General features: G+C 34.6%; 3 protein-coding genes across 3 annotated transcripts; 2 read left to right on the top strand and 1 right to left on the bottom strand.

Moving 5' to 3' along the window:
• Nucleotides 1-34,863: 34,863 nt before the first annotated feature.
• On the top strand, nt 34,864-35,923 carry LOC130802571 (uncharacterized). The gene is made up of 2 exons (XM_057666583.1): nt 34,864-35,304; nt 35,519-35,923. The coding sequence occupies exons 1-2, from the start codon at nt 34,864-34,866 to the stop codon at nt 35,921-35,923; spliced, it is 846 nt and encodes a 281-aa protein (XP_057522566.1).
• Nucleotides 35,924-40,449: 4,526 nt separating this feature from the next.
• On the top strand, nt 40,450-52,205 carry LOC130802688 (beta-galactosidase 5-like). The gene is made up of 19 exons (XM_057666707.1): nt 40,450-41,203; nt 41,631-41,726; nt 41,832-41,944; nt 42,074-42,140; nt 42,313-42,405; nt 42,615-42,758; nt 42,846-42,934; nt 43,013-43,118; nt 43,219-43,306; nt 44,303-44,421; nt 44,495-44,656; nt 44,833-45,011; nt 45,123-45,220; nt 45,321-45,430; nt 45,512-45,622; nt 45,712-45,825; nt 45,943-46,145; nt 46,221-46,557; nt 51,728-52,205. Exons 1-19 carry the CDS (start codon nt 41,024-41,026, stop codon nt 51,836-51,838), a joined length of 2,520 nt encoding a protein of 839 aa, XP_057522690.1. The 5' UTR covers nt 40,450-41,023; the 3' UTR covers nt 51,839-52,205.
• Nucleotides 52,206-52,605: 400 nt separating this feature from the next.
• On the bottom strand, nt 52,606-54,914 carry LOC130802690 (thioredoxin H-type 1-like). Its single transcript, XM_057666708.1, has 3 exons — nt 54,757-54,914; nt 53,025-53,147; nt 52,606-52,948 (listed from the first exon to the last, which is right to left on the bottom strand). The coding sequence occupies exons 1-3, from the start codon at nt 54,832-54,834 to the stop codon at nt 52,787-52,789; spliced, it is 363 nt and encodes a 120-aa protein (XP_057522691.1). The 5' UTR covers nt 54,835-54,914; the 3' UTR covers nt 52,606-52,786.
• Nucleotides 54,915-72,089: the final 17,175 nt, after the last annotated feature.

Below are 72,089 nucleotides of genomic sequence, written 5' to 3' on the forward strand. Positions count from 1 at the left end.
GAAGGATTACTATATTAAGGCGAATCAATCATATATTTGTCGAGCCATTTGACTTAAGCAATGAAAATTATGAGGTTACAACTGGAAAGGTGAACAAATAGAACGCAAAGGCGAGAGGCGTTACACTTTTAGCTTTTCAAACCGTTCTTGGACTTGTAAAAAGGTTTGGGTATTTCACTATTCATGTTCACATGTGCTAGCTGTATGTTCTCCTTATAGCTTATCTATAGCACCTTTTGTGGATCAATGTTTTGTAGTACTAGTTATATGAGGTTTTGTGAGTCACAACTTGAGCCTATGTTTGACTCTACTTATTGGAGAAAATACAATTGTCCTCACCTAATTGCTTATGCCGGTAGAGTATGAACAAAAAAACGTCGAAGGTTAAAAAGGTTGCGTAATGAGATGGATGAGCAAACTGATAGAGTACAAAGAAATGGCCCTCGCCTAATTGCTACTTACACAAAATAGTTTTAAAAATAAATTTGAAAAAGTTCCTATGTTTATTTGATAAAATATATATTCTCAAAATACATATATCTATGTATACACAATATTTATTTTTCTAAACTCAACTATAAACACCTTTTTGACAAAAATTTAACAAGCACCTACACAAATATATTTTATGTTTGTGACACTTTAATTTAAAAAGATAAAAATAAAATATACGAATTATATAAAACTCAAAGTGTTGCTAGTAAGAGTAAACATGGAGTTATAAAGTAGGAAAAATTACATAGAATAATTCAACGTTTTATTGGTTTTTCTATAATAATTCCAACTTTTGATTAACCATTAATAATTTCAGTTTTAGGATTACTTACCCTAGAACATTGTGTTTTTTTTACTTTTTTTGAAAGTCTGATGTATATCATAGAAGAAAAGAAAAAACAAAACACAAGAATATTGTTGTTCAAATGGTGACCAGTTTTTGCAGGTTAATTACTAGAAAAAAAAGATATTAAAATAAAAATTTAAATATTAAAAATTAAAAGTTAAAATCAAAAAATAAATTTACTTGACTTCTCTTTCTTATTTTTTAAAAATTTTTCAATTTTTTTATAATTTAATTTTGTATTTTCTTTTTCATTTTTGTATGCAAAATGACTTGTGTTATCTTGGTGCATTGTTAGCTAGCACCCTTTATATTTGGGATTATTAATGTTTAATAAAATAGGATTATTATAGAAAAATCAGTAAAAAATTTATTCTAGCTAATTTTTCCTATAGAGTATATAAGTTAGGAAAATTATCTAGAATAATTTAACGATTTATTCATTTTCCTGCAATTATCCCAACTTTTTATTAATCATAAGTAATCCGAATTTTAGTGTCACTTAACCCACGAATATTTTTGCCCACAAGATGACCGTTTTTGTAGGTTAATTGGAACACAAAAAAATTAAAATCAAAAATCAAAAATATTGAAATTTAAAAGTTACCATCAAAAAATAAATTTACTCTAGTCCTCTTAATATTTTTTAACTTTTCAATTTTCATAATTTATTTTGTATTTACTTTTTTTAATGCAAAATGACCTTTTGTATAGATAAGAGGTTATTTTGGTGCATTCTTAGCAAGCACCCTTTATACTTGGGATTATTCATGGTTAATCAAAAATTGGAATTATTGTAGCAAAATCAGTAAAAAAAATTGATTATTCTAGGTAATGTTTCCTCTAAGTTATATATATATATACAATATATAATAACTCATTTTAATAATGTGGACAAACAAAAAAGGAACATAGGGAGTAATACATACCATAAAAATTCATATTAAAAATCATTTTCATTTCCACCTTTGATAATAATTACCAAATGAGCCATTAATACAAAAGTTGGGACCAAAATAACGACAAAGAAAGACATAAATAATTTAGAATATCATGCACATTACTAATAAGAATTTATAGAGCGGAAACCTTTTCTCTGTCATGCTATTCACATTAATGATAATGGGTCTTAATAAATACAAGTATCAAATGCCCATGGTTGTTGCCAGGGCCATATATACATGTATGTTCAACAGGTCAAATTACACTAAATTTTGTTAAAATTTCTTTAAGTCTAATCTTATATCAAAGACAAAAATACCATACAAAACAGTGGTGGGGAATGAGAATGTTGGCTAGTAATTGTGCCTAATGATTGGGATATATAAATTAATATAGTATTTCTACTAGTCTAATGAGTATTTTTCATAACTTTTCTGTTGTAATCTTAAATAGTTCTCTAACTAGTTTAACTACTCGTACGAATACATAGACTATTACAAATGCTAAGGGTGGATCTAGTGTTAGAACATGGGATCGCATATGCAACCACACGAACGAAAAAATAATTTTTAGTTGTTAAGAGGATTTTTCTCTGGTTTTAAAAAATCATAGAAAGTGTCATATGAAATCTGACATACATATCAACACAACGCATTAATAAAATATACTTTGTTTCTTAGAGATTGTTAACATCAACAATATACACTCTCAAGTTAAAAAACACACAGAGAGAATAACTAGCCTTCTGAGCATGACGAAAATTTATTTCATGCCAATATGCGTAGCTAATTACCAATTAAGAAACAAAAATTTATAAAGTTTGTCATATTTATAAAAGTGCCTAAAGCCAAGTTTAAAGAATAAAAAATTTATTTAATCTTGATAATCTAATTAAACCTAAATTGTGCCTTTTATAAGGCTTAAAAAATTTAGTCCAAACCTCAAACCCAATCGAACCGTAGTTTTACTATTTGCTGATTTTGTGATCTAAATGGTCTGGTCTATTTTTTTCCAAAAATAATTATGGTTTTTGGTTTGTTTTCTTTTTTTTTTATTTATACAAACCCGACTAGAGTGCAAACTTTACTACGACTAAATGTAACACCCTTTCCAACCATCTATACGAAACCAAAGCCGCAAGGAAACAAAGAAAATTCGGATGTTATTTTTAAATTATATAAAATATAAAATAAATAAAGAAAAGGAAAAGATAAAGTTGGAATAATTTAATTAAAGGAGTAGGAACACTCGAAATATGATAAAGAAGAGGCATCATCAGCCTTGTAACAAAATTTCACGACGGAGTGATATATCGCCGGCTTCTCCAAATTTCCATGCAAACATAGATCGTAATTCCCGCGTAAACACTTGGGTTTTCAAAATAACAAAACATCAAAAGTCATTCAAACTAAAATTTTGCAGCGAAAACCGAATTACACTAAAAAAGGACATATGTCCCAAACTCAAAACATTAATAACTCAAATGAAAAGAAACTACATGTAGAGAAATAATAATATGATTATTGCACACTTCAAGATTCACACTCATTTTCCCTCGTATGCGATGCAAAAGAGCTCCATCACTTGTATGTGGAGCTTCCCCTACTTGTATGGATGATTTGCTGAAACAAATTTATCCTACTATATCCAGTACATGTGCAAATCCAGAGATGTCTGTAGCAAGAGCAATACTTACCCCCAAGGAATGAAGATGTGGATCTTATTAACTCACTGCTTATAAAAAAGTCATGTGGAGATGTTTGTTGCTATAAAAGCTTTGATAGTATTATAGATGATGATTGCAAAATCTATCCAACATAATTCTTAAATACACTTTGTCCTAGAGGGATGAGTCCACACAATTTGCTTCTCATGCTAAATTTCCCAGTAATTTTGTTACGAAACCTTGATCCATCAAGCGGATTGTGCAATGGAACGCGCCTTATTTGTAGAAAATTTATGCCTAATCTAATACAGTGTGAAATTTCTATGAGTTTTTCAAAGAACGAGCTTGTTTTACTGCCATGCATCACTCTTAGGGCACTATACTCATCCGGCTACCCATTTCATTTTCAACGAGTGGAGTTTCTAATTAAGATGTGCTTCTCTATGACTATTAATAAGTTGAAAGGGTAGACTCTTCAAGAAGTTGGTGTATATATACGACAACCATGCTTTTCACATGCTCAGCTATATGTTGGTCTTTCAAGGGCTCAAAAAGAAAGCAAGATATGGGTGCTTGATGAAAACTCACAACAAAATTGTAGTGAATCACTATGTACGACAAATGTTGTTTCATATCAATTATTAGAAAAAGCTGGAATTTATAGCAACCAAACTTTAGGTATGAACATACTATGTGATACATAGATTTCATTATTATCTTTACTTATAGCTTTTATTTTCACATTTAATAACATATCAATGCTTCTTACTTTTTTATGAAAGAATAGATTGGTTGTCATTCTCATTAGATGGAATAATGTTATATACAAGAATACAATTTATAATTTAGGAAACTAAATATTTACACAATATTCTACACAATCATATTGATTATACAAAATATCTTATCAATCAAAAGATATTATTCTAACACACCCACGCAATCGAATCGGGAGGTTGGCAGACGCTGAAACTGAATCGAAAACCATCCAATAAGACTTGAGGAAGACCTTTGGTGAAAAGGTTAGCAATCTGATAACGAGTTGGAACTTGAAGCACCCGAACATCACCACGTTTCACTTTTTCACGAACAAAGTGAATGTCGATCTCAATATGTTTAGTGCGCTGGTGATGCACTGGGTTATCGGCCAAATAAACCACACTAACATTGTCATGATAGACAAGAGTAGCCATAGTAATAGGATAGTGAAGCTTAAGGAGTAAGTTACGAATCCAACAAGTCTCAGAAACAACATTAGCAACGCCACGATATTCAGCCTCAGCACTGGATTTAGACACAGTAGGCTGTCGTTTACCGGACCAAGAAACTAAATTATCACCCAGAAAAACACAGTAACCAGATTAGAGCGGCGGGTGTCAAGGCAACCACCCCAATCTGCATTTGTATAGGATAAAAGAGATGAAATAGGAGATTGATACAATTGCAGACCATGGTGTAGAGTACCCTGGACAAAACGAAGAATGCGGTGAATAGTAGCTATATGCTCAACTCTAGGATCATGCATATATAGGCAAACTTGCTGAACGTCATAGGAAATATCTGGTCGAGTGAAAGTAAGATACTTCAAAGCATCATCCAGACTACGATACAATGTAGGATCATCATAAGGAGAACCAGCATTAGCACAAAGTTTTCCAGACGTAGCAACAAGAGTAGAAACAGGCTTACATTGAGATATGCCTTCCTTTTAAAGAATCTCAGAGGCATACCGCTGTTGAGAGAGAAAGAGTCCCGCAGAAGTACGAGTAATAGTAATACCCAAAAAATAATTGAGAGGACCCAAGTCCTTCATAGCAAACTCAGAGCTAAGTTGGGATATAATAGACTTACAAAGCGTATCAGAAGAAGCCATAAGAATAATATCGTCCACATATAAAGATAAGCAATATTAGAACCACGACAGTAAACAAAAAGAGAATTATTAGAGATGCTGTTAGAAAAACCAATAGTAGTCACAAAATTGGCAAGTCGTTGGTACCAAGCTCGTGGGGCTTGTTTGAGACCACAAACAGATTTGCGAAGAAGGGACGAGCAGGATCACGAAAACCCAGAGGCTAATGCATGTATACAGTTTCAGTCAAGTGAGGATACAAATTTGGGGTTGGGTTTGATAATACCATGTTTACTGCGCGTAACCATGTCGGGTGGTGAGGATAGAGGGTCGGTATTGGAAGAGGATAAGGGGAAATGGGGCTGGCAGTGTATTGCGCCGCGTGAGGCAGACCCAGTAGAGTGGGGAGGTGCATTGGGATGGGAGGATGAGGGGACAAGGTGGGTGGGGGTGCTGTTGGATAGGGTGAGGGATAGAGGGGCACTATTGGGCCAAGGAGGGGAACAGGCTCAGTATGGGGCAGAAGCAGGTAAGGGGAAGTTGTTTGGGTTGTTTTGAGTAAAAGGAGAGGAAGAGGATCATCTAAGAATTAGTATGCTTGGGGAGACGATGTATGGGAACGGGAAAAAGGAAATATGGCCTCATCAAAGAGAACATGTCGAGATATAATAATTTTACGGGATGAGAGATCATAGCACTAATAACCCATATGAGAAGAAGGGTAACCCAGAAAAACACACGGAGCGGAACGAGGATGGAGTTTATGGATAGTAGTAGATGAAAATAGAGGAAAACATAAACACCCAAAAACCCGTAGATAAGTATAGGAAGGAGACTTATGATAAAGTGAGTAGGAGTGAGATTGCCAAGGAGTTTAGAAGGGAGAATATTAAGGAGATAAGTGGTCGTGTTTAAGGCGTGAGGCCACAAAGACGGAGGAAGAGAAGCATGACATAAAAGAGTACAAATAATGTTATTGATGGAGCAAATTTTGCGTTTGGATTTGCCATTTTGAGAAGAGGTGTAAGGACAAAAGAAGCGAAGAGTAATACCCCAGCTAGTACAAAATTGATGAAACATTTTATTGTCAAATTCACCCCGTTATCACATTGGAAAGATTTTATTTTGAGTTTAAATTGGGTATTAATAAAGGTATTGAAATTCACAAACACATCATATACTTGAGATTTGCGAAATAAGAGAAAAGTCAACAAAAAATTAGTATAATTGTCAAGAAAAATAACATAGTATTTGTATCCTGATGGACTAGAAATAGGAGATGTCCGCAAATTACTATGAATAATATCAAAAGGCTTAGAACTCATAGACATAGAATTAACAAATGGCAATTGAATATGTTTTCCTAAAGGACATGAATGATAAACAACAGTAGGATCTTTATTACATTGAATTAAACGAGAAGAATACAAGGAATTTAAAATCGCATTTCCCGGATGACCTAAACGGGAATGCCAAATACTAGTAGAAAAAGTGGAAAAAGCCGATGATGTGGATGAAGAAGGAGAAGCTCCATGTGTTGACTAGAAAGGATAAAGATCACCCGTGCTATTAGATCTCAGAATGATGTTCCCCGTGGCCAAGTCCTTCACAGAAAATCCAAAATGATCAAATTCAACGAATTATCATGAGTAAATTGACGAACAAAAATTAAGTTTTTAACAAGTTTAAGTGCATGTATGACATTTTTTAGGGTAAGGGGTTTTTGTGAGGAAGGAAAAGAAAGGTGCCTGTGACCATGAACTGGAATCATATCACCATTACCAATAACAATTGCATTATTTAATTGAAGCTTTAAAGGAAAATATGGCATTAAATTACCTTGAGAGCTAGTCATGTGAGATGTGGCACTGGTATCCATGTAAAATTGCTCATCCAGAGTAGACAAACAAAGAGTATTCATGGCATGATCAATGTCCGTAGGAACATAACCCATAGGAAGCACTAGTTCCGGTGTGATAACTTTGTGCCGATCGTGGGCCAAGAAGTTCAGCAGAAGAAGAGGCATGGCCTTGTGTGTGATGAGGAGCCCATGGAGTAGTAGGAAAAGGGGCAGGAGGCAGGGCCCAATGCTGACTGGCCCAGTAAGGCCATGGAGAGGAAGACTAAGGAGCAAAAGAAGATGGGCCAAGAGGTTGTGTGTGTCTGTTGGGCCGAGTACCAAAATGATAATTGGGCCTGGGATGGTAACGCAGCAAGGATTGTCCAAAACTGCTGGTGGAGCCAGGGTGGCTGCCGCGGTACCAAGATTAGTAAGATTAGTAGCAATAGTCTCAAATCATGAAGAACTTAAAGAGCCGATTGATTATCGGAGATAGAAGTACCAAGATTAGTAAGAGAAGTAGCAATAGTCTCAAGTTCGTTGCAATAAGTTTTCACATTGGGAAAATTCGAGAGAGAAATTTCATTAAATTGAGACTCAAGATGAAGAATCCGAGAGGTTTTATTATTTTGAAAATTGTTCTCAATACGAGTCCAAGCATCAAAGGAACAATCACCGGGACGAATAATTGATAGGAGAAGGGATGGACTAAGTGTACCAAAAATCCATGTGTGAACGATGTCATCAAGTCGTTGCCATTCAGAATCTTTAAAAGCCGATGCTTTAAAGGAGTCATTGGGAAGAATGTGAGCATCCACGAGATGAGCTCTACAATGACGTTTAAATAAAGTGACCCAAGTATGGATGTTGGTGCCTTGTTCATCAAGTTGGATTGGCATACTTGTTTTAATATTAGTAACCAAAGTTGCGGGATGAATCTTAGTGGGAGAAGCCATTGAGAGAAGAGAAAAAAGGGGCGGTAGCAACCGTGGAGGGTGGCTGGCCGGCAGGGCTGTGGAGCTGGAAGGAGTAGGATGCAAGAAACCTAGGCAAATGATACCATGAAAGAATAGATTGGTTGCCATTTTCATTAGATGGAATTATGTTATATACAGGAATACAATCTATAATTTGGAAACTAAATATTTACACAATATTCTACACAATCATATTGATTATACAAAATATCCTATCAATCAAAAGATATTATTCTAACATTTTTTAGGTTATCAAATTCAAGCATGTGATGCTTTTTTTCTTTTATGCTTTGTTATTGAAGTAAATAGCAAGGTAACTTTTTATTTATAATTTATGCATTAATGCAAGTAAACATACTGATCTGTTGTGCATTTTTTATGCCTTCCCTTACAGTATTTGAGGCTCTTGGGGAAAGTTGCTATCAACACCAGGGAAGAATGATATCTCAAATCAAAGTAAACGCTATAATGGTTACTGAATTGAAATAAATATCATTTCGAAGAGAGAGAGTTAAGAAAGTCACAATTCCACAAGATAGCGAAGGTGAGCAAGAAGATACTCAATATGTGAATTATGATTTTTATAATAAGGATAATGTAGTATTTTATGAAGCTGCTAATCATTGTGTGCAAATGTCAGGAAAAGTGCTTGTTTCAGAGGAAGAAAAGCAAGGTCTTCAACCGCATACTACATTATTATACTTAAGCTTTATTAATGCTTTATTTTTTTGTTTCAATTTACACATACACTAAATAAAGAAGGTAAAAGCAAAAATAAGTTTATTGATCCATTGAATATAGGCATTGCCACGGGGCGAGTTACCCGGAACCGAACCGGTCCCGAACCGCTTGGAACCGGATCCGGAACCGGAACCGTTTGCGACAGGTTCCGAACCGCGGAACCGTGAAATCGCCGGAAAAAAGTTGCCGGAACCGTGAAACCGCCGGAAAAATACTTCATGAACCGGACCTAAAAAACCACGGTTTGGAACCGGAACCGGTCCGGGTGAACCGGTCCAATGGTTCCAGGGAACCGGAACCGGAACCGGTCCGATTGAACCGGTCCAACGATTCCATGGAACCGGGACCGGTCTGGTTGAACCAGCTCAACGGTTCCATGGAACCGAAACTGCCAAAACTAGCCGTTAGAGAGCCGTTGCATTTTCCCCTATAAATACTCATCACTTTCAATCATTTTCATTCACAACTCATCTCTTCTCCTACTCTCTCTACTTACTCTCTCTACTTAATTCTTTAATTACGCAATTATTCTCTTAATTACATAATTAGTCTTTTAATTATTTCTTAATTTAGTTAATTACATAATTAGTCTATTAATTAATTATTTATTTCTTAATTCTATTACTATTTCAATATTATCAATCATGTCTTCATTTTTGAAAAAAGCCTCAAAAAAAGTTACTAAAGTGGCAAAATCATTGGGAGGTTCCAGCTCTTCCAAAAGAAAGGCCACTTCTACTCCGTCGGTATCAACAACACCTTCCATTAGTAATTATAATTATGAACCAAATTATCCAGAAGGGTACGACCCAGAATTACATAATTATGCAGAAGAAGTGGAAAGAGAAATACAAATTGATGAAGAAGAAGAACAAGAAGAGGAACCAAGGACCCCTATTGGGATACATATATCTCGACAGTCATCAACAAGATCACATGAAGAACAAGGAGAACAACAACAACAAAGACAAGCTCGTGGTAAACGAGTCAATTTCCAAACTATCGGTTAATTTTATAATTTTATTCTTCAAATTAATTAAATTTTAAATTATTTATTTATTTAATTATAGTTTTATAATTTTAAATTATTTATTTAGATGAAGATGAACCTGTAAGACAACCTTTTCCGGCAATGCCACCTCCTAGTGGTAGAGCTGTTTCACATGTGTGGTCGTATTTCACAAAAGAACCAACCGAGAATCCAGATATTTTCTTATGCACTTGTCAAATTTGTGAAAGTCAAGGAGTAAAGCCCTTAGTTTCATACAATTTCGCCAGAGGTAAATACTTTTTAAGTTTTTTATACATACATTATATATTCATATTTTATAAAAATTTATTTATTGTGTTTTATGAATACGTTTTAGGTGGTGGTACGGGATCTTTTAACAAACATTTGGCAAAGAAGCACGGAATCACAAAAGAAACTCATGCAACAAGCGGCAGCGGGACCACAAGTGGAACTGGAAGCCGACAGACACAGTGGGACATTCCCAGCACAGGTATGCCTTTTAGATATAATCGTAATGATATGATTGATGAATTTTCTAGGTATGTAATTTGTGATGAATTGCCTTTTAACCACGGTGAAAGTAGGGCACACGAGCGTTACGCTAGAAAAACTTTGCAATCGCAATATAGAGCAATCCCTAGGAGCACTCTTAAAAGACGCACAATTAAATTATATGAATCAATGCGCTATGAATTAGTTGAAATGTTTAAATCTTTTAATGGTAGGGTTAGCATAACAACTGACATTTGGTCTGCTCCCCCACATTTAGAATCTTATATGTGTGTAACAGCACATTGGATAGATCAAAATTGGATTATTCAAAAAAGAATAATTGCTTTTGAGACAATGCTAGAAAGACATACCGGTGAAAACATAAAATATAGATTAGTAGAGATATGTAGAGAATGGAACTTATTAGATAAGATATTTTGTTGTTCAACTGATAATGCAACCGCGAACATTAAATGTCTAGAACTTTTGTATAACGAACCTGCATTTAGTTTTATCCTAGGGGGTAGCTTATTACACATACTTTGTTGTGCGGCATATAATTAACTTATCTTGCCAAGCTGGCATAAAACAATTAAGCGATTTATTAGAACCAATTAGGGATATAGTGAAGTGGTTTAGGATTGGAAAGATAAAGAGACGATATAAACAATTATGTGACCAATATCAACTTAAAAAAGTGTATTGGTCATTAGATACTCCTACACGTTGGGGCTCAACCAACGATTTATTAAGAAAGGCGATTGCTTATCGTCCAGTTATAACACAACTATATAGTGAGTGTACAGATAGTTACATAGCTGATGACACTTGGGAATTAGCTATAGGTGTACATAACATATTAGAAGCGTATGACCACGCGACTAAGATTTTTTCATATGTTTATGAACCGAACGTTCACTTAGTAATAAGTGAGTGTATTACTATTTTTTATCATCTCCTTAAATATACGCATGATGATACTAACCCATATTTGAAGCCGATTCTTGCAGATATGATGGAAAAATGGTAGGCATATTTTACCGAATTTCCTTATGTTTATGGAATCGCAACCATTTTGGACCCATGTTTTAAAACTGAGGTCCTTACTAAAGTAATAGGATTTTACCACCAATCGTTAGATCGCCCGCCTACTGATGTACATAATTATGTAGGAACATGTAAAAAATATTTAGCAGAACTCTATGATTATTACGCTAGTGTATATAACCCAAAACGCGATACGTCTAGGCGTGCTAGCGTTTTGGCACGTCCCTCTTACTATAATTCGGTAATAGCTAATATAATGAGTCAAGATGATAGTTTTGTAGGATCATCTTCTTCCTCGACCTTATATTTAGAACTAGATAGTTATCTTAAACACCACTTTGAAATAGACCAAGGTAGCTATAATATTTTAGAGTGGTGGAAAGAAAAATCTGTAAAATTTCCCATTTTATCGAGAATTGCAAAGGATATCCTTGCAATTCCCACGTCAACAATTGCGTCGGAGTCTGCTTTTAGTGCAGGTAGAAGAGTTTTGGACGAAAAGAGATCTCGTCTTGCTCCACAGAGTATTCAAATATGTGTTTGCAAGAAAGATTGGGATCAAGCGGAGATTCAAACACAAGGACTAAGGAATGATGATGATCAAGACGACGATGATGATCCATGGATGATGATGGATACATCTGCATCATCGTCAGGAGGAGAGTCAGCGGAAGCATCTAACCAACCACATGATGATGACGAAGACGAATAGGATCAATCCGACAACGATAAATCAACATTCAACAACTATAAATAAAAGGTATGACAAAGAACCACGTGGGCTTTGATTCCTTCGGGATACGTAGGCAGCTTAGTATTCCTTTGGGTACTAGGTTCAAGTCCATTTTCTCCCTTTTTTTTATTAATCATCTTTATCGACATTATCATTGATTCGTTTGTTATTAATTTATTTTTTTCATTCTTTTTAGTAAATATTTCAATAACGATGACAACTTGACATGCAATGAATTTCGCTAATAATCAAGTAATCATCAAAGGTACGTTCGCAATATTATAGTATTTTTTTATTATATAAATATTTAAAGAAAAAATAAAAATGCAACCGATGGTCCGACCCGCTCGTCCCGTGAGTTGGAACCGCCGGAACCGCCTCATGAACCGCTAAGGAACCGTTTGGAACCGCCCGGAACCGGGTGGAACCGGAACCGGAACGGAACCGGACCAACCCGGACCGTGGCCATGCCTAATTGAATATAAGACACTATCTTAAAGACTAATGCCTGGTATTAGAATATCATGCAGTTGAATATGGAATTCTTTATATTCATTGTATAGTTCAAGAATCTACTTAAAAAAAATAATATACGATCTAAATTTAAGTTATTGATTTTAGCTGTTTGTTGAATATAGGGATATTCTATATGGTAAGCACCAACTATGACAAAAGGCGAGTGGTAGCAATTCTTAAACTTTTTTCCACAAAATAGCACTCAACTCTAGGAAAATTAACTACAGTAACATTATGAAGGTAAAAACGTTTACTTTCCATTAAGTTTTGGTAAAAGTCATAAATGCCCCTAATAAATCCCAATTTTTTTCCACAAAATAGCACTCAATTCTTAGAAAGTTAACTACAGTAGCATTTCGGTTAAGTTTAAGTTCAGCTTTATATTTAGGATTTATTAGGGGCATTTATGACTTTTACTAAAACTTAATGAAAATGAAACGTTTTTACCTCCATAATGTTACTGTAGTTAATGTTCCAATAATTGAGTGCTAGTTTGTGGAGAAAATTTTAAGAATTGCTACCAGTCGCCTTTTGCAATAGTTGGTGCGTACCATATAGAATATCCCTTGAATATACAATCTGATTAGTTGTTCATTGACTGTATCCTTCAAATTGAGAACTGATTATATGAAACTGTAAATAAACATTTTGATTCTGAATGTGACATTTTATCAATTGTGAATTTATGGATATATGAACTCATAAAGGAACCATCTAAGTAATTACTTTTAGCTTTTCGCTTTATACAATCTGACAGAAGATATTGCTTCAAGTTTTTTTATTAGTGGAAGTTCAATTTCATGTACATTATTATTACAAATCACACACTTATCATCTTGAAGTATAAAAGAGCAAATTCCTTCTTGCTTCTCGATGATAACCGGCTTTTAGCACGTCGTTAATACTAAGAACCTAGTTATACAAACAATATTTATAATCACCCTAATACTACCACGAGTGTAATGGTAAGTCGAGGGTCGAACCACAAGGACAAGGGATGCTAGACTCTAAGCATGATGTGGAAAAGTTGTATGGAAGGTTGGTTTGTGGGTGAACTAAGCTAATGACAAGAAGGAAAAGCTAAACTAAACAATGAAAGACAAGTGGGAACTAGACTAGGTCTACCCTAGGAACATCTATTGAAAATAAAGATAGGCTAGGTCAAGGGAGATCAAACGACAATTAATCAAGACACTCTATGAAAGTTGATAGGAGTTCGAATACTCTCGAGAGGGAGGGAGGGTAAATAGAGAGTATGGGCATTTAAAATTTTTGTCTGGAAGCTTATCTCAAGAGATTGAGGAGTCTTTCAAAACTATTCTCTGGGACAGTTTTAAATCAATTCGTAAAACAATAATGTATGTGCGGAAAATAAACTTTAAAGAATAACACATGATATGTTAACGAGGTTCGGTTCTAAACAACCTAGTCCCCGCCTATGGGTTCTCTTTCAACCCGTAGGATTTCAACGCCTTTTATTAATCCGACTTTAATACAAACAAGAAGATCTCACTATCTCCTCACACCACGTTCTTCCCCTTGAAGAACCGTATTACATGTCCCTTTAATAAAAGCAAATCCCAATCTCTGAATACAGATCACAAGTTGAACACTTTGAAAAGTATTATAAGTTAAGTGTATTAAACTATGAAAATAATCTAACTCTTTTAAACACTTAAGCCTATTACAAATTGTAAGAGCTAGATGAATTAAGAATTACAACTCTTTTTAATATTTAGAGAATTTCTAGATCTTAAGTCAAGAGAAATATTGTAGGAAGAGGTGCATAGAGGTGTATCCTTAATTCTGAAATGAAGCCTTGTATTTATAGATGTTACGCCTCAACACATCCTTGTAGAGCAAGAAAGCTTCATCCGTTAAATTCTGTTGTTCTGGATATTCTGTACCAGTCTTCAAGACCTTGAGCTTTATTTCAAACTGATGTGTACTGACAGCTTATATAAAATCGTCATTGTGTGTTGTAATTTGTCTTTAATAACCAATGCTGTGCTACCACGTTAGAACTCATACAAGATATTGAAAACTCAGCAAAAATCAGATTAATCAACATGTAAACACTAATTCAAATTAATTCCTATATTTAGTATTAATTCAAATAGTTATTTCCTATTTTTTGTAACAATTTAAATTACCATCTTATTTATAGGAAACTCTTTAATTAGCTTAACTAATTTAAATTCAAATATAACCATATACTATATATAACCAAACGTGTGTACCTTGTACTTTAATATTTAATCATTCAAATAGCTTAACAACTAATTTAAATTCAAATATAGCCATGAAAATGATTTTGAAAGCTTGAAAAAGAATGTGACAAAGACGGTTCAGAGGGTAAAACAGAAAGTGTAGAGGTGAGGGAACAAAGAATGCGTTTCACTCACTATAAAAGGATTATATTACAATGCATTTGTACTTCCATAAGTATTGATTGGACAATTTAGGGAAAAGGCAAAAAATTAATTTTCAGATAAGTGTATAAGGAGTGTAATAATGAGATCAATTGGATTTGATCCAAAATAATGAGACCTTAATGCATGGTTGACGTCCAAAAATTAAATCAAGCAAACATTGTTAGTTTTAAGATAATTAAATATCCTTTATTGATTAAAGGTACTTAATTATAAATCCTATTTATGTATATTTATGTAAAACAAATAATTTTTAAGAAATTAAAATTAAATTTTCAATTCTTAAATACATGCATAAACACACATATATAATCACAATCAAAACATGTAAATAATATGTAATGCTCCCCCTTAATATATACTTGATATTAAGTAACATTTAACGTTTAAGATTAAACCATTTTACTATTATATCAATAAGATACCATTACTCTTATGTCATTACTCTACCTTGATTCATGCAGCATCATTTAGCATGCTAAGTTCCATACGTATATAAGCAAAATGATCATGACTTAAAGGTTTTGTAAATATGTCCGCTCACTGATTTTCTGTAGATATAAAGGATAGGGAGATATGACCTTTTTCAACATGATCTCTTATAAAATAGTGTCGAACCTCTATGTGTTTTGTACGTGAATGTTTTACAGGATTCTTGATGATACAAATTGCACTTGTATTATCACATTTTATTGGTATACGTTTAAGATCAGCTCTAATATCTCGAAGTTGTTGTGAAATCCATAAGATTTGAGAACAGCACGCACCTGCAGCTATGTATTCAGCTTCAATTGTAGATAAAGCAACTGAATTTTGCTTTTTAGCATACCATGAGATTAAAGAATTTCCCAAAAATTGACATGATCATGAAGTGCTTTTTCTATCAACCTTATAGCCAGCACAGTCCGCATCTGAAAAACCAATCAAATTAAAATTTCCACAACTAGGGTACTATAGATCGAAGTCCTAAGTCCCATGCAAATATCTAAACATTCTCTTAACTACTCTTAAGTGAGATTCTTTTGGGTTAGCTTGAAAACGAGCACATAAGCAAAAACTAAACATAATGTCAAGACGACTAGCAGTCAAATACAATAAAAAACAATCATACCTCTATAAGTCTTTTGATCAACACTCTTACCGTTTATATGTTGGTCTAGGCTCAGTTTTGCACTCATAGGTGTATTAGCATCTTTGCATTGATCCATATTGTACTTCTTTAGAAAATCTCTAACATATTTACTTTGACAAATAAATATGCCATCCCTCTTTTGCTTTATTTGTAGTCCAAGAAAAAATGTTAAATCTCCCATCATGCTCATTTCGAATTCCTTGCATATAATCTCAGAAAATTCCTTGCACGAAGAATCATTAGTAGCTCCAAATAATATATCATCAACATATACTTGAACAACAAGAATATCTTTTCCTTTAGTTTTAATGAAAAGAATTTTATTAATTTTATCTTGTTGAAAATCATTTTTAAGTAAATGTGAGCTAAATTTGTCATACCAAGCTCTTGGAGCTTATTTCAAGCCATATAGTGCTTTGTTTAGTTTAAAAACACATGATTAGGCAGATCAGAATTTTCAAAGCCATGTGGTTGTTTAACATACACTTCCTCTTGTAAGTAGCCATTTAAGAAAGCACATTTAACATCCATTTGATATAGTTTAATATTCATGTATGAAGCAAAAGCAAGCATAATACGGATAGATTCTAACCTTGCAACTGAAGCAAAAGTCTCACCATAATCTATACCTTCTTGATTATAACCTTAAGCTACCAGCCTTGCTTTATTCCTTAAAATGTCTCCATCCTTATTGAGTTTATTACGAAAGACCTATCTAGTTCTAATAATAGTACGATTTGGAGGCCTTTAAACTAGATCCCAAACTTTGTTTCTTTCGAATTCATTTAATTCATTTTGCATAACAATGATCCACTCTGGTTCTTGTATAGCTTCTTTAACATCCTTTGGTTCTACAAGAGAAAAAAAGTAGAAAATGCACATAAATTTTTAAGAGGATCGATTTTTTGTACCTTTGTTTGGATCACTTATGATGTTTTGAGATGACATTCTAAGTCTTCTTCGTAATATGGATGGTGTGTAATCATTGAAAGAACTTGTACCTACTTCATTCGAGTATTTTCTAATTGGTGTATCCAAAGCAGTATGTTCAGGAACTGTTTTAAGATCTTGAGGTTGGGTCTCAAGATCAGGCTGTAAGTCTTCAAAGTTTACAGCTCGTTTTTCTGCAACCTCATCAAGACTTTGTATGGTATCATGCATATTCTACTTTTTAATTTCAGCAATATCATTAGCATCCAGTTCGTTATCATTTAAATCATCAAAGTGTTTATTAAGGTTTAACTCTTTAAATCCTTCGCTTAGTGTTCCATTGTCCAATTCATCAAATACCACATGTATACTTTCGTCAACCATACTTGTACGCTTGTTTACAACTTTATAAGCTTTACTATTTAGTGAGTATCCAAGAATATACCTTCATGACTTCTAGCATCAAATTTACCTAGATTGTCCTTACCATTATTATGGATAAAACATTTGCAACCAAATGGTCTAAGGTAGGCTATATTCGGTTTTCTTCCTTTGAATAACTCATAGGGGGTTTTCTTAAGTATGGGTCTAATGAGACATCTATTTAAGACATAATTCGCTGTGTTAACAGCCTCGGCCCAATAATGTTTGGCTAATCCATTTCAATAAGCATTGTCCTAGCCATTTCTTCTTAGATTCGATTTTTTCTTTCAACCACGCCATTTTGTTGGGGTGTCCTAGGAGCTGAAAAGTTTTCGGTTATACCGTATTTTTCACAAAAGGAATCAAAGCCTAACTGATCAAACTCTCTCCCATGGTCACTTCTAATTGAAACTATTGGAATATTCAACAGAGCTTGCATCTCTTTACAACGTCTTGAGAACGGTTTCAAGGCTTCACTTTTATCCTTCAAAAAATCAACCCACGTAAATCTAGAATTATCATCAACTGTAACTAAGATGTAAGATTTACCTCTTATGCTCCGTATGCGCATTGGTCCACATAGATCAATATGTAAAAGTTCACATGGTCTTGATGCACTTACCATTTTCTTCGATTTGATGAACTTCTTACTTGTTTTCCTTTAATGCATGCGTCACATGTAGGACTGTGTTTATAGTCAAGAGCTGGAAGTCCTTTTCTAGATCTTTACTTACCAACTCATGCATGGTATGAGTATTCATGTGACCAAGACATTCTTCTATGCCATAGTTTTGGATCATCTATCATATCCTTCAAGCAATTGAAATTTTGAGCTGCAATTTCGTTAGTATTCAAGGTATAAACATTATTATATCTAAGGGCGGTGATAAATGTATCTCTGGTGTTAGGGTTTTTAACAACACATTTTTCTTTATCAAAGAATACTTGATTACCTTTATCACATAGTTGAGACACACTTAGCAAATTAAATTTTAGACCTTCAACTAAATAAACATTATCAATGTTTTAATCGGATTCTTACCAACTTTGCTAAAACGAGTAAATATTTCATTAATATTCTCATCGTTTTTCATCTTGAACATTTCGTATTGATGCATGAGGATGTTGATCTTTGTCTCCTTTACTTGACTTGTTCCTTCGTATGTCACAACCAACTTATCCCATATTTCTTTTGCACTTGTGCATGAAGAAAATCTATTGAACTCGATACCATTTAAAGCACAACTTAATTGATTCATTGCCCTATAGTTTTTGGATACGACTTTCAAGTCACTTTGTGAATATTCGGATTCGATTTTTAATACATCATTTCCTTTAGCGTCCTTTTTCATGGGTACCTTAGGTCCTTTACTTATGATGTCCCAAAGTTCCATATCTTGATCAATCACAAACATTTTCATCAAAGTTTTCCAATGTGAGAAATTTGTTCCGCAAAACAAAGGTGGTCTAGAGCACGAACGTTCTTGAGCAAACAACCCTTTTCCTATCGGATCCATCACAAGATATTACTCTTTTTATGTGAAACTCAGCTCTGATACCAATTGAAAGTTGATAGGAGGTCGCATACTCTCTAGAAGAAGGGGGTGAATAGAGAGTATGGGCGTTTAAAATTTTTGTCTGGAAGCTTATCTCAAGAGATTGAGGAGTCTATCAAAGCTATTCTCCGAGACAGTTTTGAATCAATTTATAAAACAATAACGTATGTGCGGAAAATAAACTTTAAAGAATAACACATGATATGTTAACGAGGTTCGATTCTAAACAAGCTACTACCCGCCTATGGGTTCTCTTGAACCCGTAGGATTTCAACGCCTTTTATTAATTTGACTTTAATATAAACAAGAAGATCTCACTATCTCCTCACACCACGTTCTTCAACCCTTGAAGAATTGTATTACAAGTCCCTTTAATAAAAGCAAATCTCAATCTCTAAATAGAGATCACAAGTTGAACACTTTGAAAAGTATTCTAAGTTAAGCGTATTAAACTATGAAAATAATCTAACTCTTTTAAACACGTAAGCCTATTACAAATTGTAAGAGCTAGATGAATTAAGAATTACAACTCTTTTTAATATTTAGAGAATTTCTAGATCTTAAGTCAAGAGAAATATTGTAGGAAGAGGTGCATAGAGGTGTATCCTTAATTCTGAAATGAAGCCTTGTATTTATAGATGTTACGCCTCAACACATCCTTGTAGAGCAAGAAATCTTCATCCGTTAAATTCTGTTGATCTGGATATTTGATAACCAGGTTTCTAGCACGTCGTTACTAAGAACCAAGTTATACAAACAATATTTATAATCACCCTGATATTACTACAACGAGCGTAATGTTAAGTCGGGGGTCGAACCACAAGGACAAGGGATGTTAGACTAAAGGCTTGGTGTGGGAAGGTTTTATGGAAGGTTGGTTGGTGGGTGAACTTAACTAATAACAAGAATAAGAAGCGAAACTCAACAATGAAAGACAAGCGGGGAGTAGACTACGTCCACCCTAGGATGGTCTATTGGAAATAAAGATAAGCTAGGTCAAGGGAGTTCGAATGATAATCAATCAAGACACTCTAGATATCGAGAGAAAGTTGGTGACCCTATAACCCACACGAACGACCTATAATCGCCCTATGTCTCTCTAGGAGTGGCAGGACAAGATTCGAATGGAATATCTATCAACAACCATCATCAATCTCAACCTTAATCATAAACATTGAAGAAAAGACCAAACCTAGGGTTTCTCTAACCTAAAACCCCTAAAGAAACTATTCTAACATACTAGAGGTAAAAGCAATAAAGAAGGAAAGCATTAAAGGAATTGAAGAACATGAAAGCATTAAATCTAAAATCAGAAAACTTTAAATAAAAGCTTTAAAGGAAAGAAATAGATGAAAGCAATAGAGGAAAGCAATAAAGACATCAAAGCACTAAAGAAATAAACTTCAAGCAAGTCCAAGCACGTTTATTTGAGTTCCAAAAGCCACTCGAATCCTGTCTTGGTTCGCCCGAAGCTTCAGCCATTCGCCCGCATGGTGTTGTGGCTCGGCCGAATGGGATTTTTCCTTGGCCTATTTCCGTCTTTTGAAGCTTTGGATTCCTTCCGGACTTTGCGGGGGCTTTAAGGAAGACTTGGAACGCTTGGGAAAGCTTCGGCGCGTGTGTTTAATCTTCGATCAAAGCATCTATGTCTCGTACGCAACGTAAAATACCTTGAAATCTCCGAAAATACTTGAAATTACCTCAAAACACCATGTAGACAAGAGCAAGGTAAAATCATGCGTAAATGTGCTCTAAAAACGAGCACATCAACTTCCCCAAGACAAACCTTTGCTAGTCCCTAGCAAAAGAACTAGCAGGGCAACATGAAAGCGCGGGGCAAAAACAAAACTAAACGACGGAATGCAATAAAACCGAAGACTCACTTTCGTAGGAATCACGGTCGCACTTAGCATGTGCGACAAGCCCTTTAAACCCCTAGGTCCCCCGTAGAGGACGAGTAAGGTCTCGTGAGGGTTTTCAGAAGGAAACCCACAAATCCAATACAAACATACATGGTGAGTGGAAATCAAAGCAACGCAAGCTGTGTACGAGCAATACTCTTCCCTAGCCATGGGTGTGCAAGTACTATGGTCTCAAAAGAGCGCAATACCAAGAAGAATGACCAATTCCACGGACTCGGGATCACTAGTTAAGCTACAACACAGGCTATGCCACCCACTACCTAGAGAAGTCACAAGTCTACGCTCCCCGGGTTATTTCTCAAAAGATGTGAGAAATATGCAATGACGCTCATGTGCTTGATTATGGTTCGTGTTTCGCTCATAATCATCCGACTAAAGATGAGTCGGGAATCAAACACCTAATAGGGGAAAATCCTTGGGATTGTGTCATATCTACACTCCGGCACAGAACATACTAATTAGACCAAGTCGAACTGGTTTATGAAGGGTTGTAATGTTGGCTTTGGGTTAAGGTGGGATGCATTTGGGAATGTGGCGTTAAAGTAGAGGATAGCAAGTGACCCAAGACTAAAGATACCACAAACACCTCATGAAAAACCAATAAACACCGTATCCAATAATGATATCAACCCAAAAATCACAAATAAGAACGAATGAACTCTATCGTAAAACACCATGAAAAATTTTGAATTTTATCACAATTTGTGTTTTCAAGCTTATCTCCCAAATGAAAGTATAGATTTCCTCACTCAAATATTACCCATTATATATATGAAAAACAAGAGGAAGGTCTCCTCACTCAATGAACGTGTACGTATATAAATGTGATAATTACTATGTGAAGCACAAGAGGAAAAGGGAGAAATAATATGAGCAAAAAATGAATGAATAGAGTCATCATAAACCAACAACCACTGGACTAACCAAAACCAAAAATCCCACAACACGATGTAACTCACACCAACCCCACCATCACCACGCTATCCTCTAGGTCAAAAGAGGAATATTTGGCTCATGTGAAGTTTAAATAGCGTGGCTACAAAAGAAAAGGTAAAGGCAAGAACTTGGCTTAACCTAAAGTCAATTTACGTCAATGGTAGGCTATTTGGCTATTTAGTTCAAATCTAACAAACGTGTTATCATCCCTGGCCCTAGTAAAAGCCGACTATGCTGGAGGAGAACAGACACAATACTTAGACCCCCTAACTAGCACTCAAAATGAATGGAACTCGCAAGGAGTCCAAAAAGGCTCAATCCTCACAGGCTAGTCGAAATGTGCCTCAAAAGGTAGTCATCCAAGTCACCAACCAAGCAAACCCAGATCCCCCAAGTCAGGCGGAAAACAAAACAAAACAGGCACAGGGGTAAGAAAATATGAGTATGCAAAAGGCCACATATGTACACACCAGAAGCTTGCATGCTAGTTTCATAGCTCAAAACATTTTATCGAAAACAAAACATGAATATGCAATATGCACAGCATGTCATGAATGCAAGGTGAACATGTAAAATATATACAAAATAATACATGCCATGCACTAACTTAGACCTAAATGACACTAAATGCACAAACAAATGGATAATGGTGACAATAGTGTTGACCAACTCTCCCCAAGCCAACCTTTGCTAGTCTCTAACAAAGGAGAGAGAAGGAAAAGATTAAATGTTTAAAACAAAGGTCAACAAGATGGTCACAATACCCAACACAAACAAAAAATAGTCATTAATAAAGAGGGAAGAAGGTCATGCCTAGGCTAGGAGGGCTTTCACTCCTAGCATTACCATCACCACCATCAAAGTGGTCTAAGAACTCTCCGCTCCTTGGAAGGAGTGGAGGCAAGAAGCGCGAGGCTAGAGTGATTTCCTCCCCCCAAGCCAGGGTAAAGCTACATTCTTCATTTTTGATGTATTGCTCTTTTGAGCCTCCTTTCTCCTCTTTCTCGCCCTCTTGGGACCGTTAGCATTGACCCTCTCTACATCATCAAATCAATCACAAACAAACCTTGTCGAGGGTCAATGCTAATGGTCGTTTGGATCTGCAAGTTCTAACAAACAACACTACAAACCAAACGTGAGCACTAACTAGCAAATATGCAATGCAACGAAAGAGAACAAAAATGAAACAAAAACTAATATTTACAGTTGGGTTGCCCCCTAACAAGCGCTTCTTTAAGCTCTTTACCTAGACCTGACTCAATATATAGTGAGTCAAACTCCGGAGGAGTTTGTCAAACTTACTCCCACAACGGCTGAAGTTGGGGAGTGGAAGAGGGAGAGAAGAAAGAAGAAAAGAAGAAACAGAACAAAGATTGACTTTTCATAACGAGATGAAAAGCCGAAGGAAGAGTGAACAAAGGGAGAGGGGAAGGAAGCAAGCGGTAAGGCATCATAAGCATCAAGTTGAGCATGATGGAGGGCGATGGGAAGCATCTCACAATGACTAAGAGGTGTAGGGTGAGACTCAACAAAAGGCACACTAAGGGTATACACTTGAGACTCCTCAATCGAGGGCGTATCTACCTCTAAGTCATTGGGTTCACTAGCTAGATGATCATGCACATATGGGGGGGGGGGGGGGGGGGGGGGGGGGGGGGGGGTTCATCTTGGTGAAGTGCACAAGGCACCTCAACTAGATCTTCACCGGTAGGTGGTGTATCAACACAAGGAACGAGAGAGTCATGATGCAAGAATGTGGGGAATGTAAACTCCTCCCAATTGTACATATCATCATAAAACTCATCCATAAGTTGATCATCCAGAGATAGAGGGGAGTAAGCAACAGGGCAAGGGGATTCTAGGTCATGGTCTAGCGGCAAGGGCACAAGGTGGTCATGGGTACCTAGGCTCTCCTCAAAAGCCCTTTTCAATTGGTTAACACTCCACGTTCTCTCCAACTCGTCTTCTATTGGTGTATCACCATATTTGTAAACGATAAAGGGGTAGGCTAGTGGAACCTCAAGGGGAGGTAAACCAGGATATTCTTTCTTAAAGTTGTCCTTGGCCAACCATCTAAAGACGTTTAGACATAGAATCGGGATTTGGTCAAGGAGAGCACTTGAGTAAACATTATCCACTAATTCCCTAGTCTCACTATTCAAACCTTCATAAAGGTCAAGGCAAATTTTCCATTGTTCAACATTATGCGCATGAGGGAGAGAATCCCTATATCTAACAAAGAATCTCCAAAATGATTCATGCTCGTATTGATGCAAGGGATAGCAAACCATGAAGGAAAACAAAAATTTTCAAAAATAAAAGCTATTCACAAAGCACACCAAAACTAAAATCTAAACAAACGCCTTGTCCCCGGCAACGGCATCATTTTGATAACTGGGTTTCTAGCACGTCGTTAATACTAAGAACCAAGTTATACAAACAATATTTATAATCACCCTGAAACTACTACAACGAGCGTAATGTTAAGTCGGGGGTCGAACCACAAGGACAAGGGATGCTAGACTAAAGACTTGGTGTGGGAAGGTTTTATGGAAGGTTGGTTGGTGGGTGAACTTAACTAATAACAAGAATAAGAAGCGAAACTCAACAATCAAAGACAAGCGGGGGGTAGACTACGTCCACCCTAGGATGGTCTATTGAAAATAAAGATAAGCTAGGTCGATGGAGTTCGAATGATAATCAATCAAGACAGTCTAGATATTGAGAGGAAGTTGGTGACCCTATAACCCACACGAACGACCTATAATCGCCATATGTCTCTCTAGGAGTGGCAGGGCCAGATTCGAATTGAATATCTATCAACAACCATCATCAATCTCAACCTTAATCCTAAACATTGAAGACAAGACCAAACCTAGGGTTTCTCTAACGTAAAACCCCTAAAGAAACTATCTAACATACTAGAGGTAAAAGCAATAAAGAAGGAAAGCATTAAAGGAATTGAAGAACATGAAAGCATCAAATCTAAATTAAGAAAACATTAAATGAAAGCATTAAAGGAAATAAATAGAAGAAAGCAATAGAGGAAAACAATAAAGACATCAAAGCACTAAAGAAATAAACTTACATAAATCAAGTGACATGAAAGTAGATGAAAGCATAAATAAAGAACTACACATCTATACTAGGGCAAAAACTAGAGAAAGCATTAATGGGGTTGATGTTCTAAAATGAGGCACAAAGGCACTCAAACTAGGCATGGGGTTTATTCAGATACAAGGTGATATTTGTAAGCTAAGGAACAAAAGGGGTAAAAAGCCCTGAAAGCCCTCGAAGTTTGGTTTGCGAAGAAAAGAAGTCGCGCAGTCTAGGGCTTGAATTCGGCCGAATTGAAGGTGCATTCGCCCGAATAGGAGCCCATTCGACCGAATGGGGCTCCGGGGTTTCAAGCAAGTCCAAGCACGTTTATTTGAGTTCCAAAAGCCACTCGAATCCTGTCTTGGTTCGCCCGAAGCTTCAGCCATTCGCCCGCATGGTGTTGTGGCTCGGCCGAATGGGATTTTTCCTTGGCCTATTTCCGTCTTTTGAAGCTTTGGATTCCTTCCGGACTTTGCGGGGGCTTTAAGGAAGACTTGGAACGCTTGGGAAAGCTTCGGCGCGTGTGTTTAATCTTCGATCAAAGCATCTATGTCTCGTACGCAACGTAAAATACCTTGAAATCTCCGAAAATACTTGAAATTACCTCAAAACACCATGTAGACAAGAGCAAGGTAAAATCATGCGTAAAGTGTGTAAAAAGCATTCTAGAACGCGAGATTCGACACTATAATGAGGAGATAAATGTGCTCTAAAAACGAGCACATCAATATTCTGTGCCAGTCTTCAAGACCTTGAGCTTTATTTCAAACTGATGTGTATTAACAGCTTATTTAAAATCGTCATTGTGTGTTGTAATTTGTCTTTGATAACCAATGTTGTGCTGCCACGTTAGAACTCATACAAGATATTGAAAACTCAGCAAAAATCAGATTAATCAACATGTAAACACTAATTCAAATTAATTCCTATATTTAGTATTAATTCAAATAGTTATTTCCTATTTTTTTGTATCAATTTAAATTACCATCTTATTTATTGGAAACTTTTTAATTAGCTTAACAACTAATTTAAATTCAAATATAACCATATACTATATATAATCAAACGTGTGTTCCTTGTACTTTAACATTTAATCATTCAAATATCTTAAATATATATTTTAAATTCAAATTCAAAATATAAAATATCTAAACGTTTAACATAAGACGTGTTCTAATATATTCAAACTTAATTTCAAATAATATCAATGTAAACTTTAATGAACCTTGACCTATAAAATATTCCAAATATAATTTTAATGAACCTTCACCTATTAAAATATTTCAAATATATTTACGAAACTAAACTCATTATAAACACAATTATCTTTAAGACATTGAAACTAACTTCAAGACTTATAAATTTAACCATGAGATAAACTCAAGTCATTAAAGCATATTCCAATAAATCGAGCTTAAACATATATATATCAAATATTCAGTTTATATCTAATATGATATTAGACTGACTTAAATAACTAAATGTAATTACTTAATTTATTTGTTTAATCAATAGGTGTTTTGAAGTATCATCATTTAAGAGAGTTGAGTCTTTAAATTTAACCATGAGATAAACTTAAGTCATTAAAGCATATTCCAATAAATCGAGCTTAAACATATATATCAAATATTCAGTTTATATCTAATATGATTTTAGACTGACTTAAACAACTAAATGTAATTACTTAATTTATTTGTTTAATCAATATGTGTTTTGAAGTATCATCATTTAAGAGAGTTGAGTCTTTACTCTAGATATTGAGAAGAAGTTTGTGACCCTATATGCCACACGAACAACCTATAATCGCCCTATGTCTCTCAAGGAGTGGCAGGACAAGATTCTAATCGAATATCTATCAACAATCATTATCAACCTCAACCCTAATCATAAACATTGAAGACAAGACCAAACCTAAGGTTTCTCCAATCCAAAACCCCTAAAGAAACTACTTTAGCATATTAAAGACAAACGCAATAAATATGGAAAGCAATAAGTCTATTCTAGAAAGCACAAATAAAATGAAAGGCAAGAGAGCAATAAAAAAGCACAAAAGAAATTGAAGAACAAGAAAGCATTAAATCTATACTAGGAAAGCATTGAATGAAAGCATTAAAGAAAAGCAATAGAGGAAAGCAATAAAGACATCAAATCATTCTAAAACGCGAGACTCGACACTACAATGAGGAGATAAATATGCTCTAAAAACAAGTACATCACTCAACCTGTATCCAAAAATGGTAAACCTATAGTTGTTTCCAGGTAAAAGTTCAAGCTCAAGTTTCAAAAATTTAAACCTAAAACTTTGCAACAAGAGCATATATGATCCAATGTGAGCAACTCATCTATAGATATACATAAGATCAACACTTGAAATATGATAGTTTTAGTTACATTTTCGCAACATAACCAAACTATTAAGACTAAAGATTAGGTACTGTTGAAAACGAGTAGATAATGCAAATCTTCTGCAGAGGGAATGCTGAAATCATGCCCACAAAACTAACAACAAAGCAAAACTCGATCAAATTTCTAGGATGTGGTTTGTTAATATTCTGTTGAAAGGCTAACAAAAAAGTTCAATCAACTTTACCTCAGTATTAGTATTGATGATAATCTATAAAATTATAAACAAACAAAAATTGGGCAATAGTATTTACTTATTAGTCATCATCTTTAGTCTGAACAGCAAAAAATTACTATAATCTACAAAATATTCTTGAAAAAAGACATGAAAAAGCCATAAATAAAAATCACCCACAAAATAAACAAAAAATCTACAAACAAATTCTTGTAAAAAAGACAGAACCTTGGAATCCATAGTTTAAAGGCATGATGTTAAGCACATTGTAAACCAAACCAAGTATACTATGGAGAGTAATTTAAACATATAGTACAACACACGAAAAACATCAATATTCAAGACTCACATATTGTTTAAATATTTTTTAAAAAAGAGGAAACATTGAATATTATTGAATCAATTTGTAAAAAACTCTCTATTAGCTGATAATACACAATGAGTCATATTTTAAAAGTCATAACATTTTTCTTCAACATCTGAAAACTGAATAAAGACAACTATAGCTAAAAGTTTAAAGATTAATCATAAATATAAAAACCGATTAACGAATATTTATATTAACATAATTTCCATACATCAGTTTCATGAATAAGAAAAACAAAAGTGTACATCCCAAAACCTACAAATCATACCCTTTAACTTTCATCCCAAAATATATTTTTGAATTCAATCCTAACTAACAAGAAAGGGATTGGTCTTCAAAAATATATACATCCCAAAACTTACATATTAGACCCTTTAATTTTCAACCCAAAATATTGTTATGAATGGTATCATGTGTGACTTGAGTGCACAATTGAAGTGTAAATTCATGTATGTGACTCTTGAGTTGTGGAATCCAAAAGGGTGTAATTATGTGGAAGAGTATTCATGGGAATTATTGGTGTTAATGTAGGTTAATGAAGAAGTAGAAAGGACTTGGTTTATGATTGCTCGATCAGAATTCTGTCAGAGTAAACAGAATGGTCGCTCGACCTACCCGCTCAACCGAGCGAGTCTTATTGGTTGGTCGAGCGGTCAGACAGAATGCATCCAGTAGGTATCTCTGATATGCATGGAATGCTGTTTTTCGACCTTTCAAGTTCTTGGAGTTATTTCATATTATTCATTACTCTATATTAACTCTTTATTCAAGTGAGCTATTGACATTCATGTACCTAGTACTATATATAGAGCTCTCATACTCACTCAAATAGACACATCAAACACAACCCCTAAGCCAAACACATAGCCTTTTGTTTTTATCTCTTACACAATTGTAATACTTCATTTGTAAGTGTTGTTTACACTTCTTTGATATAATATAAATAGAAACTACACACCACGGAGGACGTAGCCATCATTGGATGAACCTCCTTAAATCTTTGTGTCTCTTTTGCTTAGTTTACATTATCAAACATTGTTTTGTTCATTGTTGTTTGTATCGTTCTTAACATCGTAATGATTTTGGCAAACATTTTCAATTGGTATCAGTGCCAAGTTGTTTTTACAGTGTCTTAAGAAGTTGTTATTTGAGAAATATGTCTACAATGAAGCTTTTCATAGAGAAGTTTGATAGAAATGTGAATTTTGGCTTATGGCAAGTAAAAATGAGAGCCATTTTAATCCAAAATGGTGTGCATAAGGCCATTGATGGTGTAGAAAAGATGCCGGAAGGTATGACCGTGGCTAGGTGGGAAGAGATAGACTCAAAGGCATTATCGGTGATTCAATTATGCCTTTCCAACGAAGTGCTAAGAGAGGTTGTTAAAGAAACAACAACCAAGGGGATATGGGAGAAATTAGAATCACTCTATATGGCCAAGAGTGTTACCAATAGGCTACTTTTGAAAAGTAGACTCTACGATCTACGCTTGGAGGAAGGTAAACCTTTAAAACCTCTGTTAGACGATTTTTATTCTATTGTTATGGATTTACAAAATAATGATGTCAAGCATGATGATGAAGACTTGGTAATTTACCTCTTATGATCTCTACCCCCTTCTTACAAAAATTTTAGAGAAACTCTACTTTATGGTAGAGATAATTTGAGTAGTGATGATGTGAAAAATGTCTTAACACAAAGGGATCTCATTGATTCACAATTGTCACAAAAATCACAAAGTAATACTAGTGATGGGTTGTTTGTGAGAGGGAGGTCACAAGAGAAAGGTTCCACTAGTGGGAGTGGAAACAAGGGTAAAGGGAGGTCTAAGTCTAGTAGGCCTAACAAAAATAAAACTTGTAACTATTGCAAGCTTAAGGGCCACATCAAGAAAGATTGTTGGAAATTGAAAAAGAAAAATGAAGAGAAGGCTAGGGAAGGAACTAGTAATGCCAATGCTAGTTACGTGAATGATAGTGATGATGGTGATGTATTAGTTGCCACACATGGGTACAAAGATAATGATGAGTGGATTCTAGACTCGGGGTGCACATTCCACATGACTCCCAACAAAACTTTCTTCCAAACATTTGAAAGTGTTGATGGGGGAAATGTAACCATGGGGAACTACACAACATGTAAGGTTGTTGGTATTGGTAGCATTAAAATAAAGATGTTTGATGGGATGGTGAGGACTTTAACCGATGTAAGGTATGTTCCGGGTTTGAAACAGAATCTATTATCTTTGGGTACTCTAGACAAAATTGGGTGTAGAATTACTTGTGAAGGTGGAATCATGAAGGTTGCTAGAGGCTCACTAGTAGTGATGAAGGGTAAGTTGAATGGGAGTTTGTATGCTCTTCAAGGTTCAACCATCCTAGGCTCGGCAAACATTTCCACAAACACAATGTCCGATCATGACACAAAACTTTGGCACTTGAGACTTCGTCACTTGGGAGAAAGAGGTATGTATGAACTCACTAAACAAGGTTTATTTGATGGCAAGAAATTTGGGAACCTTGGGTTTTGTGAACATTGTGTTTATGGGAAACACAAGAGGGTTAGTTTTAAACCCACTGTACACAACACTAAGGGAATTTTAGACTACATTCATTCCGATTTGTGGCGGCCTTCACAAAAGCCCTCCCTTAGTAGTTGTAATTATTTGTTGACCTTTATTGATGATTTCTCAAGGAAAGTTTGGTGTTACTTCATAAAACAAAAGAATGAAGTTTTTGATGTCTTCTTGGAGTGGAAGAAAATGATTGAGAAAAAGACCGGTAGGAGCATCAGGACCTTAAGAACCAATAATGGTCTTGAATTTGTTGATAATAAATTTCTTCAATATTGTACTAGTGAAGGTATTATTAGACATAGAACCTGTGCAGGGCGTCCTCAAAAAAATGGCATTGCGGAGAGGATGAATAAAACATTGTTGGAGAGGGCTCGGTGTATGCTAAAACAAGCAAATTTGGGTAAGCAATTTTGGGCTGAAGCGGTGGCTACGACATGTTATTTGATCAACCGCTCACCTCATACCGCTTTGAAATTCAAATCGCCAGAAGAAGTGTGGTACCACACTACGGTAAATTATTCTAGTCTTAGAGTCTTTGGTTGTCCAGCTTATATTCATGTAAATGATGGTAAGTTAGAACCTAGGGCTAGAAAATGTATTTTTGTGGGATATAGAGTGGGTGTAAAGGGGTATAGGGTGTGGTGTAATAAGTCAAAAAGAATAATTAATTCTAGATATGTTGTATTTGATGAAAACAGCATGCTTGTCTCTAGTATAGAGAAGTCCATTGATAATGTTGTAAACAATGATGCATAAGTAGAGGGTCAACCTCTCAATATTGATGATGACAAAGTTGATGATGATAATGTTCAACAAAGGTCTCCTTCTTTGTCCAAAACTAGACAAAGAAGGAAGATCGTGGCTCCAAGGAGGTATATTGAAGAGTGTGATTATGTGGCATATGCTCTCAACATTGCTAGCGAAGTCGAAGGGTTATATGAACCGAGTACGTACAAGGAGGCTATGGCCTCAAATGACTCAAGCAAATGGTTGATAGCCATGAAGCAAGAGATGGAGTCTCTTGCAAAGAATGAAACTTAGGATATTGTTGAAGCACCAAAGAAAAAGAAAATTATTGGGTGCAAGTGGATATTCAAAAGGAAGTTGGGTCCTTCTATTGACGTTCCTCCCATCTATAAGGCAAGGGTAGTTGCAAAGGGATACTCTCAAATTGAGGGTGTTGATTTTCATGAAGTTTTCTCACCGGTAGTGAAACACTCTTCTATAAGGGCATTACTTGCTTTGGTGGCGATGGAGGATTTGGAGTTGCATCAATTGGATGTAAAAACGGCGTTTATTCACGGTAAGCTTGAAGAGGAGATTTTTATGAAGCAATCGGAAGGTTTTGAGGTAGCCGGTAAGGAAAATCATGTGTGTAGATTGAAGAGGTCATTGTATGGGTTGAAACAATCACCAAGGCAATGGTACAAGAGGTTTGATTCCTTTATGATTTCACATGATTTTATTAGAAGTTCTTATGATAATTGTGTTTATCTTAAGAAATTTGAAGATGGTTCTTTATTGTATTTGGTCTTATATGTTGATGATATGCTAGTAGCTTGTAGTTCTTTGTTTAAGGTGGAGAACTTGAAAGAGTTGCTTTCAAGTGAATTTGATATGAAGGATCTTGGTGAAGCTAAGAAGATTCTTGGGATGGAGATTTTGAGAGACCGGGCTAAGGGTACATTATACCTAAGCCAAAGGAAGTACATTGAGAAAGTTGTGCAACGTTTCTATATGAAAGATGCTAAAGGTGTGCCTACTCCTCTTGCCTCTCATTTCAATTATCCAAGAAATTGTGTTCACAAACAGAGGCGGAAGAAGAGAAAATGGTAAGAACCCCATACACTAGTGCCGTTGGTAGTGTAATGTATTCCATGGTATGTTCTAGACCCGACATAGCTCATGCGGTGAGTTTGGTGAGTAGATATATGTCAAATCCGGGGAAGGGACATTGGGAGGCACTAAAATGGTTATTGAGGTATGTGAAAGGTACTTCTAATGTTTGTCTTATGTATGGGAAAGATTCAAGCGAGCTAATCGGGTTTTGTGACTCGGACTATGGTGGTGATCTAGATAATAGAAAGTCCACAAGTGGGTTTTTGTTTACTTTGGGTGGTTCGGCGATAAGTTGGCAATCATCATTACAAGATGTGGTTGCTCTCTCAACAACCGAAGCGGAGTACATAGCCGTTGCTGAGTCATTCAAGGAGGAAAAATGGCTAAAAGGTCTTGTTGGTGAAATGTGTAATAAGGTGTGTGAGGTAAATGTACATTGTGATAGTCAAAGTGCAATTCACTTGGATAGGAATCAAAATACATTTCATAGAAGGTCCAAACACATTGATATTAAGTATAATTTCATTCGGGATGAAGTTGAGCACAAAAGGGTGTTATTGAAGAAAATTGATACTACAGAAAATCTGGCCGACATGATGACAAAGTCATTACCTACAACCAAGTTTGAATTATGTTTTGACTTGGTTGGTTTAGCTCCTTGCTTGAGATGATGCCTTTTGGGGCATTTGAGGTGTGTATGTTTCTTTTGTTTATGAAGTGGATTGTTGAATGTTTTGACTTAGGTGAACTCAAGTCAAGGTGGAGATTGTTATGAATGGTATCATGTGTGACTTGAGTGCACAATTGAAGTGTGTATTCATGTGTATGACTCTTGAGTTGTGGAATCCAAAAGGGTGTAATTATGTGGAAGAGTATTCATGGGAATTATTGGTGTTTTAATGAAGGTTAATGAAGAAGTAGAAAGGACTTGGTTTATGATTGCTCGATCAGAATTCTGTCAGAGGAAACAGAATGGTCGCTCGACCTACCTACCCGCTCGATCGAGCGAGTCTTATTGGTTGGTCGAGCGGTCAGACAGAATGCATCCAGTAGGTATCTCCTGCTCGCTCGACCGAGCTGCTCGACCGAGCGAGCTCTTTGATCTAGTCGAGCGGTTTCTCTGATATGCATGGAATGCTGTTTTTCGACCTTTCAAGTTCTTGGAGTTATTTCATATTATTCATTACTCTATATTAACTCTGTATTCAAGTGAGCTATTGACATTCATGTACCTAGTACCATATATAGAGCTCTCATACTCACTCAAATAGACACATCAAACACAACCCCTAAGCCAAACACATAGCCTTTTGTTTTTATCTCTTACACAATTGTAATACTTCATTTGTAAGTGTTGTTTACACTTCTTTGATATAATATAAATAGAAACTACACACCACGGAGGACGTAGCCATCATTGGGTGAACCTTCTTAAATCTTTGTGTCTCTTTTGCTTAGTTTACCTTATCAAACATTGTTTTGTTCATTGTTGTTTGTATCGTTCTTAACATCGTAACGATTTTGGCAAACGTTTTCAAATATACTTTTGAATCAAATCCTAACCAACAAGAAAATGATTTGTCTTCAAAAATATAATATTTCGAATGATTTTAAACATAAAACAAGAAAAACATTATTTTTACCCAAAAAAAAAAAACCATCCTACTCTTACATAATTCCCTCAAAAAAAAACCCAACACCTTCATTAACCTAAACAATCCTACCAACACCCACTGGAGCCATCTAGACAAACACGTAGATGATTATAACCCTTTCATTAATAGTCCTAGCACTGTTAGAATTCTAAACAACTTCTTGAGTATTCATCGTAGTGGACATCTTGCGTTTGTTAACCTCGTTCTTCCTGACCCAATAACGCTTAGTGCATGTAGGACAGCGGTAAAGCAGACGATTAAGACAACTAACTTCAGAAGAAATCAGTATTTCAGTGAGTGATTCCTTATGGTCATTCGAACAATACAGTAACTTAATAGAATCAATGGAACAGTCATCCTTATAAATACCTTCATTGTCATCTGAATCATAAAATGGCTCATGATTCGACATTGTCATGAACTAGGAAGTTTTTCAGAGAGAAAATGAAAGAATAGTGAAGAAAAATGTAAAAAGTAAGCGTTGGGATGGCTTAAGTTATGAGATGAATGATTGTACTTATAGAATGCATAAGAGACTTTGATAAGACAAGCTAAGGCATAAACATTTTGTCCAAAAATTACTCAAAGAGAACGTGCACAATGTTATATAGTGTTTCACTATTACCTCAATTTAACAATGTTCTTCCGTTTAAAATATTTTGTTTTCGAGAAAGAAATTTAATTAAGATTTCTAAGACATACTTTTTCAGTATTAATTGTGTATCTTTTTTTTCGCGTAACAAAATATTGTTATTTTCCTTCTATGCATGCCTTAAATCTTGTTCTGGATGATTTATCTATGGTTTCTGGTCTTTCTGTTAATAAAGGCAAGAATGCTCTCTATTTTACTGGTGTTGATGATGCTATGAGTTTTAAGCTTGTCCAAGCTAGTCAGGTACCTAAGGGTGTTCTTCCGTTTAGATATCTTGGGGTCCCTTTATCTGCAAAGAGACTTGGTATCCAGGATTGCTTAGTGTTGGTGGAGAAAATTACGAGTAGAATCAATCACTGGGCTGCTAGGAACCTTTCTTTGCTCGATAGACTTCATCTTGTTCGAAGTGTTATTCAGAGTATGCATTCCTACTGGGGTCAAATCTTTATTCTTCCTGCAAAAATTGTTCAGATGGTTAAAGCTATGTGTAACAAGTTTCTTTGGAGTAGTGGTCGAGACTCTAAAGCTAAGTCTCATGTAGCTTGGAGCCATGTCTGCCTACCAAAGTCTTGTGGTGGTCTTAATTTGAGTCGGTTGGATCTTTAGAATAAGGCTGCCATGTTGAAGAATCTTTGGTCGTTTGCTCATAAGAAGGATAGGCTTTAGATTCGATGGATTAATGACTACTACCTCAAACAATCTGATGTTTTTAGTGATATTGTTCCTAGCACAACCTCTTGGATGCTTGCAAAATCTTTGATAGCAGGCGTATTTACAAGAACTGAATGATTGTGCTCCTCATGGTCATTTTAGTATGAAAATTGCTTACAAGAAATTATTAGGGCAACATCTTAAGGTTCCTTGGAGGGCTATTTGGTGTAATAATAAGGCGACCCCTAGGAGTGTGGTGTGTATATGGCAAGCTATCCTTAATAGGCTCCCTACTATTGATAGATTGTGGATGTCTTGGAATCCTATGTGTAGGCTATGTAATGCTGCCCTTGAGACTAGAGATCATTTGTTTGGAGACTATGTGTTTATTTGGAAGGTTAAAGCTTTTGTTTACATTGACTTTCATTGGCCAACTTCCTTTGCTCAAGATGTTCATATTATGAATCAGTTGAGTAAGAAGAAATATAATACCAAGGATCTTGTTATTACTATGTCCTGAGCGGAGATCATCTATCATGTGTGATTCCGAAGAAATGTCAAAATCTTTGGGGGAAAGAGTATGGATGAGCAACAACTTGGGAGGATGGTGATCTTCAATATTGCAGCCCGGTTTTCTGATAAACAGAAACATATTCTTCTTGTGTAATTGTTGTTGGTTGTCTCTTTGTGTTGTTTTTGTTTGGATTGCTTGTTTGTTTGTCTTTCCCTTGTGGGTTTTGTTACTCCCCCTCTCAGCGTTTGGGGGAGTGTGCTTTTGGTAATAAAATCTTTAATTGCCAAAAAAAATATAGACATATGCAATGCTAGAAATCTTCATCATTTGTTTTTTTGCAGAAATCAAAACTAATATCTACCCTTCAAACCATGAAACTACTTTTACAATAATATTCAATAGAATAATTCACAATAAATATTCAAAATGGAAAAATCAAACTTATAACTGCAAATGCATGAACAACAATGCATATTGATGTCAAAATGAAGAAATATGATATACAAAATTTGAACAAACACGAATTTCGTAACACATTGACCAAGATTTATATCAACAAATTTTTTATACATCCATTTAGTTTCAACATAAAGCCTACCACCGATCCTTACCTCAAAATATTTATTTTCTAACCTAAAATAAGGTTTTTGACATCCAATCCTAACAAACAATAACAAGGATTGGTTTTCAAAAATATTAGTTTTACCTAAATTAGATTACAAAAATAAAAAGAAAAGATCATTTACCAACCCAAAAAAGCACTACATCCTCTTAACTTATCTTAAAATCCCAAAAAAAAAACAGTACCTCTTCATCCAATCTAAACAGATGTGCGATCCATATGCACATAACGTAAATAATAATTAATCTTTCTGAAACAGGTATAGCAGGATTCGAACTCTGGACTAATACAACTTCATCATGATGGCTATCGTTTATAAAGTGCTCGTTCCTCTTAAAAACTTCATCCTTCTTCATCTAGTAACGTTTTGTGCAAACCGGGCACCGGTAAAACAACCTATTCAGTGAACTTTCTTCAGATGAAATCAGGTCTTCCGTGAGTGATTCTTTGTGGCCGTTCGAACAATACAACGGTTGGATTGCTTCGATCAACCCGTCATCCTAATAGACGCTTCATTATCATCTGAATCATAGAAAGGCTCATGATTCCACATTGGTTTAGACGGTTTTCACAGAAAATGAAAAAAGAAATAGTTGAGAATAAGAAACTAGAATGCTAAATGACTTAGGAATATGAAATGAAATGATTATTACTTAATTACTTATAGGGAAATGAAAAGCCTTTGAAATGACAAGGTAAGATTTGAGTATATTAGATGAAATGATTGTTACTTATGGAAGATGTTAACACTTTTTAAGATATCAAGTTATAGATTATAAAGATTTTGCTTAAAAAATATAAAAAAATTGACTGTGATCATGGGCAACATATTTCATATATGAATTCGTCGGTTTATTAAGATTATTGTCGACTTGAAGATCTAGTTTTCGAGAGAGAAATCTAAATAACATTTGTTAGATTATTGAGATTTAAAAAAAAAAAAAACTTTAAAAGCCTGCGCAAAAAAGAAAGAACAATACAAATACAATTATATAATATGGAAATTAATTGGGACCCTTCTTAAAAATTTAGCGTGTTCTCAAACCTTAAAAACTATAAGGTATAAACTAAAAGATGAACAAGTGTCATCTCATCTTATATATCTTACTTCAAAATATTCAATTATCAAATTTCGATATTCTCCACTATTAAAATAACTTTATTGATAGTTTTTATAAAGACTCATTTCAAATTTCGAAGACAATGATTTCAAATTCGAAGACGATGATTGAAATTAATTCAGTTGTTCCATCACTTAAAATATTGAAGTTTCGAAAAAAGAGAGATATACTATAAAAGGAAGCAAGTGCTACTTCTATTTTATATTCACAATTTTTAAAAATCTATTTCAAAACAAAGATCACATTATTAAAATAATGAATATTAAAAACTCTAGGAAAATTATAACTTAAAAAGTTTGATAGAATAAATGTATCATAATCTTGCATAAATATATCAAAATTTTATACTAAAATAAACATTTATTGGCTAATTATTGCTTGTAAATGGGGTTGTCAAATAGTAATCGCAATTATTTCTACTAAGCATATGTATGCAAGATAAATTGCTAATAGATATTTCATACAAAAAAATCAAAAGCTTCATTATTGCAATCTTATTTAAAATTTGTCGTTATATATAATTTCATACTAAAAAAGTACTGCAGTTGACAACTTTTATATTAATATTTTATAAAAAAAAAGTATACCTATTTATAACAAGTAAATCACTATTATTACGAGATATTTATTAATTACATGACATTTGACTTTACCAAAATTTGATAATAATCTCATAGCGTTTACATTACATACACACAAAACTAGAAAAAGTATATCACATGTTAGTGTATCGAGGAATTCGATTCCATTAAATAGGTCCACCTCTAAAACGAATTTTCTATTGCTTCTCTTTGTTATTTTGATACTACCATATAGAGGAATTTAATAAATTATTTTTGACAATAAAATTTCAGTAAGGGGTTTTAACTAAATGGTAGAAGTACCATCATGAGAAGAATACAATTATTAATTGACAAAATATTACTTTCTCTCCATAATATATCATCTATTAATTATCCTTGTTTATTCTTGTTCCAAGTAGACTTCTATCATTTTCCACTTTAGTCTTTTCGAGGAATTCTTCAAGTGAAAATTATGATTGCACACATTTTCAATAAGCAATATTTTTAAAATAAATGTCAAATAAACAAAAAGCCTACCGAAAACTTTTATTTTCAAACTCTTAATTCTTTCTTGTGTTGACTAAAGCAATAATATACAAAACAATTGCTAAATTTCACATCTAGAAAGTTCGATTTATGTTGAAAGGGCTTTGAATAGAGAAAGGGCTAAATTTTCAAACTTTTTTAAGATGTATCTTCCCTCAAATTTATATTGTTTCAACTAAAATGTTCAATCATTTTGTTCCGATCTCATAATTTGTTACTGGGATTGCTTAAATTTTTTTGTGAGTTTTTGACATTTGTACTTGATGAAGTACTTCACATGAGCATTTAACTTTTAATTAATTATTTCATCATTTGTTGTTTGAGTTTTATCTTTCAGTGTTAATGAAACAAATTGTTGGGTTTAATTTATGCATTTAACTATGATGATAGGTGAAAAGTTTCATAAGTTGGATAGTGTTAGAATGACAAAAAATATTTTTTTCTCCCAAGGAGAAAAATATAACTATTAATTGACAAAAAATATTTTTTTCCATAATATATCATATCGAATTACATTAGTTAATAAGTAATTTTAAAATTTTTTTCTCACAATCGCTACTTTTTCATAAACTCTAATTTATGCAATCCACTAACGTCAAAATCAACAGTGTAACTTGGAGGTACTCGTGCGAAGCACACGGGCCCCACCTAGTTGAGTAAAAAATACTCTAGAATAGAGCCCGGATGTAAATAGTCTGGATAATAATAAAATCATGATAATCACTTGAACATTTATTCAAAAATAAAAATTTGATAAAGTTGGACCCAATGATGCAAGCTAGTCGGAAACAAGAATTATGAGATTGGCTTTATATCAACCACCTATAAATTTAATTTCAACCACTACCAATCTACCATGGACTTATTAAGGGTTACTAACTAATCAAAAAAAATATAACAATTATTGTTAAAAAAATTAAAAATTTAATGAAATAAAAATAAAAATATTAATTAAATAAATAAATTGGTTCCAGTTGTACAAAACATGCAACTAGGCCTAGGTCGAAACATACAAAACATGCGATTAGGTTTATTTTCTGACTTTTTTAAAACAATTTAAATAATATTTTACTTTTTTAATTTAATTACTCCATCATCAATAATTTTAGTTTGATAAAATAATTTTTTGTATAAATAAAAATAAATTTAAAAATGTTTTCGTAATTTCATTAAACGGTGGCTACAAAATGAAACGTGTGATGACATTTAAATTACAAAAAAAAAATTAAGTAATAGTACCTTTTACAAAATACTGTATTGAAAGTAATAATCAAGTGATGACATTTAAATTACAAAAAAAAAAAATTAAGTAATAGTACCTTTTACAAAATACTGTATTGAAAGTAATAATCAAGACAAAAATAAAAGTCAAATTATAAACTAAAGGTAAGTAGAGGTGAATTTAAGAAGATTAAAGAATTATAAAATGACTTATATATTGATATGAAGAATATAAAAAAAAATAATGATGCTGAATCTTACAAATTTAAAAATATTCCATGCTATCTCACCATGATAAATAAGAGTATATAACAAAATTAAGTAAACTATTTTTTTTTTCTATTTCTCACATTTGAAAATAATATTATTTTATTTTTCTACTTGAATAATGTTGTTTTATTAGTTTGATTTTTATTTACTTTATAAATATTTACTCCAATCTTACCATCCAATTAGTTCCAATTTTTAGATTGGAATTAGTAGAATTCTTAGACATTCGATGGTTTTCCTCTCATAGTTTGGAGTGCTCAAACGTTCAGAAAATTTAAATCTAAAGCAATTTTTTATGACCAACTTGTCAAGCCTTTCAAACCTTCAGGTTAAAAGTTCAAATTCCCCTTTTTATTTCTCATTTCCATTGAAAAAAGCACCAAACTTTACTCTTTTCTATTAGTGGAGCAAAAAAACTCTTTTAAATTAATCAACAAGCAACAAACTTTTTGGTATGTAATTACAGTCTCATTAGAGAAAACAGTGGACACATTGCTGATTGATAATTACAGTCACAACAAAGCATTCTACTGTTGCATGGAAGTGTGGCCTACTTCATCACTACATTCCAATCTACAAATATTTTTGGATCAGATTTGAGTACATGATGTAGTATACTTAACCCATACTACTCTCCATTTCTCTTTCTTTATCTTCTCTTCTACATCTATAAATTCCACATTTGTTTTCATTGACAGAGAAACACAAACAAACAACAAACCCAGAAAAGCAGAGGGAAATTAAGTGTTAGATAGTGAGAAGAATGGCTAAAATCTCAGTTTCTAGACTGAATATACTCTTGTTTTTCAGCTCTATTTTATATCTCAATTTTCAGTTCATACATTCTGTTGATATTACTTATGATAACAAGGGTTTTATCATTAATGGCCAACGCAAAATCCTCCTTTCTGGTTCCATTCATTATCCCAGAAGTACCCCTGATGTAATTCTCTCTACTTTTTCCTCATTTGCTCTGCTCATATAAGTTTTATATTTGTGATTTCATTTTTTGCAATTTACAAGATGGGTTTTATTTTCTCTTTTATTTACAAGATGGATTTCATTTTTATTAAAATTACAAGTTGTGTTCATTTTTTGTTAAATTTACAAGATGGTTTCATTTTTTTTCCTTTTTTATTTAAATTTTTAAAATGGGTTTTATTTTTTGTTAAATTTTAAAATGGGTTACATTGTGTTATTAAATTTTAAAATGGGTTTCATTTTTTGTTAAATTTTAAAATGGATTTTATTTATTGTTAATTTAAATGGGTTTCATCTTTTTTAGTAAACATTGTATTTTTTTTTTTAAATATGTTATTTGATTTAATTGGGGCATTATTATTTTTTTTTTTGTTTGTTTTTTGGTGTAGATGTGGGAACATCTTATAAGAAAAGCTAAAGTTGGAGGATTGGATGTAATTGACACTTACGTTTTCTGGAATGGGCATGAGCCTTCTCCTGGAAAAGTAATGTTCTTGGATCCTTTTTTTCTTTTTATTTTTCACTAACTTTACTTATTTGAGGGTATAAAGGTCTAAAATGTGGATTTTTTTTTTCCTGGGAATATGCAGTATTATTTTGAAGACAGATATGATTTAGTGAGGTTCGTTAAGACAGTTCAAGGAATTGGACTATATGTTAATCTCCGCATTGGTCCTTATATTTGCGGTGAATGGAATTTTGGGTAATTTGCTTTGTTCTAAATCAATTATATGGCTGTCTTTTAAAATCTTTTTTTTTTTAACTGTGATTTTGTACATTATTTTGGGTGATATTTTGAAGTGTAATTTTTTCTCTGTTCAATTTGATGCAGTGGTTTTCCTGTGTGGTTAAAGTATGTTCCTGGAATCAGCTTCAGAACAGACAATGAACCTTTTAAGGTTAATAATGGATATCAAGTTGCTAATTAAAAAATACTTTTGAAAATTTTTTTGTTGAAACGAAAACATGTTGATAACTTCGATTGTATTAATAAAAGCATATGTTATTTATTTAATTTATTTATTTCTAATTTTTGGGTGTTACTGTTTTGTTTTAAAAACAATTATACAGAAAGCAATGCAAGGTTTCACTGAGAAAATTGTTGGCATGTTGAAAAGTGAGAGATTATTTGCATCTCAGGGTGGTCCTATAATCATGTCTCAGGTTTGATCTCAGCATTCTATATTTTGTTTTAGTTTCTAAGTTAGAGTTTATTTACTCTTACATCACTATATGCATCAAATTTCACCTGTATGTTTTTAGTGAAGAACTAAATGTAGCAGACATTTAGTAAAGCAAAACAGCTAAAGTTTTGATCTGGTTCCATGAGCCTACTCAACAAGCACTCACGCAATTAGAACTTTTCTTGTTAGATTGAGAATGAGTATGGGTCTGAGGTTCGGGAATTTGGGGCTGCTGGAAGAGCATACATAAATTGGGCAGCGCAAATGGCCTTTGGATTAAAGACTGGAGTCCCATGGTTAATGTGCAAGGAAGATGATGCCCCTGAACCAATGGTGAGATTACACAATAAACATTTAAGATTCCATTGTTTGATTCATATTTTGATTCATCTTGTTTGTGCCTTATGGAAATGTCAATAGATAAACACATGCAATGGTTTTTACTGTGATTTTTTCAAACCCAACAAACCAAACAAACCAAAGATGTGGACTGAGGCTTGGAGTGGATGGTAATGTCTTTGCTTCCATATTTCTACAGTAAACGTGTTTGCTTTTCTCTTTTGACATCATATTCATATCATTTGCAGGTTCACTGAATTTGGGGGTCCAGTTCACGAGAGACCAGTGGAAGATTTGGCTTTTGCAGTTGCTCGTTTCATACAAAGCGGAGGATCATATGTTAACTATTACATGGTTAGCTATCACAATTATGAGCACTCTTTTGGATTGATATTGGAAGGCTGATGCTTTGCTTTCTTCCTTAATATGGTCTGACTTTCTGTGCTTGTATCAGTACCATGGTGGAACCAACTTTGAGCGCACAGCTGGTGGACCATTCATTACAACTAGTTACGATTATGATGCCCCAATTGATGAATATGGTAAGCATTTTGAACTTGCACATCTTGGCTTCTTGGATTTAGGATATCAAAATCTAAAACATCACTTGTAGATACAAAATATTACTGTCTTAATGGTCAGATTTTACTTGACATTGCACTGTCACTTGGTAGGTATGTAACTCTTTCAGACCTTACATTATTAAATTGTAGTGTTTCAGACCTTTTTAAATTGCAGTTTGCTTTTTGCGCTTGCTTCAAGCAGTTTAATTGATTAAGATTTTTATGCATAGTGTGTACTTGTATTACAATATGTTACTCATAAAATTGAGATTCAGTACATTCTTTAACAATGTTTTGTTTCCTTGGAATGATAAACTTTTGTTTTCAAAAGATCTGTTGATATATGGTTGCAGAATTTAAGGGTAAACATTTCTTTAAAGTTTTATGTATTATTCTATGAAATTCTTGGGGTTTTGTGCTTATCAATCTGAAGAAAGGTTCTCTTCTAAAACTCTTTTCGGTCCGCTTGGATTGAGTGTAAATATTGAAGGGCTAAATAAAAGTCAAAGTAGTAAAACATAGTTGGATAGATGATTAAATAGATGATTAAAGGAATTTGATTGAGAGAGAGGTGGAAGAATTGAAAGTAATGAAAAATGGTTAAATAACAATTAGTTCTCTCACTTTGGGGTATAAACTTATCCTAGGGGAGGGTGGGGGAAACCTTTTCCTCCAAATAAGGGAAATCATCCTTTTTTTTATTATCTTTTTAGTTTATTCTCATTCTACTTCGTTTACAATTACTTCATTTGCATCTCTTAGAATTACAGAAGTCGGTCAATTAAGCAAAGGGCATACATTTGACGGAATGTTTCCTCAAAGGATTTAAATTGCTAAGAGGTTCATGAAAGACAATTTGCTTATCATGTCTCTCAAAACTCCCTTTATTTTTTCCTTAGTTCATAGAATGGTGCTCCCCAGCTTTGTGCCTTAAGGTTACATGGCCTCTTCTAATCAACATCATATTACACGCAGGTTTAATCAGGCAACCTAAATATGGGCACTTGAAAGAACTAAATCGAGCTATCAAGCTTTCAGAGCTGGCATTACTCTCTTCAGAACCGAAAATTACGTCCCTGGGAAGCTATCAGCAGGTTGTTGTCGTTCTGCGTAGCTCCCTGTTTGGAGCATCTTGTTCGGTTTGACTGATCGCAATATCTTTTACAGGCATATGTGTTCTCAAGTCCTGGGACTTGCGCAGCTTTCCTCTCCAACTTCCATTTTACTTCATCCGCTAGGGTGAAATTCAACAATGAGCACTATGACCTGCCTGCTTGGTCTATCAGCATACTTCCTGATTGCAAACATGCCATCTTCAACACTGCTCGGGTAAGTAAAATATTCCGAACTCATGGAAAGTTTTATATTATATAAGATGTTGAAGTCTTGGAAACATACTACCATGTGCTGTCGAAAAACCAATACCTCAAAGCCAGAGTAACATAGCTTCTTATTATGTAACGACTCTCGATACACTATGATTTTAAAAGAAAATTGTTTTCTAGGTTGGAGTTCAGACCTCACATATGCAAATGTTGCCAGCCGGTTCTCACTTTCTGTCATGGGAGATGTTTGATGAAGATATTTCTTCTTTGGAGGAGCGTCCAACAATGACAGCAGATGGGCTTCTAGAACAGATTAATGTCACTAGAGACAACAGTGACTACCTCTGGTACATGACCAAGTAAGTCCCAAAAAATTACCTTTATCTCTTTTTATACAATTCCTTTCCAGTACATTTCCAATTTTCATACTTGATACAAGATTTTTATATTTTGCAATCATTTCGCTCCAGTGTGCATATGAGCCCATCAGATTTGCGAGGAGCTCCAAGTCTCCTGGTGGAGTCAGCTGGGCATGCTCTTCATGTCTTTGTTAATGGAAAACTATCAGGTATCTTTCACTTAGATCATCTAGTATTGGCCGAATATGTTGAGGTAATATGAGCCAAATACAGGAATAAACCCAATGTTGATGCTATTTTCTTATGCAGGGTCTGCTTTCGGGACTAGGGAAGCTAGGAGATTTACTTTTAGAGGAACAATCAATCTTCATGCAGGAATGAACAGGATTTCTCTGCTAAGTGTGGCTGTTGGTTTACCAGTAAGTTTCTTGCTGTCGTAAGTCGTAAGTCATTAATTCAAACTAGTCTTATTGGATTGTTTTACTGATTGTATTTTTCAGAATGTTGGGCCTCATTATGAACAGTGGAATACTGGAATTCTTGGTCCAGTGGTGTTGCATGGCCTTAGCAGTGGGAAGAAAGATTTAACATGGCAGAAATGGTCTTATCAAGTGAGTTGCAAACATGCTTGCAAATCGAACATGTGATTGTCATTTGTCAATATTCATATACGTAAAATACGTAAATTTTTGAGCGACAGGTTGGATTGAAGGGGGAGAACATGAATTTAGCGTCTCCAAATGATGCTTCATCAAATGAATGGGTACGCGGTTCACTTGCTGCACAGCGTACTCAACCTCTGACTTGGTATAAGGTAAGAACATAGACTTTGAAAGCAATTTTGAAGGGCCTCAATCTTACTATTGTGACAATAAAGTGAAAATAGAAGGAAAAGCATTGTTGCTGAAACATGGGAGTTGTGATTTTGCAGGCGAACTTTAATGCTCCTGGAGGGGTTGAACCATTGGCTCTAGATATGCAGAGCATGGGGAAAGGTGAAATATGGATCAATGGGCGAAGTATAGGAAGATACTGGACCAATTATGCAAAGGGTAACTGCGATTCTTGTTACTACGCTGGAACATACCGCCAGTCAAAATGCCAATCTGGCTGTGGTAGTCCAACTCAAAGATGGTAATTAACTGCACATTCAATAACATGCTACAAGGTTTCTTGAAATGATGTTAATCTCTTGGGTAATAATAATAGGTACCATGTTCCTAGAGCTTGGTTAAAGACAGGGAAAAATGTAATGGTTATATTTGAGGAACTTGGTGGGGATGCGTCAAAAATATCTATGGTGAAGAGATCAGTGTCACGTGTTTGTGCTGACTCTTTCGAACACCATCCCATGGTTGAGAATTGGCGATTGGATTCCAATGGCGATGAAGAGATACTTCACCAGGCCAAGGTTCATCTGCAGTGTGGGCCAGGACAATCAATATCATCCATTCAATTTGCAAGTTTTGGCACCCCATTGGGAACCTGTGGAAGTTTCTCCAAGGGATCCTGCCATGCTGAAAACAGTCACGCTGTCTTAGAGAAGGTACTTTTTTAACTATCTTATAGAAGTATTCCTTAGCTTTGCATGACCTTATTAGTGGATGATGTCCTATTCTTCTATTGTTGAGCATATCATCGATTATCACCACAAAAATAACTCCATTGGTCACATAACATAATGTCGTATAAAGTTAAGAGTAATGATGTATTGGTTTTATTTAAAATTTTTGTGGGTGTTTGTTGTTAAAATAATTAAATGAAGATAGTAGAAGAGAATTAGGGTTTGAATTTCTATGTATATTCATATGATAATCTCTGGACTGTTTAAATACAAGAGGCCAAAGCATAATAATGGAAACAAGAATAATTACAGCCTATTTTACGCCTAAATATACATATTACTAAACTTAGATTTATTCTGACTATATTTTTACATTCCCCCTTAAGTTAGGTCATGGGGTTTCCAATGCCTAACTTGCACAATGCATTTTCAAATGCTTCAGCCGTAACTGCTTTTGTGAGATTGTCTGCAAGTTGATATTTGGACCGTACAGAATGAAGACTGATGATTTGTTTCTCGAGCTTTTCCTTTATGAAGTGCCTATCAATCTCCACATGTTTTGTTCGATCATGTTGAACTGGATTACTTGAGATGCTAATGCATGCCTCATTATCACAAAATACCTTACATGCTTCCCTCTAAGGAAAAATGTAACTCTCCCACAAGCTTCTTGAGCCATAGTATCTCTGTTTCTTGTTGTTTCTTGCTTTTCCATGTGACAAGGTTACCCCCGATTAAGGTAAAGTACCCCAAAGTGGACTTTCTGCTATCTTTGTCACCTGCCTAGTCTGCATCCGTATAGGCTACGAGATCAAGATGCCCATTGTTTCTATAGAAGACACCCCTGTCACTGGTGCCTGTCAAGTATCTTAGAATCCTTATAACTGCATTCATGTGCGGTACTTGTGGGAGCTGCATAAACCTACTAACAACTCCGACTGCATAGGAGATATATGGTCTTGTATGAGATAGATAAATGAGTTTTCCCACAAGTTTCTGATATTGATCTTTATCTGCTAGTTTCGCATCCTTTGTGGTCTGAAGCCCATGATTGGCTTAAATGGGTGTTTCAGCAGGTTTACAATCGAGCATTCCAGTTTTTGCCAGAGATCAAGAACATATTTCTTTTGATTCATGAAGATCCCTCGTTTTGACCTCAAAACTTCAATACCCAAGAAATATTTCAAGTTTCCTAAATCCTTCATTTCAAACTCCAAAAATGGTTTTTCTTTGAGATCACTAACTTCCCTTTCAGCGTTTCCTGTTATGACCATGTCGTCAACATATATTATTAAGCAAGTAATTTGGTTTCCTTCCTTCTTCAAAAACAATGTATGATCGGAGTTGCTCTGCTTATATTCAAGTTTCTTCATTGGTATGGTAAATCTGCCAAACCATGCCCGAGGAGATTGTTTAAGCCCATAGAAAGCTTTGTTTAACCCGCATCGCTCTCCTGGTCCAAATTCATCTGAAAAACCGGGAGGAGCTCTCTAAAAACTTCTTTTTCAATTTCACTATGGAGGAAAGCATTCTTGATGTCAAACTAGTACAATGGCCACTCCTTGTTTGCAGCTATTGAGAATAGCACTCTAATGGTATCGATCTTGTCAACAGGAGAGAAGGCGAGCTTATTATCTTTCAATGAACCCATCAGGATGGTACTTGATTGAGAATACCCATTTGCACCCAACGGTTTTCTTTCCTTCGGGAATCACATATTTCTCCCACGTATCATTTTTCTTAAGAGCAGTAATTTCATCCTCCATGGCACTCCGCCATTTCGGATTCTCAAGAGCTTCTTCAGTGCTTCGGGGAATGGAACTCGAGCACAAAGAGGCATTGTCGACGATAGCAGTTTCAGATAGGTTAGCATTTCTATCCTGAGTAATATGATATCGGGACCTCTGTGCCTCGTACTCAGGGTCATATCTTTTAGGAGGAACACCTCTTGTACTCCTTGGAGAGAGTTCATATCTGCAAGGTTCATCAACAGGAGGTATATCATTAGTAATCTCAAGATTCGATTTTGGGTGTACCTCTAGATTTTCCTTTGTTCCTGGGCTTTCTCTAGATGCATCAGATAGGATACGAGCAATCCGAGGGGAGAAGAGTACCATATCTTCTGTGGCAACGGCTGTAGGTGTACCTACTTGTTCTTTTGGGTCAAGATCAATAACAGTTGGGTGTGTTAACCAGCTTAAGTCATCACTTATGGTCTCCCCTTGAGGACTAGGTTGGGTATAGTAATATGTGTCCTCGAAGAATTCACAATCCATAGTAGTGTATAGTTTATTTTGGAGAGGATCAAAGCACCAATATCCTTTCTGATTTACCCCATACCCAATAAAGAGACATTTAACGGCTCGAGGCTCAAATTTATGGCGACTGTGTTGTGGAAGGTGAACATGTACAACACATCTAAACACTCAGGGGGGTAAGGAATGTGATGATGGGATGGAGATGCAAGTTTGAAGAGTTGCTAGTGGGGTTTTGAATTGGAGGGTTTTGGTGGGAAGACGGTTTGTTAGGTATGTAGCTGTGGCAATGGCTTCAGGCCAATAGTGAGCAGGGACTTTGGGTTCAAACATGAGAGCCCGGGTGATGTTGAGGAGAGTATCGTTTTTGCGTTCAGCAACGCCATTTTGTTGTGGTGTATGAGGGCAACTAGTTTGGTGAATTAGGCCACGAGTAGACATGAATTCTTTCATTTTTATATTTATGTGCTCTCCCCCATTATCAAATCGAAGAATTTGGGGTTTGGCTTGGAATTGGGTTGCAAGCATATTATAGAACTTGAAAAAGACATCAAAAACATCGGATTTTTGTTTAAGAAAATAAATTCAACGCATGCGAGTATAATCATCCACAAAAGAGACAATACGATAAACCATGATTATTAAATCCAGGAGCAGGGCCCCACACATCAGAATGTATCAAAACAAACGGTTTACTACTATGAGTTCAACTAGGAGAGTAGGTATGTTTATGACTCTTAGCTAGTGTACACGCTTCACAATGCAAAGTTTCATTACAACTACTAAGTGATGGAATAAGACGTTTTAAGTATCCCTGTGAAGGGTGGTCTAGACGTCTGTGCCACACCACAACGGTTGATCTACGTTTTAAGTATCCCAGTGAAGGGTGGTCTAGACGTCTGTGCCACACCACAACGGTTGATCTAGAGACCCGCGAGCAAGCAAAGTGTGACCCTTTGTGGTTGCCTCGTCCACATAGTACAGTCCTCCTCTCTCAGTACCACACCCAAGGATCTTCCCTATCTGAGCATCCTGCACAACACTATGAGACAAAGACATAAGAACAATACAATCAAGCTCTTTAGTTAATTGACTAATGGATAGCAATTTATGTGATAAGCTAGGGATCAAGAGACAATCTTTTAAGTGCAAGAAGGAGAAATATTGATAGGCCCAGTTTGTTCCACGTCCACACACTCCCCATTGGCTGTTTGTATATGGGTTCAGGTTTTAGGTTTGAGGGACAAGAGGTCACATCGATCGTATGTCATAGTGTCGGTAGCCCCACAATCAAAAATCCACTTGGAGGAGCGAGGTTTACATAACCGACTTTGGCAAGGGTTTAAAAAATTGGGGCTTTAGTTCAACAGAATTTGGGCTTGGATTTATTATTTTGTTTTGATGGGTGTTGGGCACGGTTTTAAAAACGGTAAGGTTTACAGGGTTTTTGGTTTTTGGAGTATAAATACCCGGTTTAGAAAACTTTCCTAAACTCCCTTCCCCACTTTCTCTCTCTTCCGTCCCTTTCCCTTATGTTTCTGGTTTGTGGGTTTCTAGCTTCTAGTTTGTTTCGGTCTGTTCACCTTTGTCATGGTGGGTTGGTGTTCCTTGTGGCTGAGTTTCGGTGGTGATGGTCCCGGTGACTACATGGGCTTTGCCCCCGGTTTTGTTAATCAGAGCCTTGGTGAAGGCTCTTCGTTGCCGGTGTTTCTCCCACCACTCCGGGAAGCCGATGAGCTTAAAACAACCTTTCTTTGTGTGGCGAGATCCTCCACAGTGACTGCACTTTAGGTGAGTTTTGTCTTTCATGTCTCTCGCCGGAATGAGAAACTTTTCGACCCACTACCTATTGCTGAGGGCCTTAGGCCCGATGATGAAGTATGGGACATGATCCCACGCCGAGCAATTTCCCGATGAATCGTAGCGTAAGCTACATCAAGAGTGGGTAATGGGACTTGATTTAACAAATCTCGTCTCTCCTTGTCAAAAGTGTCATTTATCCCTGCCAAGAATTGCTATAACCTCTGTTTTTGAATGAACCCATTAAAAAGGTTATATCATCCGCACATTTCATAGGATTAGGCATCCTTCGATCTATCTCTTTCCACAAGTTGTTGAGGTTGCTAAAATATACTTCAATGGGGTCATGATTTTGTTTTAGTGCACTTGCCTTAGAACTCAGAGATCTGCAGTTCTTCTCGTCCACTGCTTAATAGTGTTGCTATTCCCGTCCATAAATCCCATGATGTTGTATAGTCCAAAAACTGATTTATTAGATCGGTTTTGATATTGGAAATAATCTATGATAAAACAACTGAGTCTTGTTTCCATTGCGAATAGTTTGGATCTGTTGGTTGTGGAGGGCTGGCGGTGATGTGACTGAGCCTCCCTTTTCCCTCAATTGCAATATGCATCAGCCTACACCATTTTGTGTAGTTTTGATAATTAAGTTTTTCGGCCACCTTTAATTCTGGTGTCGAAGGTTCAGTAGCTTGATTATTTTTTTGTATCTGTTGGAAAAGTTGGAACATTTGTTAATTGAGCCATGTTCATAAGTTGTTGGTCTGTGTTTGGTTTTTGTTCTGGTTCATCCATTTTAGGTAAAGGTTTAAAGGTTTAAAGGTAAATGATGACGCCGGAAAAGTGTTGTCGGTCCCGAAAAACACCTTACGGCTCTGATACCATGTTAAAATAATTCAATGAAGATAGTAGAAGAGAATTAGGGTTTGAATTTCTGCGTATATTCATATGATAATTTCTGGACTGTTTAAATACAAGAGGCGAAAGCATAATAATGGAAACAAGAATAATTACAGCCTAGTTTACGCCTAAATATACATGTTACTAAACTTAGATTTATTCTGACTATATTCTTACATTTCTTGCTTTTGGTACAGCTTTGTATAGGCCAGGACAGATGTTCGGTAGATATATCAAACTCGAACTTTGGGGGAGATCCATGTCGCAACGTGTGGAAACAACTCAAAGTTGAAGCCATTTGTTCCTAATCATGTCTACCCAAAGCAAATTCATGAAGGTTTCTATTGTGTAAAGAGTTCAACACAGCCTGTATTTATATGGTGAAAGCTAAAGAAGAAAGAATAATGGTAGAAGAAAAATAGTGGCATCTATTATCGGTTTAAAAAACACACGCATTTGTGCAGAAAATAGCGAGATGGTTGTGCAGAGTAATCATTCCCTTGCCTTTTAATAGGGATTTAAGGTGAAGAGGAGGCAAATCCCAAGTACTACTATTTATGTTATTCAAAGTAGCTAAACTTAAAATTATTATTGTAATCCATCCTAATTGTGCGGTTTAGTAAATGTGATTTGAGAGTATTCAGTTTGAATTGCTCTTCACACAAATTACAAAAAGCTCAAATTCCTTGCTTACAAATTCAGTCGACCATATTTAGTAGTCATCGAAAGGAATCTGATTTGCTTTGATCTGAAAGTGGCACACTTCTTTTGCATAGTGGTTAGATTTCTTGTCCCTAGAAAATAAGCTATCTGTAAGTGGGCACAAGGAATACGCATATAATGCTATGCATTCATGATTCCTGTATATGAATTGTCAAAAAAAGCATCTCAATTCATACTCGAATACAATTAATCAGGTAAATCTTCAAAATCAAACTGTTGCAGTGTTCCGAGTCAAATCATACTTGAATACAATTAAACAGGTGAATCCTGGAAATCAAACCGTCACAAGTAAAAAGAGACGTAGAAGTACTTTCTATAGCTGAAGCATGACAAATACCAAAGCCAGAGAAAGTAAACGAAAACAAAAGACAGCTCACAATAGTATTATATCATTCTCCACACTGTTAAAACGTACAAGCACATGATTCAGAATAAGGCAGAACATTGCCTTAAGAGTACTACTCAGTAAGCAACACAATTAACATAAAAGAGCGAAAGCAATGAGCTTATGGTTATTTGATTCATGGGAAGGCTTATGCAGCAACAGTTTCAGATGAAGAAGCAGCAACAGCATGCTTATTTATGCATTCCAAGAGGTTTTCTTTCCTAGCACCCACAACCCTGTCAACTTCCTTCCCATCTTTAAAGTAAATAAAAGTTGGCATTGCTTCAACCTTCTGCTCCTCAGCAACAGTCTGCAAACAACAATAAACAACTTCATGTTCAATACTGCATTATTGGATATAAAAATAGAAGGGTTCAATTATTTACCTTCAACTCATCAACATCAACCTTGAGGAAGATCACATGGGACATTTTCTTAGCTAGATCAGCCAAAATTGGTGCAATGAAACGGCATGGCCCGCACCATGAAGCAGTGAAATCAACCACAACCTGTCATAGTATTCAAATGGAGGTGTTTATTAGACACAACCCTTAACGTTCGTATCAGTCATTGTTATCTGATTCTCTTATCAACTCTTCCAATTATCATAACTCTTTTAGAATGAACTATACAAGCCTAGTAAAACATATAAAGAGAATATATGTTTTTGGGGGAAATAAATATAATCCTCCCTCAAGTGTATCCAGGTGTCTTATCAAAATTTTAAGGGACAGGTACAAAAAGTTTACAATAATATTCAAGAAAGTTGAAATCGAGCATGGGTCAGAACAAAATAGTTGGATAATTAAATCAACTGATTGCAAAAAATCATAATTCAACCCTATTTCCCAAAATCCAGATATGTCAACAAAGGATTCGAAGTAATTTTTTTTTCTTGATCCACAGCAGTAATTCAACTTCAAACTTTCCAAGTTCTCCAAAATGTGTATCATTCTTTTTTCAGAACACTCCCTCTATAGACCAGTCTCCTAACATCTATTGGGTACTTGAATTCCCAATCTTAGGTTCTTAGACAGTCACTCCTTTTATATCAATCACTTTCATCCATACAAAATAGTTTCCTCATACCAAATCCTAAGTTCTAACTCCTAACCGCACTACAAAAAGCGATTGAATTCTAACATACATTTAGCGACCACTTAGCAACGAACAAGTCTTGGAGACAAGTGATACAAGTGATATAGCATTCCGTCGCTTGCCTTTAAGTAACCAAACTTAGACCAAATTGGCCGTCGCTATTTTCCCTTTTTTTGTAGTGTAATGCATTATGTTTAGAACACTTAATCAGCTAACAACCGTTTCCTGCCATCCCACCCGAGGGGTCAATCAGAAACTTGAAAAGTTCACTTATCATCAACTTAACTCCAAACGAATGGGCTTGCTATCCAAAGAAATTTTTAATCATCAATTTAAAGCTCAATTAAAAAGAATAAGGCTATTTAGAGTGAAAATAAATCTACCATATGAATACAAAAATGATTATATGGAAAGAAAACTGAACATGTTAACATGCAATGAAAAACCAACTACAACCATGCCAAACCCTGAATCCAAAACTATTAGAATAAGCTAAATAAACAAATAGATAAGTGATAATAGTCGAGTTCATAAATTCTCCAATCCAGTTTCTTTAATTTTCTATCATCCTAGATTTTGAAATCTAAAATCAATGAAAAAACTACTAATAAAATCATAAATCCAAAATCCAGGATTAATCCCTCTTATATTATCAACAAAGATTGACCAAAATAACAGAATTAGAACAGCTTGGTCAGCGCACGTTTTGTATTACAAGCAATCGTTGAATACAAAATTCCTCAGCTCTAATTTCAAACAGACATCTCTAATCATATATAATTCTATCCGATCGCATAATTCTAAATAGCAACGGAATATTTGATTAAAAACCTAACGCACTTTTTAGTTTGTTATTTCATTCCAATCACTTCAAAAACAAAATCCCACAAATTAAAATTCGTAACCTAATCATATTTTTGACGAAAAATACGCAATCGAATAAAAAAATTCAAGTCCATCACCTGAAAATTTCAATAATTAGATAAACCGGAAAACTTAATTTTTAGAGAAGAAAAATACCAGTTTACCAGATTTGGCCCCATTCTCAAACTGTTCCTTCCACTGATCAACGCTGTGACAACCAATAACTTCCGCCATTCTCTCTCTTGTATGCTTTCTCTTTCTTCAAAAAATTCTGAACGGGATAATTGAAGACTATGAACAGAAAATAATAAATAACTTCGACTTTATAGACAAAGCGGAAAACCCTGGGCCTCAAGTCTAAGAGTACTGGGCTGGGATTCTTTAATCATCCGTGACGTTTCTGGACTCGTTTTGTACATTCGTAAATTCATTACTAGCTGGAAGAATATTGACAACTTTTGATTAGTCTTTAGGAATGAAAAAGTGAACTATTTGATTTTTTGTCATTATTCCTTTTGCATGTGTTTAATTTTAATATGTAAAATTATTAGAAACTACCTAATTTATATGTCTTTTTAAAAACTGCATTATCTAAATCTTTTTTGTAAAAAACTACCTAATATAATATAAATGTTTGCAAATAATTACCTATTAACGATTATCGTTTGTTGACAGTTACCTTAACTCTTTGACCAGCACATGAGTGTCACTTGACTAATTAAAACAGTCTTCTTCTTCTTTAATTAAAACACGATTTTAGGCTAAACAACACTTAATTTAAGCAAAACTTCAGCAACAAATTTTCTTGCCATCCAATCATTAGAACTTAACATTTCAACAGTTATACCAACCACATTTCCCACCAAATTTCCTCCAACTTTACCATTAATCACAATTCCATTATTTATACCAATAATACTTTCAATTACTCCTAATAAAGCTCCTTTTGCTTTAAACCCATTATTTTTTAACAACTTCATAACTTTAAGTAAAACCCTTTTCCTCAAATCTCCTTTTTCTCTTTGGAACAAGTTTGCAGCGGAAGATTTGTTTATGACTTCTTTGATTATTCGATCATCAATCAGACAATCAAATAGTAAAGGTTATCTCGATTAAAATGGGTCGTTTTAGGGCGATTTCTAAGTAATCTTGGGAGACTACTTATCCTGGAAGAAGACACTGATTCCCCTAAGGAATACAAGGCCTTAATCCTCACAATTCTCACAAAGATCTACGTAATCTTGGAGAAGTATGAATCCGTGAAAGGCTTGAACGCTCTCAAACTCTCAACAGAAAATGAAGAACAAACAGAAACAAACACTTGTCTTCTGAATGAAACTCTGAATATGAATTATCAAATCTGAAAATAGGAATACATGACATCCATTACAATCTGGAAGAGGGCCTTATTTATAGATTTGGCTTCCTCCTTTTAACGGCTAGAACTCAAGAAAAGGCGCCTAAGTTCTAACGGCTATAACAGAAGACTAAGAAAGAACGCGTTAATCTATCCGACAGGGTTTGGGAACACCTAACTGTTCCTTATCTAGCTGTTCCTTATCCTTCTTCTTTTATATACAAAACTGTGTACGCTTTTCTTGAGGTAGGGCCATGTACGTTCATGTTAAGCAGTAGCTGTTCCTCAGTTCCTTGTGTATCAACTCCCTGATCTTGGATTGGTTTGGGTTCAGCACGCTATTCCTCTGTACTGTTCCCAGTATTACCCTTGTGCTGATCATATGTGGAAGGCGTACTTGTTTCATTCCCTCCTTCTTCAGCTCGAATTGTCCCCAATTCAGACTCAGCATAGTATGGCTGTAAATCCCCTATGTTGAATATGGGGGAGACTCCATATCGATCAGGCAGGTCTACTTTGAACGCATTGTCTCCATATTTCTCAGTAATTTGGAATGGTCCATCGGCTCTTGGCATTAATTTGTTCTTCCTCTGTCTTGGGAACCGTTCCTTTCTCAGGTGAATCCATACCCAGTCTCCAATTTTGAACTTATGTGGAGCTGACGTGCTTGAGTTAACTTTTTGCTGGTACTTTGCAGTAGCTTGTTCAATGTGTTTTTGGGTTTGCCTATGGATTGTCATCATGTCCTCAGCATGCTGCTTAGCATCCCCATGTGGTCTGCAATGTGAAGGAAGATCAATTAGTGAAACAGGTATTATAGGATTCATTCCATACACACATTCAAAAGGTGATATCTTAGTTGCCCAGCTTGGACTCATATTGTAGGCGAACTCTGCATGACACAGCTTCTGGTCCCAATCTCTTAGATTTTTCTTTACCAAAGTTCTAAGGATTGACCCTAATGTTTTGTTGGTAACCTCTGTCTGCCCGTCAGTTTGTGGGTGATGAGAGGTGCTGTACAGAAGCTTAGTGTTGAGCAGTCTCCATAGGGTGCTCCAGAAAGAGCTTAAAAACTTGCTATCCCTGTCTGATACTATAGTTCTAGGGACCCCATGCAGCCGTACAATTTCTGCAAAGTAAAGCTTGGCTATTTGATTAGCATCAATCACCTTATTACATGCTATGAAATGGCTCATTTTGGAGAACCTGTCTACCACAACCATGACTGCATCTTTGCCCCTCTGTGTTCTAGGTAGGGCAAGTATAAAGTCCATACTCACATGTTCCCATGGTCTTTGTGCAATGGGTAGGGGTTTGTATTCCCCTCTATGGAATGTTATTTTTGCCTTGATACAAGGCTCACACCTCAAAATAATCTTGCCTATTGTTCCCAACATCTTTGGCCAATAAAAGTGCTTGGCTAACATATCCAAGGTTTTCTGTATACCAAAGTGTCCTGCTAAGCTTCCCTCATGTATCTCTCTTACTAAGGCTGTTCTTAAAGATGTTCTAGGAATACACAGCCTGTTCCCTTTGAAAAGAAACCCCTGTTGGATACTAAATGGGCCCTGTGGTTGTTGGCTGCACTGCTGGTAAAGGGTACTGAAGTCTGGATCAGTTTTGTACTGTTCCTTAATCATTTCAAAACCTAATACCTTGGCATCCAAGATAGCTAATAAATGTGCTCTCCTACTTAGAGCATCTGCCACAATGTTAGTTTTTCCAGCCTTATACTTAGCAACAAAGTTAAAGCTTTGCATAAATTCAACCCATCTAGCATGTTTGGCACTAAGTTTGTTTTGCCCACTGATATGTTTAAGGGACTCATGGTCAGAATGCAAAACAAAGGGCTGTCCCTTAAGGTAATGGGACCAGTGCTCTAGGGCTCTAACCATAGCATAGAATTCCTTATCATAGGCTGAGTAATTCATCCTGCTCTTATTTAACTTTTCACTAAAGTATGCTACAGGTCTACCTTCTTGAATTAAAACAGCTCCTATCCCTGTGTTGCTGGCATCACATTCTACCTCAAATGGTTTATTAAAGTCTGGTAGTCTCAGAATAGGAGGGTTACACATGGCTTTCTTAATTTTCTCAAAAGCTAATTGTGCTTCTGTGGTCCACTTGAAGGTGTTCCCTTTTGTGCAGTCTGTGATAGGTGTCATAATGGTGCTGAAACCTTTAATGAACCTTCTGTAAAAAGATGCTAGGCCATGAAAAGATCTTACCTGAGTGATACTAGTGGGTACTGGCCAAGTTTTAATGGCTTCTATCTTTGTGGGGTCTACTTGCACTCCCTGTCTCCCTACTATAAATCCTAAGAAGTAAACCTCAGTTAGCAAGAAGGAACACTTCTCTAGTTTCCCAAATAATCTCTGTTCCCTAAGGGTCTTGAACAACTGTTTCAAATGATCAAGGTGTTCCTCTACACTCTTGCTGTACACTAGTATGTCATCAAGATATACCACGATAAACCTTCCTAAAAATGGTCTTAGGACCTCATTCATTAATCTCATGAAAGTACTAGGGGCTCCAGTTAGCCCAAATGGCATAACCATCCATTCATACAAGCCATATTTGGTTTTGAAGGCTGTCTTCCATTCATCTCCCTCTCTCATTCTAATTTGATGGTACCCGCTTCTCAATTCTATCTTACTAAACCATTGAGAACCTGATAATTCATCCAACATGTCATCTATTCGAGGAATGGGAAATCTATATTTGATAGTAATGTTGTTCATGAATCTACTATCAACACACATTCGCCACGTTCCATCCTTTTTAGGAACAAGCAAGGTGGGAACAGCACATGGACTCATGCTTTCTCTAACATACCCTCTGTCCATAAGCTCCTGTATTTGTCTTTGTAGCTCCTTGGTTTCCTCAGGGCTAGTTCTATATGCAGGCTTATTGGGTAGTGCTGCTCCTGGCATAAGGTCTATTTGATGTTCAATACCCCTTAATAGAGGTAACCCTACTGGTAATTCTTTAGGAAAAACATCAGCAAATTGCTCCAACAAATTAGTAATCCTGGGGTCTGGTTGATTACTCTCTGGTGTTACTTCCTTACTGAACAAAAGAAAGGCTAGTCCCTCCCTCCTGATCTCCTTAATACTCACCTTTCTATTTATCAAAGACACGTCACTTACAGGTCTCTGTGGAAATGAAGTGCCTACTATCTTCTGTGAAGGTAAGGTAAGGTCACTGCCTACTAACTGCTGTGGAGGCAAAGTCTTGTGGGGTGGCAAGGGCATAAGGTCCTTAATCTTTCCCTCATGTTTCAAGGTATAAACATTAGTATAGCCATCATGTAAGGTCCTTCTGTCATGCTGCCAGGGCCTACCTAAGAGCACATGACAGGCAGTCATGTCTAACACATCACAGAGCACTTTGTCTTTAAATGATCCTATAGCAAACTGAATCAAACACCTCTTCTTAACAAAACCACTTGCTTTGCTATCCAACCATTTCAGCTTATAGGGATGTGGGTGTGGTTTAGTCTCTAAGTCTAAGGTCTGAACTAAATCCTTGCTGACACAGTTAGTTTCACTTCCCCCATCTATGATTAGGTCACACACTTTGTTCTTAATCTTGCATTTGGTTTGGAAGATGTTTTCTCTTTGATCATTTGGTTTGGTCTTTGGGGTAGCATGAAAGTTCCTCCTAATCAACAAATTTTGCAAATTAGTCTCAGGATACACTTCCTCTCTGTCCCCTTCTTCCTCACTGTCTTCAGTTCCCTCAAAAGTTTCCAGGACTCCCTCATCATTAACACAGTAAGTACCATCAGGGTCCTTTTCAGATGTTGAAGGCCAAACTAGCTCCTCCCTACCATTCCTGCTAACCATCATGGCCCTAGGTCTACCTATATCTTTAATCTCTGCCCATTCTTGCACAGTGAAGGCTCTAGCATTTGGGCACTCACTCTTAATGTGACCATGTCCATGACATTTGAAACAAACAACTCCCTTCAAGTCCCTGGGATTCTTATCCTTAGTGATATTGGTCAAGGGTAGAACCCTATCTGGTGTATTGGTCTGAGTCATAGTGGGTGTTGGTGTAGCAACATTCCTTGGGTTATAATTCCTTACTGGTCTATTGTAGGTGCTGCTCATGCTTGATTTCTTCTTAGAATATTTTTCTAAGGTGAGGGCATTACTACAAGCCAAGCTAAAGGTAAGGTTTGGGGTCAACTCCAATTTTTTTCTTAGATCTTCCCTCAGTCCCCCTATGAATTTCCCAACCTTCATCTCCTCAGTTTCATTGGTGTCACAAACAACTGACAACCGTTCCCATTCTTGAATATAATCTGACACAGTTCTATTGTGTTGTCTCAATGTTCCCCATTTCATATACAATTGCTGTCTATAATTGCGTGGAACATACTTCCTTCTTAAGTGCTTTCTCACTTTTTCCCAAGTGTTGATTCTTTCTCTATCTTCCCTCCTTCTTTGCTTTTGCACTCCTTCTAGCCATATAGCAGCAAGTTTGGTCAATTTGATCTTAGCTAGCTTAAACTGCTGTTCAGGTGTGGTTTCCTTAAAGTCAAAATATCTTTCCAAATTGGCTTCCCAATCCAGATACATCTTAGGGTCTGGAGACTGTCCATCAAAACTAGGTAAATCAATTTTCAAGGTTTTATCCTCATCGTTCCTATTATTTTGAAGAGGCTGCTGTGGTCTTTCCCCCTAGTTCCCCATGTTATTGGCTACAGTCAAGGCTAGTTGCTGGACTATATTGGTAAGGGTCTCTAATCTTTCATCCATGTCCATATTACCCAAGAAATTCACAAACAACACAATGTTATAGTAGTTAACAATCAAAACCTGCAAGAAGATCCTTACAAAAGTCTTTCCAGAAACCAAAACAAACACACAACTCAAATAATCACCAGCCACAATCTTGCAAGAAATTTTCTCAGCAACAAATTTCCAAAAACAACAAGGAATGCACTGATGTATAAACCCTAATTTCACAAAACAATTTTCAAAAATCCGATTATTAAAACCAACAATTTTAGAAGATAACGCAATGTATCCAATTTTGTAAGTGAAGGCGATTAACTTCTCATCAAAGAACACAATTAAAACAATCAAGAATTGACTAATATGAACCAATTTATACGAAAAATCAACAATTTCGATTATCGAATACCAAATTGATACGCATGCAATGACAATAGAATCAGATTTCAGAAATCTTTTTCCACAATCAATTGTGTAATATGATTCAATTTGAACTCTACAAATCTTAATCACAGAAATTAATAACAAAGAAGAATTGAATTTATACCTGTGATTTCCAATCGAAACAAAATACAAACGATACCTGATCCTCTGATTACTCTTCTTCACAGAAAACGCAATGTTACCTATTACCTCGTATCTCCTTGTGTCCCTCCTCAGAACACGGCTCTGATACCAAGTTGGAACAAGTTTGCAGCGGAAGATTTGTTTATGACTTCTTTGATTATTCGATCATCAATCAGACAATCAAATAGTAAAGGTTATCTCGATTAAAATGGGTCGTTTTAGGGCGATTTCTAAGTAATCTTGGGAGACTACTTATCCTGGAAGAAGACACTGATTCCCCTAAGGAATACAAGGCCTTAATCCTCACAATTCTCACAAAGATCAACGTAATCTTGGAGAAGTATGAATCCGTGAAAGGCTTGAACGCTCTCAAACTCTCAACAGAAAATGAAGAACAAACAGAAACAAACACTTGTCTTCTGAATGAAACTCTGAATATGAATTATCAAATCTGAAAATAGGAATACATGACATCCATTACAATCTGGAGGAGGGCCTTATTTATAGATTTGGCTTCCTCCTTTTAACGGCTAGAACTCAAGAAAAGGCGCCTAAGTTCTAACGGCTATAACAGAAGACTAAGAAAGAACGCGCTAATCTATCCGACAGGGTTTGGGAACACCTAACTGTTCCTTATCTAGCTGTTCCTTATCCTTCTTCTTTTATATACAAAACTGTGTACGCTTTTCTTGAGGTAGGGCCATGTACGTTCATGTTAAGCAGTAGCTGTTCCTCAGTTCCTTGTGTATCAACTCCCTGATCTTGGATTGGTTTGGGTTCAGCACGCTGTTCCTCTGTACTGTTCCCAGTATTACCCTTGTGCTGATCATATGTGGAAGGCGTACTTGTTTCACTCTTTCCTTCAAATTTCCGCCATGAATGACTGCCTTCAAACACAAGCAACAACCCATTTGGGCATTTTAAATCTTGCTTAATGGAGATCGACCCAAGAAAAGAATCAAGCAAAGGAACATAATTTGATAAAGAAAGTGATGAAACAGCAGAAAATACAAGCATTTCTATCTGAGGAATCTGAATCTCTTAAACGTTTAAGAAAAAAAGGAACGATTTTTTGAATATGAGGAGAAAGAAAAGATTTATGGGTATTTGAAAGAAGAGAAAGGGGAATAAGAAGAAGACTATTTTAATTAGTCACGTGACACTCACGTGCTGGTCAAAGGGTTAAGTTAACAGTCAACAAATAATAATCATTAACAGGTAGTCATATGCAAACATTTGTATTATATTAGGTAGTTTTTTGCAAAAAAATTTAGATAAAGTAGTTTTTTAAAAAAGACATATAGATTAGGTAGTTTCTCATAATTTTACCTTTTAAAAAACTTACTTTTAAAATGTCATATTTTCGTGTTTTCTTTTAAAAATCTGAATTTTTAATTATTTTTAAAAAGTCCAATATTACTTTCGATTTTATTTTAAAAATTTATCCTATTTCTTCAATTTGTCGTAGTCGATTTTCATCAACAAAAATGAAAAATATTTTTTTCACACGTGCCCTAACATGATTTTTTAAAAGCCAAATAACACAAAAAGAGAAAATTTGCACCAACTTCTTTACCACCAGTTCACCATCACCCGCATCAGTAGAGGGTCATTTAGACCTTTAGAAAAACAATTGAGGGCAAAGATCGATTTTTTAAAATAAAATTCAAAATGTTGGATGTTTTTTAGGTCATTTATACGTTATCATGTTGTCATCAAATTTGTTTATCAGAAAGTCTCTTGTTATACCACCTTATTAGGGATGACAAACAAATAAAATTATACAAGTTTAGCACTGTATTCGTCCTACTTCGAGTATGTATAGGTATGAATTTGGTGGATATGTCTATGAAAAGTCCTACGCGTCATGGGTACTAGGTAGGTGGTGGGTATGAGGTCTTATCCCCCCATCTACCTGTCCCGCACCCACCCAATACCTACTCGCCCCATATCTACAAAATACTAATTTATATCGATTTTGTTTGTTTTTATTAAATACTATTGACCAAAAACTAAGAATATTAATTTTTTTTATTACATTGTATGTTTAAATTAGTTAAGGAATTAAATATAAAGAACTGTAATTTTATGGAGCATATAGCAGGAACTTGGAGTAAATGTGAGACGGATATAAGATGGGTATATACCCATTTGGCCATAGAGGGTCGGGATGAGTTTATTTGCATACTTTGGTGGACAGGCTTGAGTATGAAAATGCACTATCAATGGGTGGTGGGTAGACTTGGGACATTTTAATCCGATCCGAAAATTAATCCGAATATTGATTGGAAAAAATGGCTTTCAACCCCAAAAATTAATCCAGTACCTAAAACTTGACTAAACCCGAACAACCTAAGCAAAAAGGGTCGGTCAGATTAGGGCCAGGTTTGACTTGTTGGATCACAGACCATTATTTAACAATACAATAATCATGTCTTGGACTAAGAAAAATGACAAAATGACCCAACATTGTTGGTTGATTGCTAACTTTATCTCCTAAGCTCAACCAACCAACTATCATTTTAATAGTCCAATAAATCAAGCCTATTAAAAACCATAGTAATTAAGCCCAACAATAAGGCCCGCCAACTAGAATCACATGTTAGAATTTTAAGTAATAGTGATGTTCAATTGATCAAATTATCAATGGGTTATTATTATTATTATTATGTTTTCAACGAAGGTATTCTAATTGACAATATGATGCAAGAGTTTGATGATCAATATATCATGCCACATGAGAATAATTTACAAGTTGATGAAGCTATTATGAACTTGAGCATCATTATAACATTGACTTTTTAATCTGATTATACATTAGCTTTAATTTCTATTCTTCTAAGAAACTGTAATGATTACATATTTTCATTTATTAAGTGATATTGATATTCGAAAGATCAAACTATTAATTGAATTGTTATTATTATGTTTTGAATGAAGGTATTCTAATTGACAATGTGATGTAAGAGTTTGAAGATCAAAAAATTGTGTTACATGAGAATAATATTCATGATATGAAGGTATTTTTTACTTGATTTTCAATTTATATTGACATTTTAACCTGATAATACTTCAATATTTTATAATTAATCTATTTTTTAATTTCTAACTTAAATTGTTCATTTCAAGGCTTAAAATGCCAATTCAAAACTTTGAAAACTTTACTTGAAGCTAAGACTTGATATTACTATTACTCTTAATAGGTAAATTCCAAAACATAAAAATGTCTACTCTAAGAAATGATTTCGTATCCTTCTTAAGAGTTATACTTCATAATAGTTGTGGTATCCAAGGATCAAATAGCATATTTCTATTAGAAATAATAATAATAATAATAATAATAATAATAATAATAATAATAATAATAATAATAATAATAATAATAATAATATAATAATAATAATAATAATAATAATAATAATAATAATAATAATAATAATAATAATAATAATGATAATAATGATGATGATAATAATTGAAACAGTTGTATTATTAGGAGATTTCATTAGTCGTTTTTAGCGCCTAATTTTTCTTATATATTTGTTCGTTACTAATTATAATTTAATTTGTGATGGTAGTAATTTGAAAATTCTCTACAATGATTAGAAACTTGTTAATTCGTAACGCGATTATGAATCGTAACAAGTAACGTAAACTTTGGAGGTAAAACTTAAAGTTGAGCAACTACCCATAACAGTTAAAAAAAAATTTAATTATTACCCAAGCATATTATATAACCATGATGGGAGTAAATTAAATATTTTCCCACATATACAAGTGATTTTTAAACATGAAGTACAAGTTACATAACTTGTTACATGTACAACAATTTTTACCCAAACTTTAAACTATCTTAGATAAACCTTTCTTATACCATAATAGACCAAATTGAGGACAAAAAGCACTCCAAATCAGCCCCAAACAGCAGCTAATGTGGCTGTAGCTCCTTGTTCACTTACACACTCAAGCCAATCACACTACCCAAAACCCCTTTTGTTCTACCCAAATCTTGTGCATCATTACAAGCATGCAAAAGGCAAATATTTGAAGAAAAAACATTCTATTTTCTGAATAATTATTCAGCCATAAATCCCAACACATTGCTCCCAAGTTCATCCATGAACAAACACTAGAATCCTTCAAACTTTCAATAACTACAACACCTTCTTTTCTCATCAAATCTCCTTCAAAAACCCATCTAAAACTTCTGAAAATTTATGTTTATAAACTCAAATCTCCCATAAAAATAATCTTCATCTTAAGAGCTTTCCATAGACACCAAACTTGAAGAAATCCACCAAGTATAGAGTAAGTTATGTTCATTTCCTTATTCCTCTAGTTTTGTTAAAACTTGTTCATGTAAAACATTTTTTTACATGAATCTTTCTATAAACTAAGATCATTATAAAATGAGTATTTTATCTCTAAACTAAGAAAATCATCACTTATAAATCTATAAAAATAGGCCATAATAGAAAGTAAGAAAATGTATTTCCACAAACATATAAATTTTGTTACTTAAAGGATTCAAATAAAATTATGGGACTTAACTAAGTATGTTGCTCAACATAATAAGTATACTCCAAATATATTAAAATCATCACAAGTATTAGTCTAACAACTCTAACTTGGAAAAATTAAGTGCATGTTAGAAATCCAAAATTATTATTGATTTTTGGATGAATGCAATATGTTTAGTTGAAGAGTTGGAATTGAGACTTGAAGGGCAAGGACCCGAAGTTAGAACCGCTTCTAAGAACGCGTAGGAGCTTACGGAATAATTATATAGGCTTGGAGTCGAGGTATGTCACATGGGGTGATTTTTAAAGGATTTAAGAACAAGTTGGGAAAGTTTGTGTATAAACGTTTTTTTAAAAAAAAAAATTCCCAAAGAGAAGTTCTTAAATCTTGAAAAATGATGTCAAAATGATAAATTTGAGTATGGAATAATTTATTACATGTATTATATTTGTGGGCATCATGCATGTTGATTTTATAAATTATTGTATGTTTAAAGGCATGTTTAACACTACTTTGTGAAAGTTATTGTGATGGAAATGATTATATAAATTTGAAAATATTTGAAATTCATTTTAAAAGAAATTTTCAGTATCTATATGTTAAGAAAATTTCTTGGATACTTTTTGTTGAGATTATTCGTAAAATTGATATTTTAATGGATTTTAAGGTGTTAAATACTCTTATTATAAAACATGGTATTAGATGAACTCTTCATCATCAAAAATAATTAATAAAAACATATTATAATGTCTCCAACAAGATTTGGCCAGAATATATTTAGTTTGGAATTTTTGTTTTATTATTTTTGAATAATCGTTAAATTGTTTAACGGTAAATTGTAAAATGGTAAAATATTAAATAATTACCAAACAAAGACATATGGACTTGAAATTTTTATCACATACTCATATGGACAGTAGGTAAAATTGGTAAAAGTTTGGGAAGGTTTCGTTGACATTTAAGGACCTTAATAATGTTTACTCGGTTATTAATAATCGGTAAGTTTGAAAACGGTAAAACATAAAATAAATACTAAATGACATCTTTTGGACATGAAAATTTTATGAGACACTTATATAAACAGTAGATACATGTTCAAAAATTGATATGGATTTTCTTGACCATATATGGACTTAAATAAATTTTATTCGGTTTATTGGTAAAATAACGATATTAATTATTAAAAATAGCCCACATGATTTTTAAATGGTTATTTAAAATTTTTTACCCCTTAAAATAGCTTCTGGAATATTATATAATTTTTATAATATTTTATTCGGACTCAAATAATTTTAAACCTATTTTATTCTATTTATCGATAAAATATCTGTACAAAATAATAAAACATCATACATGAGTTTTATAAGTTCAAATAGCCTAATAAAAATATTATATGACTTCTGGAACTTTGGTATAATTTTATATAATAAATTATTAATTATTTACTAATTTATCAAATTAATAGACAATGTTTATTTATTAAAAAGTGTAATATTGTTAATTAAATTTGGGTAAAAATAGACCTATATAAAAAAATTTATAATTATATTAATAACCTATTGCCTCATAGTATAAATTAAGTTTAAATTAGGTGGTTTATAAATTTTACGGATTTAAGACACCATTTAAATAACGGTAAATATCCAAATTGTTGAAAGTAATTGTAAGATCGTTATAAATTCGCATAACCAATTATAATCTGATGGGACAACCTTAAATTCATTTTAAATAAGGTATTATAATGACTTGATTAATCTGGGCCTTGTTGGAGAATTAATATGTACTTTGTAAATCAATTATCGATTTTATTACCGGCAAAACTATCTCGTATTTAAGAAAATAGTATTTTATGAAATCTTCTGTTGTAATGATTTTATAGACTTATGAATCATATTCTAGTTGTTTTGAATGAATTTCAAAACCCTTTAAAGTTATATTTACTTTAAGAAGGATTGAAACGAAACATTTTAGTGGTTTCCTTAAAAAAACATTGTATTGAACTTTAATTACTTTTTGTTACGATGCATTTCCATACATGCTAGTGATGCCCCAATATAATACAAAGGTTATGTTTAATGATATGATTATGCTAAGCATGTTTTACCCATGTGGGAAATATTATGATTTGATTTTGCTAAGTCGCAAATAAAGTATGTTTTGCTATGTGCAAATAAAAGATGTTTATCATATTGAAAAAGATGATACTTTTGACTTTCAAATGCTATTAAAATTACAAGACATATATTATGTACAAAAAAATGTTTTAGCCTAAATGGCGGGTACATATGCCACAGCAAATGTTGTGTGCATGATTAAACAGCTCACCAATGCTGAGCGCGTATTGTTCACAATACCATTGTGATACACTTGCCGGACATGTCGCGGACGGTAGACCGACTACCAAACGAGTCACAGGATGACTCACAGAGTACCCATGTAAACTTATGATATGAGTTTGAAATTGATTTGGATCCATTGAGATCTTATGATTTATGATGAAAAATGAGAATTTGAAATGACTATAGAGCCATTGAACTGGATTTGAATCATAATATGATTTATCAAATGAAAAAGCATATTTCAAAATGAATTTACTCAAAAAAAAAAGGGTTTCAATAACTTGTTTGACGGACACCAGTGTGTTTATACTCAGTCTTTTTGTTGATACTATGCTTTGTATGTTTTTCCAATGGTTTTGTTTTTAGAGTAAAACCCTATGGCACCTCGACGGAGAATTGATATGAGAGCGGAAGATGAACCTGAGTTGGAGTATGACTCCCTTTTTGTTTAGATCTCGTTATTTTATTTGAGAGACTATTAGTTTAGATTTAGACTAATTTAAGGATGTAATTTGAACTTTGGACTTATTTAGATTTGGTTGTAATTTTCCTATATTTTGGACAGTTAAGACTTCCGTTATATTGCTTGGATATTGGTTTGACCTTTAAGTAACCCCTTAATTGTGTTGGAAAAAGTAAGCTTCCGCTTGATTAATACTAAATTCCAGTTAGTGTTTGCCTTCATAATTCAAGGCGGTTACAATAATAATACAATATAAATTACAATTATGAGGAATTTGAATTTCCTCTTTGTTGATGACTAAAAGCAAGCTACACAATTTCACTATTGAAAATTTGAAGATACTTGTGCAAAGAAGACTGTTACCTAGAAACTTGATACTTGTTGTAAGTGTGTACTCACTTTTCTTTTGTGATATTTCTCCCACAAAGGTACTTGGGGTTTAAACTTGAAAATTCACAACAAGATACAAACAACATAACTTATTTCCTCCCATCCTTTGCGGTTTTGGTTTCGTAAAAGGGGTTGGAAATTCAGGGGTGTTACAAAATTATGCTTTGACTAACATCCATGGCACGTGCAACAATTGCTTGCTATTTTTATTTTTATTTTTTTTGCTTTCTCTAGCCCCTTAAACTTGATGTCATCAAACATGATTTGTCCTCTTGATTTCTTCCCAACCCGTTTGTTGTTTACATTTATTGAAAATGAGTTTTGTTGTTGTTGTTGTTGTTGTTGTTGTTGTTGTTGTTTGACTTGGCTTCATATTCTTGATATTGTCTATCTACTGACTTTGTACTTTTTGACATTTCCCCATGATTCCATGTGTTGGTTTCCCTTTAGTATTGACAGGCAAAAGTAACTCACGTATTATTTGTTTCCTACTGTAGTTATCTAATTCTCTTGTTTTTTCATCTTAATTGCACTTGAAGCAATAAATGAAGTTTGTTGGTGAATTTAATAAATGTGGTTGACCCTTTTATAAAGGGAATAATAATTGGTGCAAATTGGGTTCTGTTTTGTGGCGTCATTCTTTTAATTCTGTTTTGGCATTCTGAAACTTTTTTTTTTGTATTTGGATTCTAGCGCCAAAGTTCATAGTTTGGTGAAAATGCTTGACTAAGTTCTCCTATGTCTTTTCTCTTGTGGCGCCAAAGCTGAAATGTTGATGAATATCTTGTTCATTGACACTTGTATCTTCTGTGTGGGTTGCTATTTTTGTGAAATTATGCTCTTGATTTGGGAAACGTTTTTTGATTTTCATGACTTTATTTAAAAATCAAATTGATGTGTTTTTTGTAGCTAATTAATTTAATTTAAACGCTAAATGCATATTGTTTTTTTTGTAAATCTGAAGTCAATGAAAGATTTAATATCCGCATGCGCATGTGGCGAGAGGGTTGGTTGTAATCGGTTTTCGTTCAAAAGACGTTGAAGAAATCAAGGAAGAAATGAAGATTATTTTAGATGTGTAATTTATATTTTGTAATTTTGTGATTTAATTTAAGAACATTTGTACTGTGTTTATCATAAAATTAGAGATTGTAATTTGGTAAATTTAATAAATTATAATGTGAAATTGAATTTTCCCTCCAAATTTGAGTTCTACCTACTTTAATTATGAAAAAAGAGGGAAGAATTAGTAATTAATCCAATCTCCTTAAATACACCAACTACCACCTTTTATGTAGTCCCCCATTACTCTTAATATGTCTGCCCAACACAAATGGGACAAGTAAACAGAATTGGAGGGAGTATATATTATTCTTTTGAAATGGTTAAATTGGAAAAATAGACATATGCTTGAAATTAGTGTCAAGTTGCAATTTTAAGTCTTTTTAAGCTTTTATACCACTAATTTGCTTAAACTAGTTCAAATTAGGGGTTTTAGAATGAAACTTGATACACAATACTAATTAGTATATATTTTGATTTTGAAATAGTTGGACTTGAAAAAATAGACGTATGCTTGAAATTAATACGTTCTTAAACTTTAGCTTGTGTTTTTTCAATGAATTGTGACCTGAAGTTTTTGTAATTCATCCTATGATCTATAAGTACTTTCAATAAACAAATAGTATTGGTTGTGGTTACTATACGGTAAAATTTACGCATGATATCTTATCAGCCGGTAAGGAAGTTGGAGTAGGTTATATTGAAATGGTATATATTTCACGTTCTTAATTTATAGGGATATTTATTAAGGTAGCAACATACTTTTATGAAATGCCAGTGATAGCAACTCTTAAAAAAATTCCACAAAATAGCATTGTAATTGAAATAGACTACATTCAATAAAGCTTAATTATAAGTGATCAAGCTGATTAGGGTTATTAAGTAAGTTAATTCGAGTAATAATATTATTATTTTGATACTATTGACTCAAGTATTTCATTTGTTAACATTTTCAAGAAAGAGATATATTTTATTTTATAAAATTCGTATAAAGAATACTTCGATAAAAGTGTATTTTGATTATATTTTTTTAATTGATTACTATCTTATCTTTAGAAAAATAAATTTAAATATATTGAAAAATAAATTCCTAAATGCAATCCTTATTCATACTACCAATTACTTATTTCATAAATCGCCTATTATACCCTTACAGCATGTCTTATATAAGACTGTCTTACGACGAGACGACTTTAATAGAATTTAATGGGTCAAAGCTAAAAATAAACCCATTTTACCATCTATAAACCGACATACCCTTACTCCCTCATACAAAACCCACGGCTCCCAATCCCTCTCTTCCCTCTTCTCTCACGTCCCACTCCCCTCTCCCTCACGGTTCAGCAGCCTCAGCGCCACCACAGGCCCCGTTTTTCCCTTCCATGAGCAGCCTCTACAACACAGACCGCGTCCCCCTTCCCCCACGAACTGGCACCGGCAGCAGCACCTCGCTTGGCCACTGACTGTTGCGTGTTCCGCCAGTGAGCAGCGGCTGGTCTCAGTCGATTTTAGCCCCTTCTTCCAGCCAGTTTTGGCCCTTTGCACCACCACGAGGACCACCTATCTCTTGGTCCACTTCCTAGTCTCACTCCTTCAATGGTGTTATCTTTGAACATGAAATAATTGGGGATTTTGTGACTCAAATTGAAGTTCAAAATTGAAAGTTGAAAGGTCCTTCAATGGTGATTGAGGTAATCCACAAACTATTTTATTTAAGTATTAATTGAATGTTTTAAGGTAGTTTGGTATGTGGATTCAATTTGGGTCTTGGATTCAATTTGGGTCGTGGATTCAATTTGGGTTTCAACTTGAATTTAATTAGAGTATATGAGTTTAATTAGTAATTGGGTTCTTGCTAGTGTTGATTAGTATTGGTTATTTGGGTTATTTGGTTTCTAGTATGAAATTTAATATTTGGACATTGAAATTTCAAGTTCATAATCTGAACATTCTGTTTTGGCTATTTTGGGGATAGTTTTGATTGTTTTTGGGTTCTTATGTCTTCTTGAGATTTGTAGAGCTTTGAGTCGCGGTCGTGTGGGCAC

Source organism: Amaranthus tricolor, chromosome 16, assembly GCF_026212465.1.
Source record: "Amaranthus tricolor cultivar Red isolate AtriRed21 chromosome 16, ASM2621246v1, whole genome shotgun sequence".
Taxonomy (NCBI): Eukaryota; Viridiplantae; Streptophyta; class Magnoliopsida; order Caryophyllales; family Amaranthaceae; genus Amaranthus; species Amaranthus tricolor.

Bases quoted from the DNA above. Each gene is read 5' to 3' on its own strand.
- LOC130802690 (XM_057666708.1), bottom strand. From the start codon at position 54,834: ATGGCGGAAGTTATTGGTTGTCACAGCGTTGATCAGTGGAAGGAACAG. The intron at 53,148-54,756 runs GTATTTTTCTTC...ATACTATGACAG, and splicing joins GGGCCAAATCTGGTAAACTG to GTTGTGGTTGATTTCACTGC. The intron at 52,949-53,024 runs GTAAATAATTGA...TGTTGTTTGCAG, and splicing joins TTGATGTTGATGAGTTGAAG to ACTGTTGCTGAGGAGCAGAA.
- LOC130802571 (XM_057666583.1), top strand. From the start codon at position 34,864: ATGCATGCCTTAAATCTTGTTCTGGATGATTTATCTATGGTTTCTGGT. The intron at 35,305-35,518 runs GTCTGCCTACCA...CTTTGATAGCAG, and splicing joins CTCATGTAGCTTGGAGCCAT to GCGTATTTACAAGAACTGAA.
- LOC130802688 (XM_057666707.1), top strand. From the start codon at position 41,024: ATGGCTAAAATCTCAGTTTCTAGACTGAATATACTCTTGTTTTTCAGC. The intron at 43,119-43,218 runs GTTAGCTATCAC...TGCTTGTATCAG, and splicing joins CATATGTTAACTATTACATG to TACCATGGTGGAACCAACTT. The intron at 43,307-44,302 runs GTAAGCATTTTG...TATTACACGCAG, and splicing joins TGCCCCAATTGATGAATATG to GTTTAATCAGGCAACCTAAA.